General features: G+C 44.3%; 1 protein-coding gene across 1 annotated transcript; it reads right to left on the bottom strand.

Moving 5' to 3' along the window:
* Positions 1-14,986: 14,986 nt before the first annotated feature.
* LOC132405851 (adhesion G protein-coupled receptor E1-like) lies at positions 14,987-52,322 on the bottom strand. The gene is made up of 17 exons (XM_059990846.1): positions 52,273-52,322; positions 48,124-48,213; positions 47,725-47,865; positions 45,248-45,379; positions 42,758-42,837; positions 41,250-41,336; positions 37,918-38,092; positions 35,864-35,983; positions 35,024-35,211; positions 34,149-34,325; positions 31,033-31,227; positions 28,466-28,701; positions 26,798-26,864; positions 25,181-25,272; positions 20,993-21,161; positions 18,927-19,043; positions 14,987-16,129 (listed from the first exon to the last, which is right to left on the bottom strand). The coding sequence occupies exons 1-17, from the start codon at positions 52,310-52,312 to the stop codon at positions 16,085-16,087; spliced, it is 2,151 nt and encodes a 716-aa protein (XP_059846829.1). The 5' UTR covers positions 52,313-52,322; the 3' UTR covers positions 14,987-16,084.
* Between the last annotated feature and the right edge of the window lie 19,767 nt (positions 52,323-72,089).

The raw sequence follows: 72,089 nt of genomic DNA, 5'->3' as shown, positions 1-72,089 counted from the left end.
CAGGGAAGTGAAGTTTGTGCAGTGAAAGTTATGACTGAGAAGGTTCTCAGGAAGCTTAATGGTCTGAGGGTGGATAACTCTCCTGGACCTGATGGAATGCACCCTCGGGTTCTGAAGGAAGTAGCTGGAGAGATTGCAGAGGCATTAATGATGATTTTTCAAGAATTCATAGATTTTGGCATTGTAGCAGATGACTGGAAAATTGCAAATGTTACTCCGTTATTTAAGTAGGATTGAAGGCAGCAGAAAGGAAACTATAGACCTGTAGCCTGACATAAGTGGTTGGGAAGTTGTTGGAATGGATTGTTAGAGATGAGATTAGGGAGCACGACAAGATAAGCTGAAGCCAACATGGTTTCTTGAAAGCAAAATCCTGCCTGACAAACCTACTGCAATTGTTTGAGGAATTTACAAGCAGGGTAGGCAAAGGAGATGCAGTAGACATGACGTACTTGGATTTTCAGAAGGCCTTTGACAAGGTACCGCACATGAGGCTGTTTAGCAAGATAAGAGCCCATGGAATTACAGAGAAATTACTAGTGTGGGTAGAGTAGTGGCTGATTGACAGAAAACAGAGAGTGGGAATAAAGGGATCCTATTCTGGTTGCCTGCTGATTATCAATGGAATTCCACAGGGGTCGATGTTGGGACTGCTGCTTTTTACGATGTATGTCATTGACTTGGACTACAGTATTAATGGATTTGTGGCTAAATTTGCCAATGATACAAAGATAAGTGGAGGAATGGGTAGTGTTGAGGAAATAGAGAGCCTGCAAAGAGACTTTTTAGGGGAATGGGCAAAGAAGTGTCAAATGAAATACAATATTGGGAAGAGTATGATCATGCACCTTGGTGAACGAAATAAACAGGCAGATGGGGAGAGAATTCAAAATGCAGAGATGTGCAGGGATTTGGGAGTCCTTGTGCAAGATACCCTAAAGTTTAACCTCCAGGTTGAGCTGGTTGTGAAGAAGGCAAATGCAATGTTGGCATTCATTTCTAAAGGTATAGAATTTAAGAGCAGGGATGTGATGTTGAGGCTCTGTAAGGCACTCGTGAGATCACACTTGGAGTTTTGTGTGCAGTTTTGGGCTCCTGATTTTAGAAAGGATATACTGACATTGGTGAGGGTTCAGAGAAGATTCAGAAGAAAGATTCAAGGAATGAAAGGGTTACCATTTGAAGAATGTTTGGCAGCTCTTGGGTTGTATTCCCTGGAGTTCAGGAGAATGAGGGGGGATCTCATAGAAACATTCTGAATGTTAAAAGGCCTGAACAGATCAGATATGGCAAGGTAAACACAAAATACGCTGCAGATGCTGGGGTCAAATCAACACGTACAAACACGCTGGAGAAACTCAGCAGGTTGGGCAGCATCCGTGGAAATGAGCAGTCAACGTTTTGGGCCAAGAGCCTTCGGTCAGGACTGGCGAGGTTATTTCCCACGGTAGGGGATTCTAGGACAACAGAGCACAACTTCAGGATTGAAGGGTGTTCATTGAGAACTGAGAAATCAGAGAGTGGTAAATCTGTGAATATGTTGCCCTGAGCAGCTGTGTAGGCCAAGTCATTGGGTGTATTTAAGGCAGAGACAGATAGGTATGGGGTGAAAGCAGGGGAGTGGGGATAACTGGAAGAATTGGATCAGCCAATGATCAAATAACCATATAACCATATAACAATCACAGCACGGAAACAGGCCATCTTGGCCCTCCTAGTCCATGCTGAACTCTTAATCTCACCTAGTCCCACCTACCCGCACTCAGCCCATAACCCTCCACTCCTTTCCTGTCCATATACCTATCCAATTTTACCTTAAATGACACAACTGAACTGGCCTCTACTACTTCTACAGGAAGTTCATTCCACACAGCTATCACTCTCTGAGTAAAGAAATACCCCCTCGTGTTTCCCTTAAACTTCTGCCCCCTAACTCTCAAATCATGTCCTCTCGTTTGAATCTCCCCTACTCTCAATGGAAACAGCCTATTCACGTCAACTCTATCTATCCCTCTCAAAATTTTAAATACCTCGATCAAATCCCCCCTCAACCTTCTACGCTCCAATGAATAGAGACCTAACTTGTTCAACCTTTCTCTGTAACTTGTGCTGAAACCCAGGTAACATCCTAGTAAATCGTCTCTGCACTCTCTCTAATTTATTGATATCTTTCCTATAATTCGGTGACCAGAACTGTACACAATATTCCAAATTTGGCCTTACCAATGCCTTGTACAATTTTAACATTACATCCCAACTTCTGTACTCAATGCTCTGATTTATAAAGGCCAGCATTCCAAAAGCCCCTATCTACATGAGACTCCACCTTCAGGGAACAATGCACTGTTATTCCTAGATCTCTCTGTTCCTCTGCATTCCTCAATGCCCTACCATTTACCCTGTATGTTCTATTTGGATTATTCCTGCCAAAATGTAGAACCTCACACTTCTCGGCATTAAACTCCATCTGCCAACGTTCAGCCTATTCTTCTAACCAGCATAAATCTCCCTGCAAGCTTTGAAAACCCACCTCATTATCCACAACACCTCCTACCTTAGTATCATCGGCATACTTACTAATCCAATTTACCACCCCATCATCCAGATCATTTATGTATATTACAAACAACATTGGGCCCAAAACAGATCCTTGAGGCACCCCGCTAGTCACCGGCCTCCATCCTGATAAACAATTATCCAACACTACTCTCTGGCATCTCCCATCTAGCCACTGTTGAATCCATTTTATTACTCCAGCAATAATACCTAATGACTGAACCTTCTTAACTAACCTTCCATGTGGAACTTTGCCAAAGGCTTTGCTGAAGTCCATATAGACTACATCCACTGCCTTACCCTTGTCAACATTCCTCGTAACTTCTTAAAAAAATTCAATAAGGTTTGTCAAACATGACCTTCCACGCACAAATCCATGCTGGCTACTCCTAATCAGATCCTGTCTATCCAGATAATTATTAATACTATCTCTAAGAATACTTTCCATTAATTTACCCACCACTGATGTCAAACTGACAGGTCTATAATTGCTAGGCTTACTTCTAGAACCCTTTTTAAACAATGGAACCACATGAGCAATACGCCAATCCTCCGGCACAATCCCCATTTCTAACGACATCTTAAAGATCTCCGTCAGAGCTCCTGCTATTTCTACACAAACATCCCTCAAGGTCCTCAGGAATATCCTGTCAGGATCCGGAGATTTATCCACTTTTAAATTTCTTAAAAGCGCCAGTACTTCCACCTCTTTAATTGTCATCGGTTCCATAACTCTTACTTGTTTCCCACACCTTACACAATTCAATATCCTTCTCCTTAGTGAATACCGAAGAGAAGAAATCGTTCAAAATCTCTCCCATCTCCCTCAGCTCCACACATAGCTGACCAATCTGATTCTCTAAGGGGCCAATTTTATCCCTCACTATCCTTTTGCTTTTAATATAACTGTAGAAACCTTTCGGATCTACTTTCACCTTATTTGCCAAACCAACCTCGTATCTTCTTTTAGCTTTTCTAATCTCTTTCTTAAGATTCCTTTTACATTCTTTATATTCCTCGAGCAATTCCTTTACTCCATGCTGCCTATATCTATTGTAGACATCCCTCTTTTTCTGAACCAAATTTCTAATATCCCTTGATATCCCATGGTGCTTTCAAACCTTTAACCTTTCCTTTCAACCTAACAGGAACATAAAGATTCTGTACCCTCATAATTTCACCCTTCAATGACCTCCATTTCTCTATTACATCTTTCCCATAAAACAACTTGACCCAATGCACTCTCTCTAAATTCCTTCACATCTCCTCAAAGTTAGCCTTTCTCCAATCAAAAATCTCAACTCTAGGTCCTGTCCTGTCCTTCTCCATAATTATATTGAAGCTAATGCTATTGTGATCACTGGACCCGAAGTGCTCCCCAACACATACATCTGTCAGCTGACCTATCGCATTACCTAACAGGAGATCCAACACTGCCCCATCTCTAGTTGGTACTTTTATGTATTGTTGCAAAAAACCATCCTGCACACATTTCACAAACTCTAAACCATCCAGCCCTTTTACAGAATGAGCTTCCCAGTCTACGTGTGGAAAATTAAAATCTCCCACAATCACCACCTTGTGTTTACTACAAATATCTGCTATCTCCTTACACATTTGCTCTTCCAACTCACGCTCCCCATTAGGTGGCTTATAATACACTCCTATCAGTGTTACTGCACCTTTTCCATTCCTCAATTCCACCCAAATAGCCTCCCTAGAGGAGCTCTCTAATCTATCCTTCCAAAGCACCGCCATAAGATTTTCTCGGACAAGCAATGCAACACCTCATCCTCTGGCCCCTCCTACTCTATCACACCTGAAGCAACTAAATCCAGGAATTTTTAGTTGCCAATCACAACCTTCCTGCAACCATGCTTCACTAATAGCTACAACATCATAATTCCAGGTATCAATCCACGCTTTAAGCTCATCCACCTTTCTTACAATGCTCCTAGCATTAAAATAGATACATTTAAGATACTCTCCACCTCCTCCTCTCTTCTCATCCCTAACAATGCATTCAAATTTATTATCCTTTTCTTTCTTCTCCCCTACATCTTCGGGCTGAGCGCATCCCTTGTCCATCACCTGCCTTTCCTCCCTCACACACAGTCTACTTACTTGCTCTACTGGTGAACTAACCTCCCCTCCCATAGTTTCCTCAAATTGATTCCCACCCCCCCCCCCCCCCGCCCATCTTACTAGTTTAAAGTCTGCCCTGTAGCCCTAGCAAACCTCCCCGCTAGGATATTGGTCCCCCCAGGATTCAAGTGTAACCCGTCCTTCTTGAACAGGTCACGCCTGCCCCAGAAGAGGTCTCAATGATCCAGAAACCTGAATCCCTGCCCCCTGCACCAAACCCACAGCCACACATTCATCCTCCACCTAATTCCATTCCTACTCTCACTGTCGCATGGCACAGGCAGTAATCCCGAGATTACTACCTTTGCGGTCCTTCTTCTTAACTGCTTTCCTAACTCCCTATACTCTCGTTTCAGGACCGCTTCCCCCTTCCTACCTATGTCACTGGTACCTACATGTACCACGACCTCTGGCTCCTCACCCTCCCACTTCAGGATATCTTGGACGCGATCAGAAACGTCCCAAACCCTGGCACCAGGGAGGCAAATTACCATCCGGGACTCCAGATCACCTCCACAGAACCGCCTGTCTGAACCCCTGACTATCGAATCCCCTATTACTATGGTCCTCTTTCTTCTATCCCTACCCTTCTGAGCTACAGGGCCGTCTTCTGTGCCGGAGGCCTGGCCACTGTCACCTCCACCAGGTAGGCTGTCCTCCCCAACAGTACTCAAACATGAGTATTTATTGTCAAGGGGTACAGCCACTGGGGTACTCTCTAGTACCTGCCTCTTCCCCTTCCTGACCGTGACCCACTTATCTACCTCCCGTGGCCCCGGAGTGACCACCTGCCTGTAACTCCTCTCAATCACCTCCTCACTCTCCCTGACTAGGCGAAGGTCATCGAGCTGCAGCTCCAGTTCCCTAACTCGGTCCCTCAGGAGCTGCAGTTCGGCGTACCTGGCACAGATGTGGACATCCAGGAGGCTCGGAGACTCCAGGACCTCCCACATCCGACCCCGAGAACAACAAGCTGCCCTCACACTCATACTTCCCGAATAACTGAAAATAACAAGAACTAAAAGATAAGCCTACTGGTCCTGGCGCACTCCGCTGCCCGCAAACGAAGCTGCCTGCTTCTTAAGGCTGCGTACTTTTTATATCTTCCCTCCTTCCCAGGCCTCCTTCACGCGCCTGCGCAGTCCCACCTCTCAGAACTCCGATCTGAGACGCAATTGGACAATTTGAAAATGGCCACTGCCACACTTCCTCTCAAAGCCTCGCTGTCCTCTTCCAAAAATGGCGGAGCAGACTCGATGGGCCGATGGCCTACTTCTGCTCCCATATCTTAAGGTCTTATGGTCTTTAGTTAACCTTTAGGGTGTTCTGCAAAAGGACACCCAAGTTCCTTTGCATCTCAGATTTTTGAATTTTCTCCCTGTTTAGAAAATAGTTTTCACATTGATTTCTACTATCAATGTGCATGACCATGCATTTTCCAACATTGTATTTATTTGCCACTTTCTTGTGCATTCTCCTAATCTGTCTAAATCCTTCTGCAGCCTACTGGTTTCCTCAACACTACCTGCCCCTCCATCAATCTTCTTATGATTTGCAAATTTAACAGAAAAACCATTTATTCCATCATCTAAATCATTGATATTAAGCATAAAAAGAAGTGGTTCCAACACCAACCCCTGTGGACACTACTAGTCACTGGCAGCCAACCAGAGAAGCATCCTTTTATTCCCACTTGCTGCATCCTACCAATCAGCCAATGTTCTGACCATGCCAGTAACTTTCCTGCAATACCATGGACCCTTAAGTTGATAAGGATGTGTGGCATCTTGTCAAAGACCTTCTGAAAATCCAAATATACCACATCCACTGCATCCTCTTTATCTATCCTACTTGTAATCTCCTCAAAGTATTCCAAAAGACGTCAGGCAAGATTTTCCCTGAAGGAAAATGCTGACTTTGTCCTATCTTGTCCTGTGTCACCAAGTACTCCATGGCCTCATTCTTAACAATTGACTGTAACATCTTCCCAAACATTGAGGTCAGGATAATGGGTCCATAATGTCCTTTCTGCTACCTTCCTCCTTTCTTAAAGAGCAGAGTGACATTTACAATTTTCCAGTCCTTTGGTGTCATGCCAAAGTTCAATGATTTTTGAAAGATCATTTCTAATGCCTCCACGATCTCTACCCCTACCTCTTTCAGAACCCTAGGGTGCCATTCGTCTGGTCTGGCTGACTTATGTATGCTTAAGTCTTGAGCACTTTCTCTCTTGTAATAGCAACTGCACTCACTTCTCTTCCCCCACACCCTTCAAAACTTGGCACACTAACAGTGAACACTGATGCAAAATACTCACTTATCTCATCTACAATCTCTTTGTACCCGGTTATTATTTCTCCGGCCTCAGTTTCTAGCGGTCCTATATCCACTCACATCTCTCTTTTATTTTATACGTTCTTGAAAAAGCTTTTACCATCCACTTTGCTATTGTTTGCTAACTTGCTTTCATATTTCATCTTTTCCCTCCTAATGACTCTTTTAGTTTCCTTTTGTAGGTTTTTAAAAGTTCCCCAATCCTTTAGCTTCCCGATAAGTTTTGTCTTATTGTATGTCCTCTCGTTTGCTTTCTTGCTTGCCGTCTCTTTTACTTTTTACATTTTCTTTGACTTCTCTTGTTAGCCAGAGATGTAATATTTTGCCATTTGAGTATTTCTTTGTTTTAGGAATACATCTATCCTGTGTCTTCCTCATTTCCCCAGAAACTCAAGCCATTGCTGCTCTGCTATCATCCGCAGCAGTATCTCCTTCCAATTTACTTCGTCCATCTCCTCTCTCATACCACTGTAATTTCCCTTACTCCACTGAAATAGACTTTACTTTCTCCCTATCAAATTTCAAATTGAGCTCAATCATATTGTGATCACTGTCTCCTAAGGGTTCTTTTACCTTGAGCTTGCTAATCACCTCCAGCTCATCACATAACACCCAATCCAGTGAAGCTGATCCCCTAGAGGGCTCAACAACAAACTGTTCTAAAAACCCATCTTGTAAGCATTCAACAAATTCACTCTCTTGAGATCCATTACCAACCCGAATTTTCTAATCGACTTAGATGTTGAAATCTCCCATGATTATCATAACATTGTCCTCTTTGACTCACCTTTTCTATTTCCTGTTGTAATCTGTAGTCCACATCCCAGCTACTGTTGGGTGACTTGTATATAACTGCAGTCATGGTCCTTTACCCTTGTAGTTCCTTAACTCAACCTACAAGGATTCAACATCTTTTCACTGATTTGATGCCATTCTTTACCAGCAGAGCCACACCACCCTGAATTCCTATCCCTCCAATACATGTGAAACCTTGGACATTCAGCTCCCAACTACAACCACACTTCAGCCACGATTTTGTCCTATCCACTCTCTGCCCTTCCTGACAGTCTGGCTGCATGCTATCTTTGCTTTTTTACCATCCATCCTACCCTTAGTGCCTTCACTCTGGTTCCTATCCCATCCTGCCAATTTAGCTTAAACCCTCCCTTAATAACCTGCCCACGAGAATATTGGTCCCCCTTATGTTCAGGTACAACCTGTCACTTTTGAACAGGTCATATCTTCCCCAGAAGAGATCCCAATGATCCAAGAACCTGAAGCCCTGCCCCCTGCACCAGCTTCTCATCCACTCATTAATCTACCATATTGATGCACCATCAATAACTCACACTGAGACATAAGGCGAGATATCGGCTTTTATTGACTGGAAGAAGGAACCAGGAGTGAGTGTCTATCATACAATGTCCTGGAGACTGAGGCCGAGCGTCAGGCCTCAGATCGCCTTTATACAGGGGCCTGTGGGAGGAGCCACAGGAGCAGTCAGCAGGGGGCGTGTCCAGACAGGCACATAGTTCACCACATTCACCCCCCCTTTGTTTGAAAGAGTCCCCATGTGGCGAAGTTTCTTACAAGTCAAGTCTATCAGGTGGTCGAATCTGTCGCTGCGATCTACGTAGCACCGGCTGTGATCGCATAGATGCCGGCAACATTGGTGATTGCACAGGGGACAGAGGTTGCGCTTGTTCTTGCCCACTAGGCGCCGGTGATCCCTCACGCATGTGCGAGGCGCCTGGTATAAATGCGTAGGAAACGCCCGGTATACAAGTGTCATGAGGAGTCTGTGTAGGGCCTGGTGAGCACGGTGTCACCTCTGGTGCAGGGTTCATAGTTACCGGAGAGCCTTCAGGGTAGTGGTCTGCTGCACCTGGGGGTGCCAGGTCGCGGATGGAGACCGTGTCCTCCCACCCATCAGGTAAGACCACGTAAGCATACTGGGGGTTCGCATGTAGAAGGTGAACCCTCTCTACCAGCGGGGAGTATTTATTGCTCCTCACATGTTTCCGGAGCAGCACTGGCCCCGGGGACGTCAGCCAAACTGGTAGGGTGGTCCCAGTGACAGACTTCCTGGGAAAAGAGAATAGGCGTTCGTGAGGGGTGGCATTGGTGGACATACATAACGGAGAGCGGATAGAGTGCAGTGCCTCAGGGAGGACCTCCTGCCATCGAGAGACCGGCAACCCTTTTGACTTAAGGGCTAAAAGTGTGGCCTTCCACACTGTGGCATTCTCCCGCTCCACCTGGCCATTACCCCGGGGATTATAACTCGTGGTCTGACTGGTAGCAATGCCCCTAGCTAGCAGGTACTGGCGCAGCCCGTCACTCATAAAGGAGGACCCTCTATCACTGTGGATATAGCAGGGATACCTGAACAGAGTGAAGAGCTGGCGCAGGGCTTTTATGACGGACGTGGCAGTGGTGTCGGGGCAGGGGATGGCAAAGGGGAACCGTGAGTACTCGTCGATAACACTGAGAAAATAGACATTGCGGTCAGTGGAGGGAAGGGGGCCCTTAAAGTCAACACTCAGTCGTTCAAAAGGGCGGGTGGCCTTGACAAGTTGTGCTGTGTCAGGACGGTAGAAGTGCGGTTTGCACTCAGCGCAAATTTGGCAGTCCCTGGTCATCGTCCTGATGTCCTCCAGGGAGTATGGCAGGTTCCGAGCTTTCACAAAATGGTAAAATCGGGTGACCCCCGGATGGCAAAGTTGTGCATGAAGGGTGTACAGCTGGTCGAGCTGTGTGCTAGCACATGTTCCCCGGGATAGGGCATCAGGGGACTCACTGAGTCTGCCAGGCCGGTACAGGATATCATAGGTGTAGGTGGAGAGTTCTATCCTCCACCGCAAAATCTTAATATTTTTGATTTTGCCCCGCTGTTGGTTGCTGAACAGGAACGCAACCGAGCGCTGGTCGGTCAGCAAGGTGAACCTTTTGCCAGCAAGATAGTGCCTCCAGTGCCTAACAGCCGCCACTATGTCCTGGGCACTATGTCCACCGCGGAGTGCCGAATTTCGGAGCCTTGGAGGGTGCGAGAAAAGAATGCTACTGGTCTGCCTTCCTGATTGAGGGTAGCAGCCAGAGCAAAATCGGAGGCATCACACTCCACTTGGAAGGGAGCGGTCTCGTCCACCGCATGCATCGTAGCTTTGGCAATGTCCACTTTAATGCAGCTGAAGGCCGAGCGGGCCTCAGCAGAGAGGGGAAACGAGGTAGACTTGACCAGGGAGCGTGCCTTGTCTGCGTAATGGGGGACCCATTGGGCGTAATAGGAAAAAAAACCCAGGCACCGTCTGAGGGCCTTCAGAGTGGTGGGAAGAGGGAGTTCTAACAGGGGGCGCATACGTTCGGGATCAGGGCCAATAACCCCATTTTCCATGACATACCCAAGTATAGCAAGGCGGGTGGTTCCAAACACACACTTGTCCCTGTTAGAAGTAAGGTTCAGAGCTGCGGCCACTTGGAGAAATCGTTGGAGGTTGGCGTCGTGATCTGGCCTCTCGTGACCACAGATGGTGATGTTATCCAGATAGGGAAATGTGGCCTGCAGTTGTTACTGGTCCACCATCCGGTCCATTTCCCTCTGGAAGACAGAGACACCATTCGTGACACTGAAAGGGATGCGCAGGAAGTGATAGAGCCTGCCGCCCGCCTCGAAGGCGGTGTAGGGGCGGTCCTCTGGGCAGATGGGGAGCTGGTGATAAGCGGATTTCAGATCTATTGTCGAGTACACCTTGTACTGAGCAATCTGGTTGACCATATCCGCGATGCGGGGTAGGGGGTACGCGTCAAGCTGCGTAAACCTATTGATGGTTTGACTATAGTCCACCACCATCCTATTTTTCTGCCCAGTCCGAACAACAACCACCTGGGCCCTCCAATGGCTTGAGCTTGGCTCAATGATCCCCTCCCTGAGCAGCCGCTGCACCTCCGACTGAATGAAGGCCCTGTCCCCCGCGCTGTACCTCCTGCTTTTGGTTGCCACAGGTTTACAGTCGGGGGTCAGGTTGGCGAACAGCGGTGGGGGAGGGACCTTGAGAGTGGAGAGGCTGCAAGTGGTGTCAGTAGCGCAGCTGTCGGCCTGGTGCTGGATGGGATGTGTGTGCCCATGTGTGTGTGCGGTCAGTAGCGGGGTATGTGAAGAAGTCCCACAAAACTGAGGATTCCGGACAGTAAGCGGTGGGAGGGGCCCGTCATATACCATAGTCACACTTTCGAGCTGGCTCTGGAAGTCCAGCCCCAATAGCACAGGTGCGCACAGATTAGGCATGACCAGGAGCTCAAAGTTCCGATATTCTGTGCCTTGCACCACCAATGTCGCTACACAACCCGCCCGGATGTCTGTGGACTGCGACCCAGAAGCCAAATGGAACCTCCGACTTACCGGCCGCGTTGCGAGTCCGCAGCGTTGCACTGTGTCCGGGTGAATAAAACTCCCAGTGCTGCCCGTGTCAAACAGGCATCTAGTCCTGTGCCCCTCCACCCGGATGTCCATCATGGACCTTGCAAGCTGGTGTGGGGTGCTTTGGTCGAGAGTTACAGTGGGCAGAGACCCGGTAAGCATCGGAGGGTCGGGGGCGGGGCATGCTGACGTCGACAGAGATGGTCGCTCACATCCGGGGTACCCGGTCAGCATCGGAGGGTCGGGGGCGGGGCGTGCTGACGTCGCCAAAGATGGCCGCCCACATCCGGGCATGCAAGATGGCGGCCCCCACGTTTCACCCGCAGCGCTGCATTCCGCTCGAGGTTGAGACTTACAGACCTTGGCGAAGTGGCCCCGCTTTCTGCAACTGGAGCAGGTTGCTTCTCGCGCTGGACAGCGTTGTCGAGGGTGTTTTTTATGGCCGCAGAAATAACAAAGCACGAGCTTCTGACGGGCCACAGCCGTGGTCTGGGTCGGGGAGCTCGTGGAATCGCGACTGGCAGCGGCGTTGGCGAATTCGCTCCCGGGAGCCGGCAGTGGCGGGGTCTGAGGTGTCCACGGAACCGGTGGGGAATCGCGCGACTGGACAGCGTCGGCGTAGTGCAGCGCAGCTTCTAGAGCGTTGGCCGTCTCTATCGCTGAGCTTAAGGTAAGGTCGGCATTTTCCAGCAGCCGCTGGCGCATGTACACTGACCTCAGTCCCGTCACAAAGGCATCTCGCACCAGCAGCTCCGCATGTTGTTCTGCCGTGAGCGTCTTGCAGTCGCAAGCTCGGACGAGCGTCTGTAGTGCTCGGAGAAACTCAGCGCACGATTCGCCAGCCCGCTGTCACCGGGTAGCTAAACGATGTCTTGCGTAGACGGTGTTCACCGGCCGCAGGTACTGTCTTTGGAGGGCGTCCAGTGCCCCATCGTAGGTCGGCAGGTCCCGGATAATGGAGTAAACTTTGGGGGTGACCCTCAAGAGTAGGATTCTGTGCATAACGGCGGGTTCAGTTGCACGAACCTCCTCCAAGTACGATTGGAAGCATGCAAGCCAGTGTTCAAAAGCGAGAGCTGCGTCAGGGTCTTGAGGGTCGAAATCCAACCGGTCCGGACGCAAAGCGGTTTCCATGTTTTAAAACTTCCAGTCAATAAAATTGATGCACCATCAATAACTCACACTGAGACGTAAGGCGAGATATCGGCTTTTATTGACTGGAAGAAGGAACCAGGGGTGAGTGTCTATCATACAATGTCCTGGAGACTGAGGCCGAGCGTCAGGCCTCAGATCGCCTTTATACAGGGGCCTGTGGGAGGAGCCACAGGAGCAGTCAGCAGGGGGCGTGTCCAGACAGGCACACGCAGTTCACCACAATATCACCCTGTTTCTTCCCTCACTGAGGCATGACACAGGCAGCAATCCAGAAATTACTGCCCTGGAGGTCCTATTTCTCAGGTTTCTGCCTAGCTCTCTAAATTCTTTTTTCACAACCTTTTTGCTTTTCCTTCCTATGTTATTGATACCAATATGTACCAAGACATCTGGCTGCTCTCCCTCTCCCTCCAAAATGCTGTGGACATGATCTGAGACGTTCCTGACCCTGTCACTTGGAAGGCAGCATACCATCCTGGTGTCCCATTCAGATCCACAGAAACTCTTGTCTGTTCCCTTGGCTTGAGTCCCCTCCTGTCTTCTCCCTCTTTCCCATGCTCAATGCCAGTAACCCAGTCTCTGTGACATTCCTCTGGGAGGTCATCCCCCACAACAGTATCCAAAATGGTATACTTATTTTTGAGGGGAATGGCCACAGGAGCGCTCTGCGCTAACTGCCTATTCACGTTTCCATTTCTTCTGCCAGTCACCCAACTACTCGCCTCCTGCAACTTAGGGAAGACTTCTTCCTGTAACTCTGATCGATGATCTCCTCACTCTCCCGTACAAGCTGAAGGTCATCCAGCTGCTGCTCCAGATCCATAACATGGTTTTCAAGGAGCTGCAGCTGGATGTGCTTCATGTAGATGTAGTTCCCCGGGTGACTCTGGGTCTCCCAGGACTCCAACATCCTGCATGAAGAACACACAACAGCCATTTAGTACACTAGGTACAGTAAAAAAACAGAAACTCACCCAGAGCCAGCGCCTCTTCCCAGCTAAGGCTTCCTTCGAGCCAAAGCCTGACACGCCTACTCCCAACAATGGCTGCCCCGCTTGTCCATTCAGTATTCTTAAACAAGCATCGCCAACCTGTGAGAAACCTCATCGCTGTGGCCTGCTCCTGCCACTGACTGGGCCACCGCAATGAGCCCGAACACCCACGAAGGTCTCCTTTTACACACGTGCCACCGATCTGTGAGAAACCTCATCACTGTGGCCTGCTCCTGCCGCTGATTACTATGGAAGGAGCAATTTCTGGAGAGATGTCGAAATGCTGGAGTGAACAGTTAGGTTTTGATGGACTGTAAATCATGATCTACAAAATTGGGGGCTTTGCTTTTGCTTGCGTGGTGGCTGGTGGGAATGATGATGCCTTATGCTAGAATAAGTGAGGGGGGAGGGTTGAAGCTGCTTGTGTATAGGAGGAGGGCAGAGGGCTTTGGGGTTCTTGTGATTTTTCTGTCATTCATTCTTTGGGGGTTTCCTTCTGTTTCGAGGATGTCTGCAGAGAGTAAGAATTTCAGGTTGTGTATTGTATACATTCTCTATATATTGTATACATATTGTATAAATGGAACTATTGAAGAAGCATAAAACCATTTTTCTTCTCTCGGATTCTCTTTCCTGAAAGTTTGCTGTAAGAATAAAGACATTTATATTCCCTAGTTACAGCTTCTATGTTGCTTAGTTTTAGTCAGTCACCCCACACCTATCTGCTTTGCCCCTTCTCTTGACCCATAACACTGACTATGTCCCCTTTATCTTTCAGTCTGAGTGAAGGGCCTCGATCGAAGACATTGACTGTCCATTTTCCTTCAAAGATGCAGATTGACTTACTGAGCTCCCCCAGCAGTCTTTTTGTGCTCCATTCCAGCGTCTGAGTCAGAATCAGAATCAGAATTACTATCACTGGTATTTGTGTGAAATGAGTTGTTTTGTGGCAGCATTACAGTGCAAGATATAAAATTAGACTATAATTTACACCAAGAAATATGTATGAAACACAAGCAGTGCAAAAAGAGAACAAAAATAGTAAGATAGCGTCCATGGGCTCGTTTGCTGTCTCTTTTGTCTATATTTAAAACCAGCGATTAGTTCTACAGCAAGCAGATCTGTTGCCTGCATTCTCTCTGGGACATGGTGTCTGCATCTACATCAATGAAGGACCAGTTGTATTGTACAAATTCTGAACTTAAATCAACCCTCTCAGTCTTGGCAGAGCTGCATCTGGGTTTGACTGACAGGAGAATTATCAAATCATCTCCATTGTTTCTACAATTCACTCTAAATAATGACTCATTGCAGTTGACAATGTTGGTACAATGATATTTATTTAAGATACTTTGATTAAATGAATTTTGATCAATGTACAGCGATTTTCAAGCATACACAACTTTGTAAATAAACATATATTCTTTAATTAAAATATCACACAAGCATATTTTTATACACATTGATTTTAAACAATAGTAGCAAGCATGCTTTAAATGTTGGTTCATCGCATAAAGGAAGGAGAGGAGAAGGTGTGGTATTTGTTCTATTGGTGCATAAGTTAGCCAATCACAGCCTTGCTAAATTGACCTCAGTACCCTAAGTGGTGTGTGTGTGTTTGTATGTATGTGTGTCTGTGATCACTGCGCATGTGCTTTAGGTTTGTGTATGTGCATGTCTTTGTGTGAACATGGACTGTGTGTATGTCCAAGTTGTGTATCAATCTACTACATGGGTATGGAATCTGTCAGAGTCAGGTGTACATGTGTATACCTGATCTGTATGTGTCTGAGCTGTATAGATGCTCCAGTCTGGACTTTGTAAGGATGCCCCTTTAGAAAAGGGAAGACAAAGAATTTCTTTAGCCAGAAGTTGGTGGATCCATGGTATTTGTTGCCACAGATGGCTGTGGAGGCCGTCATTAGCATACTTAAAGCAGAGGTTGATGGGTTCTTGATTATTAAGGATGTCAATAGTTAAGGTGAGAAGCTAGCAGAATGGGCTCAAAAGGGATAATAAATCAGCAATGATCGAATGGCAGAGCGGACTTAAATGACCTAATACTGCTCCCACTTCTTATGGTTTGTAACATGTTAGGACTAAGTTAAGTTTAAAGATGTTATCACACATTGAATGCAAATCTCAACCTTGTTGGCACTGCAATCATAAGGAACGACAAGCAAAATAATAGATGATGAAGCAAAAATTGGTAAATGTCCAGAAGTAAATTTATAATCAGGTATACAAAAATACCATCTCACCCACATTCCTATACAGACCTAATTTCATACACACACTTAAAGACTAAATTAAAAATGCACATTTTCAATGAATTCAGGACAAGTCAACTAACTCTGGTGGTGTAACCAGTCCTGAAACGTAGCTTTTGTTGTTGGGAGTGGAACTTAAACCCTCAATCCTCAGAGCCAGAAACAACAAGAGTGAGACACCATTAAAGAAAGAATCTCCACTGAGACAAGTCTTGTCACTGGGTCTTGATCCATTCCTCTGATCCCGCGGTTTTATAAGTCTGGATAAATAAAATGGAGATTGCCATTATTTGTGTTGATTCAATCTACATACAGTTAACACCAACTTTATGGAGGTGAAAATTCCCTGTTCTTTGCCCTGGTCGTCTTGCCAGGAGAGACAGAGCCCTGAGGTTTCTCTGTCAGCAGGAGGGATTGTGGGCTGCCACAGCTGTACCACTATCACAGTTTGGACTTCCCAGAGTTTGGAATTTCAACTCTGTCTGTAAGGAGTTTCTATGTTCGGGAGTTCCGGTTTCCTGCCACAGTCCAAAGACATACAGTTAGTAGATTAATTGGTTGTTGTAAGTTGTCCTGTGATTAGGCTGGTGTTAAATGGGTGGGTTGCTGAGCACTGCAACTCATAGGCTTGTTCCACGCAAATCTCTAAATGAAACTAAATTTCAAAAAATGGGAACAAAAACCACAGTGTGGTCATCACCTATAGTGTCCCATAATATCTGTTGGACTGGCGCCCACTAAAATGGGGAGTGGAGGATGGGGCAAGGCTGAGCTATCTTCGCATGACCCTGCAGACACCACTCCCAGCAAGGGGAACAAACTGACTTGTTATTCAATCATCAGGGGTCTCAGCCAGCATCAGAGGGCAGCGGAGAGGCAAGTGGAGACAGAAACATTCCAACCATCTCCATGGTTCAGAACTTTACTTCTACTACTGTAGAACTGGATGGCTGCAAGGGCTCTGCTTGTCTGGAGCTGAGATCATGAGAGAAGATTGTTGGAATCCAATAGTGTGTTGTATCAACTACTTTCACCATGTAATTCATAGTCATAGAATTCCTTATCAGGAGACCACTGCCATTACAGATCAGTAATAATATTTCCTCCTTGCTGACAATCAACACAGATGCACCTCAAAGATATGTGCTTATCATACTACTCTACTCTGTTATACAGCATAGAAGCAGGCCTTTGGCTAACTGGTCCATGCTGACTAAGATGTCCCCATCCAAGCTGGTCCCATTTGCCCATGTTTGCCCCATATCCCTCTAAACATTATCAATCCATATACCTGTTCATCTATCTCTTAAAGGCTATCATTATGCATAACTAAACCCCTTCCTCCAGCAGCTCATGCCACACACTTATCACCATTTATGTGAAATGATTCCCTCAAATTCCTATTAAATCTTTCCCCTATTATCTTAAACCTTTGCACTCCAGTTCTTGAGTTCTTAACCTGGGAAAAAGACAAGGCATTCACCCTATTTCTGCCCTTCTATTTTATGCATCCCTATAAGATCACCTCTCAGTCTTCTGTGCTCCAAGGAGCAAAGTCCTAGCTGAACTGACCTCTTCCAATAACTCAGTCCCTTCAGTCCCAGCAACATCCTTGTAGATATTTTCTATACTCTCTCCAGTTTAATAATATCTTTCCTCTCTCAGGGCAACCAAAACTGAGCACTTTACTCCAAAGTGATCTTACCAGTGCCCTGTACAAGTGTGCCATTAGCTCCCAACTTTTACACTCAGCACTCTGACTTATGAAGGCCAACGTGCCAAAAGCCCTGTCCGCGACCCTCTCTGCCCATGACTCCACCATCAGGGAATCTTTTCAAAATTCAAGTTTATTATCGCACGAACATTGCTTTGAACTGCAGCTGCTAAGTTAACAAATTTCACGTCACATGCCGGTGATAATAAACCTGATTCTGGTTCTGACATGTCCTCAAGGACTCGGCAGAACAAAACAGGACACAACAAACAACAGAGCAGCAATAGTGAAAAGAAAGCCTTCCACTCTCCTACCCTAACACGTACACACTCCTTTAACTCCAGGACAGGTCTCCAGCCTTCCGCTTCCAATTGTAGTCCAAGATCTCTAACCTGTTCAACCTTTCCCTGTAACTTAGGTACTGAAACCCAGGTAACATTCTAGTAAATCTCTGTACTCTGTCTATTTTGTTGATATCTTTCCTATAATTCGCTGACCAGTTCTGTACACAATACTCCAAATTTGGCCATACCAATGCCTTGTACAATTTTAACATTACATCCCAACTCCTATGCTCAATGTTCTGATTTATAAACGCCAGCATACCAAAAGCTTTCTTCATCACACTATCCACATGAGATTCCGCCTTCAGGGAACTATGCACCATTATTCCTAGAAACTCTGTTCTACTGCATTCTTCAATGCCCTACCATTTACCGAGTATGTCCTATTTGGATTATTCCTACCAAAATATAGCACCTCACACTCATCAGCATTAAACTCCATCTGCCATCATTCAGCCCACTCTTCTAACTGGCCTAAATTTCTCTGCAAGCTTTGAAAACCTACTTCATTATCCACAATGCCTCCTACCTTAGTATCATCTGCATACTTACTAATCCAATTTACCACCCCATCATCCAGATCATTAATGTATATGAAAAAAAACATTGGACCCAATACAGATCCCTGAGGCACACCACTAGTCACCGGTCTCCAACCTGACAAACAGTTATCCACCACTACTCTCTGGCATCTCCCTTCTAGCCACTGTTGAATCTATTTTACTACTTCAATATTAATACCTAACGATTGAACCTTCCTAACTAAGCTTCCATATGGAACCTTGTTAAAGGCCTTACTGAAGTCCATATAGACAACATCCACTACTTTACCCACATCAACTTTCCTCGTAACCTCTTCAAAAAATTCAATAAGATTTGTCAACCATGACCTTCCATGCACAAAAACCTGAATATATTTCATCAACCTGAATATTTCTCCTTCTACGGATACAGCCCATGCTACTAAAGGTTTCTGTCATTTTGCATAAAACTTCTTACCCCGATTACGTTCACCTCGATTGTGTTCACCTCGACTGTGTTCACATCAGACTGTACGGATTCAGTGGTGTAACTCTTGTGTTTACTGGTCAGCCATTTCCGAAGTTCAGTAACCACCTTCAATGAGATGAGATTAATTCAGCCAATTATTGCCTTAGAGAGAACTTCCATCTGTTCAACATGGTGTGTCCAAAAGTCAGGTAAGAATTTAAATTTATACAATGACCTCCCCTACAGGCATCTTCACTGATAATTCCTATTCAGTCGGTCAATTAGGGTTGGACTTTCTACCCTCAGCTTCCATGTGAACTATACAAAGTCCTTTGGGGCTGTTGGATTGGGGTGTAGAATTGTTAGCACAAGAGGTTCTGCAGATGCTGAAAATCAAGAGCAACACACACACACACACACACACACACACACACACACACACACACACACACACACACACACACACATACAATGCTGGAGGAACTCAGCAGGTCAGGCAGCAGTTACAGAAAAAAAGTACAGTCTACGTTTCTGGCCGACATCCTTCATCAGGACATCCTAACTCTAGAAATGCTAATTTTCTTGTAGTTTAATTTGTCTATGCTTCCTTGTATTTTCATATAATCACCTAGGTACGTATATTTTTCAGTGAAATTTCCAGTAATCACAATATAGTTGATTTCTGCATTTTTCTAGAAACTTCTTCGTTTTCAGCAGCAGATGTTGTGCCACATAAATCTGAATTATTTTAATAGTTAATTCTTCTAACAGAGTTTAGAAGAATGAAGAGAGATATCAATGAAATCTATTGAATATTGGAAAACCCTGATACAGTGAACATGGAGAGGATGCTTCCAATAGTAGGAGAGCCCAGGACCAGAGGGCATGGTCTCAGAGAAAAGGGACATCCCTTTAGTACAGAAACAAGGAGGAATTTTTTTAGCCAGAGGGTGGTGAATCTGCGGAATTCTGTGCCACTGGCGGCTGTGGAGGCCAAGTCATTTGGTATATTTAAAGAAGAGTCTGACAGGTTCTTGGTTAGTGAGGGTGTCAAAGGTTGCATGGAGAAGGCAGAAGATTGGTGTTGAGATGGAAAATACATCAGCAAAGATGGAATGAAGGAGCAGATACGATGGGCCAGATGACCCAATTCTGCTCCTATCTCTTATGGTCTTATGGCATTATGCCGATGAACCTCCCCTGCCCCCACTCCAAGTAATCATGTCCTTTCTAAATAGAGGTGACAATATTCCTCGTGTGGCCTCACCAAAGATTTATACAGCTGTACGATAACTTCCATGCTTTTCTATTCTATGTCCTGGCTAATCAGAGCTCGCATCCCATATATTTTCTTTACAACCTGTGCCATCACCTTCAAGGATCTATGGAGTTGTACACCAAAGTATCCCTGTCGTTCAATACTCCCTTAAAACCTGACATGCATTGTAAATGTCAAAGTCTAAGTAAATTTATTATCAAAGTATGTGTATGCCACCAGATCCTAACATGAGATTCATTTTCTTACCAGTATTTACAGGAAATTAAAGAAGTACCATAGAACACCAACAAACAATCAACATGCAAAAGACAAATTGTGCAAATAAAAATATACTGAGAAACTGAGTCATAGGGTCCTTGAATGTGAGTTTGTAGATTGTGGAATCAATTCAGAGTTGAGATCAGTGAAGCTATTCATGCCTGATGATTGTAAAAATTCTAACTGCTATGGCTCTGTGCATCTTACCTGTTGATCAAGGTCTGTCTGTAGCCTGAGATTACCCTCCGCTTTAACTACAATGCCAGAAGGCAGTGGATTCCGAGTCTTTGAAAAATTTTATGAAGATGTAGAGAGCTTTTGGATCGGAAAGGGGTTACCACGAGGAATGAAGATTTGAGGTCACATTCAGATCAGCCTGATCTTATTAAATAGCAGTGGAAACGTGAAGGACCATGTTGTAGGCTCTTCCTCCCAATTCACAGTTCATTAAAAGACAATGTAAGGCTTCATTACAATGACAAGTGTGCAGAGAGTAGGGTCAGAGGAGGATATGTTTCTGTAGGGAAGAGATCCTTACCAGGCGATTGAAAACACAGTAAATAAGGAAAATGAATAGACCCTGGAGGCTGGCAAAAACAGTAAATAAGTGACCAAACACCATGGTGCTCTCATCAACATTAAATATTCCAAAGATCCATGTGCATCCCAATACAAATATCCGTGCAGCAGCCTTAATGGTTAAGGTTCTGTAGAAAAGAAGTAAAACAGACCATGTGAATGAAAGGCACAGGAACGAAGAAATGCATTTCATATGGAATCTTTCATATCTTTCATACCCTCGGGATTTTCTCAGCAGCCAATAGCATTTTCTTAAAGTGTTTATTGGATACATTGCTGGGCCCCAGGCATTACTGGAAAGGACGTTGTTTATTGGCCATCAATACTACCTTTGGGAAGGTGGTGGTGAGCTTCCTGCTAGTAGTCCTGCTTTCCTTCTGGGGGCAGGTGCTCCCTAGGGGAGGTAGATGAGTGAGTCCCAGAACTTAGACCCAGCTATGGCAGAGGAATCAGAATCAAGTTTATTATCACCAGCATGTGTTGTGAAGTTTGTTACCTGAGCAGCAGCAGTTCAATGCAATATACAATAATATAGAAAGAAAAGTAGTATATAGATGTATGTACATATATTAAATAGTTTAAAAATGGTATATTAAAAAAATGTGAGGTAATGTCCATGGGTTCAATGCCTATTTAAGAACGGTATGGCATTTTGGAAAAAGCTGTTCCTGAATCGCTAAGTGTGCGCCTTGGGGCTTCTGTACCTCCTACCTGATTGCAACAATGAGAAAAGGACATACCCTGGGTAACAGAGGTCCTTAATAATGGACGTTGCCTTTCTGAGGCACCACTCCTTGAAGATGTCTGGGATACTATGGAGACTAGTACCCAAAATGGAGCTAACTAATTTTATGACTTTCTGTAGCTTCTTTCAGTCCTGTGTAGTAGATCTCCCTGCCCCCTATACTAGACAGTAAAGTAGCCTGTCAGAATGCTCTCTACGGTACATAGTATATTATATAAAACAGAAACAGGAGTTGCCATTTTGCCCCTTAAGACCATAAGACATAGGAACAGAATTAGACCATTCAGCTCATCGAGTCTGCTCCACCATTCCATCATGGCTGATCCTGGATACCACACAACCCCAAACACCTGCCTTCTCGCCATATCCTTTGAGGTCCTGACCAATCGGGAAATGATCAACTTCTTCCTTAAATCTATGCACCGACTTGGTCTCCACTGCAGGCTGTGGCAGAGCATTTCACAGATTCACTACTCTCTGGCTAAAAAAAATCCTCCTTACCTCTGTTTTAAAGGGTCTCCCCTCAATTTTGAGGCTGTGCTCTCTAGTTCTGGATGCACCCACCATAGGAAACATCCTCTCCACATCTACCCTATCTAATTCTTTCAACATTCGGTAAGTTTCAATGAAATCCCCACGCATTCTTATGAATTCAAGTGAATACAGGCCCAAAGCTGCCAAATGCTCCTAGTATGTTAACCCCTTCATTCCTGGTACCATCCTCGTGAACCTCCTCTGGACTCTCTCCAATGAGAGCACATTCATCTGCAATATGGGGCCCAAAACTGTTGACAATATTCTAAGTGTGGCCTGACTGGTGTCTTATAAAATCTCAGCATTATTTCCTTGCTTTTATATTCTATTCCTCTTGAAATAAATGCCAACATTGCATTTGCCTTCTTCACCACAGACTCAAACTGCAAATTAACCTTCTGGGATTCTTGCACAAGGACTCCTAAGTCCCTCTGTACCTCTGATGTTTGAAAGTTCTCCCAATTTAGATAATAGTCCACACTATTGTTCCTTTTACCAACATACATTTCCCAACACTGTATTCCATCTACCATTTTTTGCCCATTCTTCCAATTTGTCTGTCCTACCACAATCGCATTGCTTCCTCAGCACTACCTACCCCTCCACCTATCTTCACCTAACTTTGCCACAAACCCATCAATTCCATTATCTAGCTCATTGACAAACAATGTGAAGGGTAGCAGTCCCAATGCTGACCCCTGAGGAACAGCACTAGTCACTGGCAGCAACCAGCAAAGGCCCCTTTTATTCTCACTCGTTGCCTGCTGCCTGTCAGCCATTTTGCTATCCATACCAGTATCTTTCCTGGTACTGATACTGGAAAGATCTTTCCAGTATCTTTCCTGTAACACCATAGGATTTTATCTTGTTAAGCAGCCTCATGTGACACTATATCAAACACCTTCTAAAAATCCAAGTAATTGACATCCACTCCCTCTCCTTTGTCTATCCTGCTTGTTACTTCCTCGAAGAATTCTAACATATTTGTCAGGCAAGATCTCCCTTGGGAGAAACCATGCTGACTTTAAACTCTTTTATCATTAGTCTCCAAGTACCTCCTCATCCTGAATAATAGACTCTAAAGCTTTCCTAACCACTGAGGCTATGCTAACTGGCCTATTATTTTGCCTTCCTCCCTTCTTAAAGACTGGTGTGACATTGGCAGTCTTCCTGTCCTCCAGGATCATGCCAGAATCAAATGATTCTTGAAGTTTCATGATGTCTGTTATCTCTTCAGTAACCTCTCTTAGGTCTCTGGCATGTAATCCATCTGGCCCAGGTGACTTATCCACCTTAAGACCTTTGAGTTTGCCTAGCACTTTTTCCTTTGTAATAGCAATGGCACTCACTTCTGCTCCATGACACTCATGGTCATCTTTTGTCTTCACTAGTGTCTTCCAAAGTGAAGATAAATGCAAAATACCTATTAAGTTCATCTGCTATTTCTTTATCCCCCATTACTATCTCACCAGCATCATTTTCCAGCTGTGAAATATCAACTCACACCTCCCTTTTACTCTTTAACTAACTGAAAAAACTGTTGGTGTCCTGCTTTATGTTATTGACTAGTTTGCCCTCATATTTCATCTTTTCCCTTCTTATAGTTTTTTTTAAGTTTCCTTTTGTTGGATTTTGAAAGCTTCCCAATCACTTCCAATTAAAAAGCTTTCCACTCACTTTTGCTACCTTATATGCCCTTTCCTTGTCTTTTATGCAGTCTTTAACCTCCTCTGTCAGACAGCCACGGTTGCCTACTCTGCCATTTGGGTTTTTCCTCTGTGGGATATATCTATTCTGCACCTGTTCCCAGAAACTTCAGCCATCTCTGCTCTGCCATCATTCCTGCCAGTATCCTCCTTCAATCCAACAGGGAAGCTTCTCTCTCATGCCTCTATAATTCCCTGTATTCCACTGTGATACAGATACATGTAAATTATACTGCTCCCTCTTAAATTGCAGAATGAATTCAATCATAGTATGATCACTGCCTCCTAAGCATTTCTTTATGTGAAACTCCTTAATAAGATCTGGATTATTACATGACACCTTTCCCCAAGTAGGCTCAAGCACAAGCTGCTCTTAAAAGCCATCTTATAGGCATTCAACAAACTCCATCACTTACGATCCAACATCAACCTGATTTTCCCAATCCCCTTACGTATTGAAGTCCCCCATTACAATTGTGACATTGCCCTTATTACATGCCTCTTTCAGTTCCCTTTGCAATCTCAATCCCCCATCTTGGCTACTATCTAGAGTGATGTGTATAAAGTGAGGTTGTTGATGCAAGTGCATATATTTACCCTGGAGTATCAGATATACTTGGCAGAATTGGCACATTCCCACATGGGTCAAGCACCATGGGCTGAAAGTCAGAGTGTCTCTGCGTTCTGCCAGGTCATGAACAACAGCACCTTCTGGGAAAGAACTGTGCCCCATGTGAAGGACCAGAGAGGTTGGATGGTGTTGGACTCTTAAAACATAGATCAGAGAACAGCACAGCACAGTCCGGCCCTTCTGCCCACATTGTTGTGCTGACCTTTTAACTGACTCCAAGAATACTGTAAGTTAAACTTTCCCTCCAACAGAGTCCTCCATTTTTTTTCATCCATGACTCATAAGAGTCTCTTACTGTAAATGTCCTTATTGCATCTGCCTTTACCACCAAACCCTGTAATGTATTCCAGGCACTTACTATCTGTGCTAAAAAAAAACCTACCTCTGAAATCCCCCTATATTTTACTCCAGTCACCTCAAAGTTATGTCCTCTCATGTTAGCGATTGCTGCACTAGGAAAAAGGAGCTGGCCGTCCACGCTACCTACAGGTATGTCTCTCATCATCTTAACAACCTCATCAAGTCACTTACTTGGTTTCTTTGAGCTTCGACACCTCCTTGTTGCGTGAATCAAAATGGCGTCTCAGTAAGTAGAGAGTCCAAATTAATAGGGATGAGTTGACCTGAAAAGAGAGAGATGGAGAGAGTGACAGAGAGAGAGATGAAAGAGGGAGAGACAGGGAGAAGTGGAGGGGGAAGAGAGAGGGAGAGAGAGCAAAGAGAGGAACAGAGAGAGACAGAGAGAAGCAGAGGGAGAGGTAGAGAAGGAGGGAGGGAGAATGCGAGGGAGATAGATATGGAGTGGAAAGTGAAGAGAGATAGAGACAGAGAGAGGGTGAGTGAGGCCAATAGAGAGGAAGCGAGAGGGAGAGAGATGTAGAGAGTGAGGGAGAGAGGGAGAGGGAGAGAGAGAGAGGGAGAGAAGGAGATATTGGGAGAGAGAGAGACAGAAAGGGAGGGAGAGAGAGGGGGAGAGAGTGAGAGATTGAGGGTGAGGGAGAGAAAGGGAGAGTGAGAGAGGAAGAGAAAGGAAGAGGGAGAGAGAGGGAGTGGGAGGGAGAGAGGGAGAAGGAGAGGGGAAGAAGAAAGTGAGAGAGAGAAAGACAAAGGGAGAGCGAGTGGGAGGAAGGACGGGGAGGGAGACAAGATTCATGGGGAAGGCAGAATGGATCCTCCAAATTCTACACTAAAGTTTCTCTTCCCACTTACCTCATCTCTTGTTGCCACTCACAATTTCTCTTCACCACACATTAGTTTCCCCATGACACTTGAGTAAAATTATGCTCATTCCCCATGTTTACCCCATCCCCCAACTTTATCCATTCTTTATCCAACTTTATCCAATCTTTATCCATTCATATATTTTGGAAAATCCAAACTTATTCTATTATTATTTCGCTCTAACTGAGGCAGACTGGATTTTCCACAGGGTCCAGATGCATTGGCATGACTCGGAAACCCAGGACAGGAATGAAATGGGAATTGTTTACACTTCACCAACACGATAAGTCAGTAGCATCTGTGATCTGGGGACTCTATGCCAGAATTCCATGCCTAGGTCACACACACACACACACACACACACACACACACACACACACACACACACACACACACACACACACACACACACACACACACACACACACACACACACACACACACACACACACACACACACACACACACACACACACACCCTGCCGAGGGCCAGGTTCACTGATATTTCTTCAGTTATAAAATGTGCTGACCACGCTGAGTGTCAGACACATCAATATTGAGAGGACACGATGCTTCTCACAGTCCATGAGTGATTTGTGAGGGGTTGCTACACTGGACACACAGACTGGATTTTCCATAGGGTCCAGATGCATTGGCATGACCCACAGCAGAGGCACCATCCTTGACTGTGGTCCTTCCCCACTGAGCTTTTGCAGTGTCTGCACTGAGCTTCAGTGCACCCCGAGGCTCATCCTTCTCAACCCTGGGCACCAAGAGACTCTAGTGCACAGTGATATCTGGTGTCTGTGAACCCTGGGCATAGAGACACTCCATGTGGACTCACACAGGGGCCTGAAAATGAAGCACACAACAAGAGGGAACCCTGGTCTGGAATGGCTGGTGTGCAGAGAGAAACAGGATGCTTACCAGAATCACGAAACAGACCGGGCCCTGGAAACTCCAGTTAAACCCCGACTCGTGCTTCAGCCAACAGCTGTGAAGATGGAAGAGTTTCGTCACCGGGTGGCAGTCAGTTTGTGAATTACATTGAGAATGTCAGCCGATCTACAGTGCAGGAAGCAGCAGCCAATCTCTGCACGGCAAGATCCCATAAAAGCACTATGGAGTTGACCATCAATGGTATTGTCCACGGGGCCTCAGTGTGAAGGGGAATGGCCCTTGCTCTTCTCCAAAATAGTTTGTTGGGATCAGTGCTGTCCATTGAGATGATAGACGGGTCTTGCTCTGCTATCCCCTCCAATGACAATATTAGTGACAGTGTGGCTCCTCCTCAACTCTGCACTGGAACTAGAACTCGGTCACCAGAGTTGGACTTCTGTCGTAAAACTGGGAGGGTGAAGTCACTTAGCACAGGACAGAGTCGAGAGAGATGAGAAAGGGTACCACTGCGCTCTCCCTCCCAGTCCCACATGCTCAGACTGGCACTGACGGCATCAGGTGGCTAGTGTTTTGACCGAAGCCTGGAATGCATCTTTCATTATGGTCAATGCTAGCAGAAGTTGAGGGAAGTTAAGGTGGCCATTAGCTGACCTGCCAACATCTCTTTTGCATCACTCTGTGATGCTGAGATCTAAAAGCAATCTCTCCCCTTTGATCAGAGGTCAACAAATTGCCGAGGTGGGTGGACACTTGAAGGGTCAGGGTGTACAGAGCTGTGGACCCAGACTAGGGACATGGTAGATACTTTGAGGGGACAAGTGGTCTCCTCCTGTTGCCTCCATGCCTTCCTAGGATTTGCCTGCGGCCCACACAGACCATCTCCGACTTCTCATTGTATGGCAGCTGAGATCAGTCCAGTCAGGATCTGTCAGCGGGTGAAGTCAAACCCTCCCCAATCCCCAGGAGTGTTATGCCCCCTAAAACACTTGTGAATCTTTTTCTTTCTCCTTGCTTCTCACACCTCCTCACACAAAGACCATTTGGGGAAGGTTTAATTAAATATTATCAAGGTTAGAATAGAATAAATGAGAAACTGTTTCCCTAGGCCTCGAGATAAACAATCCCTTGGGGGATTGGCAGAAAACTTCAAGCATTGACTTGTGCTCAGCTGGACTGTGCTGCACAGAGAGAGGGTACACACAGACCCATTATGGGTAGTGCTGGGGTGGAATTGCAAATGTGATGGGGAAGGGTGTCAGACAACTGGAATGGTTTGTTCTCAGAGCCGGTACAGGACTCAGCTCACTTCTTGTGTGAGGGCAATGGTGCTGCCAGTTGAGTTGCTGCCGCCAGGACCCGGGACAATCCTGACCTCGGTTGTTGTCCGAGTGGAGTTTGCATGTTCTCTCCATCACCATGTCAGGATTTCTCCGAGAGCACCGGTTTGATCCCATATCCCAACAGTGTGTTATTGTCAGTAACTTACCCCTTGTTGTGGGTGGGTGGAGAAAGCATCAAAGGGGAGTGGATGGGCATGTATGGGAGGTTATGATGCAGCGGTAGAGGGAGAGGGGCAATAGAACTGATGAGCTAAATCCGCACAAAGCCAGCATGGACCAGATGGACTGAATGGCCTCTTTCTGCATCATAGTCGGTTGCATCACTCTATCACATTTCCTTATAATTTATACTTACTGCCTCCTTGTTCCATAGCCTCCAGGGTTTATTGCTGCTGAGATAATGACGATCACAGCAGGAACAGCATAAGCAGAAACGTACAGGTATCTTCGTCTGATGATATGTCTGCGAGTGTAATTGGTGACTGTCAGGTGTCTGGACATGATGAAAAGCTGCAAACTGTCCAGGAACATCCAGACGAAGACGGCAAGGAAGAGGTAATGCAGACACCCGGCAATCAGGGCGCACACAACCTAAAGAAAGAGGCAACACAGTGGATAGTGAGCAGCTTGGGGCAAAAGCAGAGGGCAGGCAGAGACAGGGACGCAGGCAGGAACATGCAGAGACACACAGATAGTTATAGACAAGTGGAAAGAAACAGAGAGAGATAACCACAGATAAAGACATTCACACAGTGTCATAAGGGGACAGGAGGCTGGACCCAAGTGCAGGATGCAGGCACTGAAGTACTAGGGGCAGGACAGCAACAACTAAATGATAGACAAGATGTGGTGACCGTGGTGTGCGTGAAGGATGTGACGTTCAAGGTGATTCTGAGGTTCTGGGAGAGTCTTAGAGTTCAGTCAAGGCAGGATCCTGGAGTTCACTGGGTGGGCCACATAACTCCTGGGCAGGGCCCGGACCTCCCAGGCAGGAACACAGGGGCCTGGCCAGGTCACGGGACACCTGGGTAGGTAGCAGGGCACAACCCGTCGACAATGAGAGATAGGTAGGGGCAGAGACCTCTGGGCAAGCCGTATAACTCCCAGGCAGGAACACCGGGACCTGAGCAGGTCGCCAGGCACCTGGGTAGGTTGCGGGGCACAACCCATTGGCAGCGAGGGATAGGTAGGGGCAGAGACCTCTGGGTGGACCGTATAACTCCCAGGCAGGGCCCGGACCTCCCAGGGAGGAACACAGGGGCCTGAGCAGGTCACCGGGCACCTGGGTAGGATGCAGGGCACAACCCATCAGCAGCAAGGGATGGAAAGGGGCAGAGTTCCCCGCCGGGCAACGGCAATCCAGCCAGGCTTGCCTGACGGAGGCAAGGGATAGGAAGGGAACTAGGTCCAGGGTGACTGCCAGACTTACTCGAAGAACTCGTCTTTAACGAGGGGAACTCCAAGCCAGGGCAACCAGAGGAGCAGGACTACCCCCCCAACTCTACTCAGTCCCAGAGCCCCTATATACACCCCAAGCCGATGGGCATCAGATGCGCCTCCTCGAGTCCAAGCAAGCCACGTTGATCCACAGGTGTGACTAATTGGGCTCAAGGGTGAAAGGAGGGACGGCTACAAGACCCGGAGACCACGGACCGGATCAAGAACCGGAACGTGGGCTCCGGACTGGACCATAACACATAGACACAAAGAAAAACACATGGCATGAGAAACAGACTGACAGTGGAACTGGAACACAGAGAGAAACACAACAGAGACACTGGTGTAGAGAGACAGAAACAAATAAATATACAGATCCATGCATGTGCATATACACACACACACTCACATGCACATATGCACGCATATGCACACACACAGACACATACACAGACATCCACACACACACACACGCACGCACACACACAAACATGTGCACACATGCACAAATACGCACACCCACGGAGTGGAGGCAATAATGCCTAAACTTATTAGGAAACACAGTGAAGATATACACATATAATAACTCACAATTAAACACAGATACAGACATAAAAATAGACTGTCATGGGTAACCTTTACAAAATATATTGTTTCAGCAAATGGAACAAGATATTTTGTCCTAGAATAGAAACAGAAACACAGACAGAAACATAACAGACAATCAGAAGCAAATAAGTACGCAAACATATGCATATACAATGGAAAAAATAATGCACAAACGTATAAAGGATACATTGGTGGTAAACAGTGACAGTAACTTATTAATGAGCAGAAATTTAGTCATAAATGTAGAATAGTAGACAGAAGAGATGAAGGAAGTCAGAGGGTCAGTACGCCTTTATGAAGGGACACGGACGTTAGACGTTTCACATTGCCTGACCTCCTCTGTTCCTCCAGTTCCTTTGTGATTTGCTCTAGGTTTCCAGTGTTTACAAACTCTTGTGAGTCCATAAACTTAGAACAACTTTGGTACTTTTTACAAAGTACCTTGTTGCAGCTCCAGATCTGCAAAGTGTGCTGATGTCACTCATTCTCCAGTGACCGGGAAACTCAGTGACGCGGTTAATCCACTGCACCCCAGGGTGAATGTGAATGGGGAGGTTTGGAGTGTCCCGTGAGATCATTGGGCAGGAGGGCAAAGGGAGGGAAAGGGCAATGTTCTGTGGTGACAAGACCTTGGGGAAGGGGTGGGTCTCCAATGCTCGGAGGCTTTGGCCGCCATTGCAATGAGGATCTGATTAAAGGGATGGCACGCTGGTCATGATGGGTCAATGGAAGGAGAGGACACCAGAGGAGAGTGATGGGAGAGCAGGGGCTGAGATCCCATCACTCCCACGTTAAGTCTGGCTTTTCTGCAGAATTTGACTAACTGCACATTCAGAAGACATCTGAGAATTAGAGGTGGTAATTTGGATTTCTTACCTGCTTTTTAATCTGTATTCCGATCAGAAAGATGAACTGTGCCAGGAAGAGGGTGATACTCAGGTGCTTGTGGAGATTGGTGTTAGCATTCTGGATGGATTTGCAGTTGACAAATATGGCGATGGAGGCAGCGAGGCAGAAAAGGGAAATGATGAGGCCGATGTAGGTGATCACCTCCAAGTGCCAGTCATCAGGCTGCAAGCATAAAGTGGGGAACCATGATCAGGAATCGGCTGTGATAGCATCTCCAGGGACAGCATTAGACAGAGTTACTGCAAGTTCACACTCATGGGATGTCCAGCCCCTACAGTCCTGTGTCAGTGATTCTGTTCCACACATTGCTCCTCCATCTTCTCTTTATCCAACCCATCAATACACCCCTCCAACACTTCTCAGTAGTTCCTGACAATCTGGGATCTCTGATACTGAGCCCTTACTCTCTAAACTTAAAGTAAGATTGGCTTTATTTGTCACATGTACATCGAAACATATAGAGCAATGCATTGATTTCCATCAATAACCAGCACAGTCCAAGGATTGGCACCAATATAGCATGCCCATAACTCACTAACTTCAGCCCAAACTATATGTCTTCGGAATATGGAAAGAAACTGGAATATTGGGAAGAAACCAAACTCATGGGGGAGAATGTACAAAATCCTTACGGGCAGTGATGAGGATCAAACCCAGGGCTGGTGGTCACTGGTGCTATAAAGTGATTTTGCTCACCACTACGCTACCGTGTTGCCCACATCTGATACCGTACTATATCCTTGGCACAACTAATAAACTAATAAAGAGGAACAAGTCAACGTACTCCTGAAGGTGGAAACTATCTCTGGACTAGCAAGGTCCAACACACCAAATACCTTCTTCACCACATTCCCAACTTGTACAGCAACATTGTTTAGTTTTTGTTGGAGCCAAGGAGGCTGAGCTTCACAAAATTAAAAGTAGCATAGAAGGAATAGTGACTGAGAAAGATTGCACCATAGCAGAAGAGTCTAAAAGCAGGCGGAATAGATTGAGGGAAAGGCCTTGAGGGGGTGGTAGTGGCAGGTGCATCACCATATTTCAGCTATATCTGGAGGAGGATTTGTATCACCAACATATAGAAAGCAACAGAACAAGGTTTAGTATACGTCAATGTGGCAGACTGACCTTTACTTTGCTGAGGCTAAGGGTCAAATCTCAGACACCTCCTCTTATCTACTTCTTGAACAGGAGCCCACTAAGGAGCACCAGGCCACTGTCTTCTGCACTATCACCGACATGATCAACTCTGGGGATATCCTATATCTATGACAGTTCATACGCTCTTGATCTTTTCAATGATTTCCAGTTCCCTGGCTGATCATCTTGTTTTCACTATGGATGTCCAGTCCCTATATACCTCCATCTCCAAAGCTCTCTATTGCTATCTGGCACCAGACTCAATCAATTGCCCTCCACCGCTACTCTCCTCCGTGTGGCAGAATTGGTCCTCACTCTTAATAATTTCTCCTTCAGCTCCTCCTACTTCCTTCAAATAGAAGGTGTAGCCACGGGCACTTGCACAGGACCCAGCATTTTTACTGGCTACATGGAACAGTTTATGTTCCAAGCCTACACTAGTATCACTCCCAACTTTTCCTGTGCTACATCAATGACTGCATCGGTGCTGCTTCCTGCATCCATACAGAGCTCGTCGACTTCATCAATTTTGCCTCTAACTTCCACCCTATTCTATTTCTGACACCTCCCTCCCCTTTCTCGAATTCTCTTTCTCTATCTCTGGAGATACCTTATCTACTGATATCTTTTATAAACCCACTGATTCTCACAGATACCTGGACTATACCCCTTCCTTTTCTGCTACTTGTAAAAACTGTCACCCTCTTCTCTCAATTCCTCTATCTCTGCTGCATCTGCTCTCAGAACAAGGCTTTAATTCTTGAACTAAGGAGATATCCACCCTCTTCAAAGAAAGGAGCTTCCCTTATCCCTACCGTCAATACTGCCCTCAACTGCATCTCTTCCATTTCACACACTTCTGCTCTTACCCCATCCTTCCGCCACCCTACCAGCGATAGGGTTTCTATGGACCCATCCTGCAACCCCACCAACCTCTGCATCCTGCACATAATTCTCCATAATTTCCACCATTTCCAACAGGATCCCACCACCAAGCACATCTTTCTCCCCCACCCACTTTCTGCTTTCCGCAGGGATCGCTCCCCACGCAAATCCCTTGTCCACTCATCCCTCCCCACTGATCTCACTCCTGATACTTACCCTTGCAAGCGGAGCAAGTGTCACACCAGCCCCTAAACCTCCTCCCTCGCTACCATTCTGGGCCCTAAACACGCCTTCCAGGTGAGGCGACACTTCTCCTGTCAGTCTCTTGTGGTCATCTACTGTATCTGTTACTCCCACTGTGGCCTCCTGTGTATCAGTGAGACACAACATAGATTGGGAGACCGCTTCACCAAGTACCTACGCTCCAACTGCCAGGATCTTCCAGTGGTCACTACTTCCCATTCCCATTCTAACATGTCACTACTGCCGTGATGAGGTTGGAGGAATAACACCTTATATTCTGTCTGGGTAGCCTCCAACCTGATAAGATGAGTTCAATTTCTCGAATTTCTGGTAATTGACTCCCTCTCTTTCACTAATGCCCATTCCCATTTCCCTCTCTCACCTTATCTCCTTACCTGCCCATCACCTCCCTCTGCTGTTCGTACCCTTTCCCTTTCTTCCATGGCCTTTTGTCCTCTCCTATTAGATACCCCTTCTCTAGCCCTTTTTCACCAAACGACTTCCTAGCCTTTTACTTCATCCACCCTCTTTCCCAGTTTCACCTATCTCCTACCACCTTGTATGTCTTCCTCCCCTTCCCCACCTTCTTACTTTGACTTCTCATTGTCTCATCATTTTTCTCCAGTTCCAATGAAGGGTCTCGGCCCGAAAAGCTGATTGTTTACTTTTTTTCCATAGATGCTGCCTGGCCTGCTGAGCACCTCCAAAATTTTGTGTGTGTTGCTTAATATAGATGACTCTTGATGGTCAGCAAGGACAATGTGGGCTGAACGGTCTGTTTCTGTTTCAGATTTTCCTGCTGAATTATTTCTTACCGGCATTTTAACTGGCGACATTAAAACAGCAAAGCTTGTCAGATGGTTACATTGGCAGGTTACATGGGTCTCATTGGAATCGATCAGTTCACAACCATCAAATGACCAGTAATTATTCCCTTCTGTATTATTCCAATAGACACATTTTGGCTCTTTGCTGTCTTCCTTTTCATGTTTCTAGATAAGAACAAATGATTTTAGCCTTCATGGAAAGCCTTTTAATAACATAATTTACATTTACACATCCCCAGGCAGTACAAATGCAGAAATCATTAGGAATGTCGCAATCCCATAGATACACAAACTGAATTATCTCTGTCGGTAGGAAATGAATCACAGAATCACATTTAACACAACAGAGGGAATAACATTTCAACCAATCACACGATACTATCCCATCAAAAAGCCCAGGACAGGAGACACTGATTAAAAACAGTGAAGCTCCCTTTTCATTACCCTATGAAACATGCTTTGGGAGGTGTAGTCAAGCTAAATGGAGAATGAAGCTTTTTCTACAATATCCCATAAAACTTGTCAGGTAATGAGTAATAATTCCAACACCACAGTGAAGTGGATCTTCCTTTCTGTGAAACCACAGCTACACAACGACCTGAGAAATGGTGGCAAGGGATTCTGATGTGTCTCAATATCAGTCTTTAAACATTCTACCATTACCAGTTCCTCTCTCAGACCCTGTGTACTCTCCCTGAATAATGGTGACTGCAGGAGCCACCAAAAACTGACATGAAACGGCTCAAACCAGATTCCTTAGAAATGGTACACAGCCAAGCTCAGTACCTGCTCAACTTCCCATTTTGCATTTTAACGGGAAGTTAATTTTCATCTGGGCAATATCACAGATTGTATGGACAAACCTGGTTGAGTTTCAGAGTCAAATTGAACTTTTCCGTTAGATTAGAGCTGGCAACTTTGTTGCTGATGGTGGCAGATATCACCTTGGAGTTTAATGACACATTGTTCTGAGATGGACGGCCGCCTTTAATCTCTTGGTTCAGCAGGGATTCCAGGTCATTGAATACAATTAAGGAAACGGCCTGAAACTCTGTGGAGATAAAACAGATCAGCCTTTGGTGAACCATACCTGAAACACTCCAGTAACTGGACATAAAGTCAGGTCTCCATAAAACCCACCCATTCCAGTCATTTGTTGTAAGCCTTTAAGTGTTAAAATCAGCTCTAAATAGAAATCAACTAGGAGATCATCAAGTGGATGCTTTGTCATGAATGGTGTCAATTTAATTTTCATTGATGGAGGTGTACCCTTCCAGGAAAGGGGCAGTCTATCTCATTCCTGACAGAAGATGGAAAAGAGATATTCTGAATTTAGCAAATTTCAGTCACTTTGAAATCCGCAAGTCACATACACAGGGCTCTCAGATTATTACAGAGCTGACTAAATTTGATAGCGGAAGATGGACCTTGAGATTGAATTCACATAGCCAGACTCTACTCATTCTGAATTACATTTGGCTTCTACTCAAGACTGAATTGCCTTCTCTGTGAATTACATAATAAGACCAAACACAGCAACATATTCTGATGGAGAGAAATACAGACTGGTACGACCAGAAAAATGGTCCAACAGGCAAGAACTTGGGCAAGGTAGAAAATCCCCTGTGGTATGTCTGTAAGTTTCTGGCTAAACTCGCTGTTCTGCAGTGTACACAGGAATCAGAAAGGGTCAGGAAACTTACCAGTGTAATTTTCTCCAGCAATCGTTCTCCAGTAAATCTCCAAGGAATTATTCTTCGCTTCTAATTTCACTGATGGGTCCGTGCTCATTTGTTTTTCTCCAGGCACCTGGATCTTAAGAACTATGAGAAAAGGTAAAGTAATCTGAAGCATTCAGTAGCAAAGTGGAAGTTCTCTTTGCTCCCTACTACTGCTGATAATTCTTTGAACAACACTTCTCTGTGAAGTCTTTTGCAGGCTTCCTGAGAATTCCATCTGATGGATATAACTTGTGACAGAGCTTTCTCAGGTTGAATTAGATTAACGTAGCCAGACAAGATAATCAATCTCAGCACCCACAGAACTGAGAGAAAAAATAAATACCCATTCTTCACTGTCTGGTGGCTCTGATCAAAAGTAGGTAAAAGGATGATTCTGACTCAATGTGTTAGTTCTCCAGATCTAATAGCTTACCAGTACTTGTTAGCCGTGATACAGACAGTGATCTTGCCTCTTTACCAGAGATAGTGAGGATTCCAGCTCCCATATCACAAGCATAGAACCTACACTGGCTTTTCACGGCTTCAGTCTATTTCTCAACTTTAGAATAGCCTTCCAGATGTTATTTTTGGTGGAACTTCTATAAAAGATGATTGAGCTACTTTGTGTTCAGTTAACATGCTTGGGGGAGTGCAGAGTAGATAGAACAGGAAGATGCAGTCGATGAAGAACATCAGTTCCATGGACAGACCAGAGAACGTGAAATTGTTCTTCTGCAGCATTGAAGTTTGAGAGATAATTTGAAAAAAGATCATCAAGATTAACAATGGTTTGGGTAGAGTTAATGAAGAGAAAGCTCTTTCATTGAAGAAGGGTGGAGAACCAATAAACAGAGGTTTAAAGGTGACTATTGTTGAACCAGTGGTGTCAGGAGGGAAACGATTTCCACACAGAGAGGGGTCATGGAACTCACTGCTTGGACAGGAAGTGGAAGAGTTTCATCCCAAGTTTTCAAATGGGAAAATACATGGTGTTGATGAGAAAATAATTATAGGGCAATCAAGAAATAGGGGATGACCAGACTGTAATATCCCTGTAGAGATCTAGCATGGGTTCAATGAGCAAAATAGCCTTCTGCACAACAATGTTTCTGTAATGCTACAGTTCTACTGGAAGCCTTGGAGCAGAAAATTTTCAGACCAGTGAGGTAACAAAGAAGTTCAATAAATCATTGTATAATGTGGGGGAGTTTTGGGGGACACATGCTGTTGGGATGCTCAGTATAATTCTCCTGGTCTTCCATGATATAGTCTCTTGTATTCCCACCCACATGGCAAATGACAGAATGTCCCATGCAAAATATAGCACCTCTGACAATGCAGCACCCCCTCAGTGCTGCACTGGACGGAAGTCTAGATGCTGTGCTCAACAGACAGCAGCAAGGGTGAAAACAGAGAGAATTAGGCTACATTCAGGCAAGCAATAGCCTCTTTCATCAATCATTTCTGCAGAGTTCTGGGAAACAGCAACCTCGGCTGACAGCGATCTCTTTATCAGATTTCCTGGGAGGATGTCGTAACAGGTGCAAAACATGAGAACTGACTCTCACCATAAGTGATGTGGCATGTTTCAGCACAGCCTTCCAAAGCAACCTCATGAAATCAGAAATAAAAGCAGAAAATGTTGGTAAATTCAGCAGGTCAGGCAGAAGCATTAGAATGTGAAATCGTTAACCTCTTCAACATGAAATATTAACTGTTTCTCTTTCCACAGATGCTGCCTGACCTGCTGACTACTTCCAGTATTTTTCTTTCTTCCACATTTCCTGTAGCTTGGTTGATTTTTAACCTTCGGAAATATTAAATAAGGGTTTCTTACAAGAGCCAACATGATGAATCAAGTCATCTGTTGATGCTCAATATCAACTGAAGGACTATGTTTTCAGAGTCAAAGCTGATTATTGAGTAACTAATCTCCACATTTCCTTCCCTTAACTTGAACCAGTTTCACAGTCTCGATAACTAGCTTTGAGGACCTTTGCTCTAGTGGTCAGTGTTTTCAGAGTCCAATACTTTACCAAAAGAGTCTGTTTCTATGGTCTCTGCCTTTGAACTGGATAGTTGCAGAGCAATCGCCATTGCCATGTTCTCCAAGAGGTCCACTGCGGCTTTTGCCACCTCCAGCCTTTGAGTGGTCTTCATGCTCTCCAGCCGGGAAGTATTAAGAACACTGTTTACAAATGTTGTTATATCCTACAGATGAAAAGGAACACCTCATGAATTGAGAAGCAAAATACAACAGATGTTGGATGTCTGGGGAAAAAAATGGAAAATGATGTTTTTCCAATGAAGGGTCATTGAGCAAGAACATTAATTCTGGTTCCCTCTCCACAGACCCCATCAGTCCAACATTTTCTGTTTGCTCTTCCTCCAGTTCTTTGGAAGAGTAACTGACACAAAACCTTAACCATCTTTCCATAGATGATGCCTGACTGGCTAAATTTTTCCATCATTTTCTGCTTTAGGTTCAGATTCCAGCATCTGCAGTTCTATTATTTTTCCTTAAAAATTGAATTCTCCGCAGTTACTGTTCCACATGGACCTGTCTTGAAGCTTTCCTCTTCATGAGGGTTTTTGTATTCCTTCTTCCTCAGTTGTTGAATCTTTCACCACAAACATTCATTATTTCTCTCATTTCTCTTTCCCTTCCTTCTTTCCATCCTTCTTTAACACTCCCTCAGCCCAAATTCCCACCACTGAGGATGTTTAAGAACTGGTTTCTCAAGAAGGCAATATTCATTACTAAGGACCATCACTCGCCATCCAGGGCATGTCCTCTCACAAAGAAGAGAAAATCTGTAGATGCTAGAAATCTGAGCAACACACATAAAATGCTGGAGGAACTCAGCAAGCCAGGCAGCATCTATGGAGAAGAGTGCAGTTGACATTTCAGGCTGAAACCCTTTGGTAGCACTGAAGACATGCCCAGCTCTTGTTACTATCAATGTGGAGGAGGTACAGGAGCCTGAAGACCCAAACTCAATGATGCAAGAACATATTTCTGAATGGTCCATGAGCCCAGCACCTTTTTGCACTATTTTGTTATTTAGTCCTGTGACTGTGTGCAATTGCTCCAGGTACTCTAGTTTCCTCCAAAGTAGGGTTAGGGTTAATTGTTCATATAGATATAACTGCATGAGCAAGTTGGTACCCACGGGCCTGTTCCATGCTGTATCTCTAATTAAAATTTAATAAAACAACAAATATCACAGCATATAAATTTCAGTGATTATAACTCTGATTCTGATTCTGACTTTCTCATCCTTCCACTCTTTCTCCAAATCTTCCCCTCTCTCTTTCCCTTTTTCCTTATCCTTTGGTCACTGCCTCAGTGCAGACTCAGTGTTGGCAACAGTGAGGAACTTTGTCTCATAAAGCTGTCATTTCTAAATCCGCACTGCTCTGGATTCTGGTTCAGGTTTATTTGTCACATATATACTGAAACATACAGTAAGATGTGTTTACAGCCAATACATCTAAGGATGTGCTAGTGCTAACCCGCAAGTGTCTCCACACATTCTGGCGCCGACATAGCACGGCCACAATGCTCAGCAAAGCAACACATATAGTGACAACAACCACAGAACTAAACAAGAGCAGCATTCACTCACATGCATAGACAATCCTCTAAACCCAGGACAGACCAGCTCAGGGTGCCAGATTTTTGTCATCTGATTCTCAGACTCACAGACGTCGGGTCTCCAACTTTAGAATTGGATACTGAACACAGGTCTTGACTTTGAACTCCTACAGATCTTTGACCCTGATGATCTGAGCCCTAGTCACTTCTTCAGACCCTTGTGACTCTTTGGGGCCTGTACTTGGAAAGTTGGTGCTTCCGCTAATGCAAGCATCAGCAGCAAATGCAACACCAGATGATTTACAGTTCTCAGGAGCAGCATGCTGTGGTCACAATCCACTGGCCTTGAGAGGATGTGGGAGCATCTTATGATGTCACCCAACTCTATCTAGATTCAATGTCTACTTTAGGACACCTGTATCTCCAGTACATCTGCTCAACTGCCCATATTACAGAGTGGCAGAAATACAAGGCACATCAGGCTGGCTGATGAAGAAACCCTCACCACATTTAGAAAGTGCGATGCCAACACTGAGATGGGATTGGGTTGAATCAGCACAGATACAATGGGCAGAATGGCTTCCTGTTGAGTTGTGAATATCCTATGATTCCATGAGAAAAGTTCTGTAAGAACATACCGCCATTCAGTAACACCCATGTAACCTAACTCCATCTGGTGACAATTCCCCCATCCCGTTACTACCTCCAGTTAACAAAATCCATCCACCTTGTGTTTAGAATCCACCTTTGACCCAACATTGATGGATCATTGAGGAGTGTTCTGAGTTTTCACCACCATCTGGTTGGACAAGTTTTTCCAAATTGCTTGGCTCATATTTCAGATGTCCTCCAGTCCTGGACCTTTTTGTCTCCTTCCTACCTTCTCCACTTTCCATTCTCCCTCACTTTTCAGTTAGTTGTCCCCACTTGCTCAGTACTCTGTAATGTCTTGCAAATCACATCACATTGACAGGGCATCCAAGTACTTGTTAAACACAATGAATATTCTGCCTTTGCCACTCTTCCTAACAATGAATTCAAGATCACCTCCATGAGTGAAAGAAAGAAAAACTCCCCTCCCATCCTTCTATTAAATATTTTTATCCATCAAAATCAGAATCAGGTTTATTATCATTGACATAGGGTACGTTATGAAATTTGTTGTACTGTGCATGAAATAAAAATTATTGTAAGTTGTAATTAAATAGTGCAGAAGAGGAATAGTGATGTAGTGTTGATGGGTTCATTGTCAGTTTAGAAATCTAATAGTGGAGGGTAAGAAAATATTGTGCATGCACCTTCAGGCTCTTGTACTTCCTCTCTGATTGTAGCAACGAGAAGAAGGTATGTCCCAGAAGGCGAGGATCCTCAATGACGGATGCTGCCTTCTAGAGCCACCACCTATTGAAGATGTCCTTGATGGTGAGTAAGCTTTTGTTTGCAATAGACCTGGAAGTCTGTATAACCCTCCTTTGCCCTTTTCGATCCTTTGAGTTGGAGCCTCCATACCAGGTGGTGATTCAACCATTGTGAATGGTGTTTCATTGTTACTGATATTTCTGTTAAGGTAAAAATACATTTCTGTGCTATCTCGTTCCACCTCTCCTCAATTCCCTCTGTTTCAAGGAAGCCAACTTTGAAATTATTCCTCAGTCATCATCCTCCTGGCCCCATCCTTGCTTTTTGTTTCTATATCCACTTTACTCTCTCCACCTCAGGAACACACCACTTTTACCCCAGGATAAAATTGTCAGGCTTCTAATTCCTTACCTTGCCATCTTTATTCTCACTGAAGTTTTGACATACTTTAGCACTGTAGCACTTAGTTAAATTCAGCACATCTTCTGCAGAGTTTAACTGGGCAGAGGAAAAAGACAACAGTTAAATATACTTGTACAACCAAACAAACAGAAATATTCAAAAGTAACAAGCAATCTGAAAAAAAGGTCTTCTAAATCAAAATTTTATTGTCAGAAAACATAAATTCTAAAATCTATTGGCTTCAGTGATAACTATAACATCATGTCCATTGGCAATTCCTACTGGAGGTCACGAGGTCAATGAAAGGACACCTATTAGCATGGAAAAGTAGGGAGGAATTCCCTAAAATAAGGCATTATGCTTTGCCTTTTCCAATATCAATGCATTCCATTGGCATTTACAGATAGATAGATAGATAGATAGATAGGTAGATAGATAGGCACTTTATTGATTCCAAAGAAAATTAGTGTCACAGTAGCATTACAGGTGCACAGATATACAAATAAATTAATATTAGAAGAAAAGTAGAAAGAATAAAAAATAATTTACTTCGAACAGTCTAACAGCAGGGGCTCAGCACTTCCCCGGCTATAGGTTGACTCATAGAGCTTAATGGCCGAGTGTATGAATGACCTCATATGGTGCTCTTTGGAGCAGCATAGTTGTTTTAGTCTATTACAAAGTGCTCCTCTGTTCAGCCAAGGCCAGCATGCAGAGAGTGAAAAACATTGTCCAGAATTGCCAGGATTTTCTGTAGGGTCCTTTGTTCTACCACCACCTTCAGTGTGTCCAGTCTGACTCCTCTAACAGAGCCAGCCTTTCTAATCAGTTTATTGAGCCTATTGGTGTCACCCGCATTGATGCTTTTGCCCCAGCACAACACCGCAAAGAGGATTGTACTGGTGACAACAGACTTGGTAGAACATGTGAAGGCGAGGCCTGCATACTCCAAAAGATGTCAGTCTCCTCAAGAAGTAGATAGGGTCTGGTAGAACTGTGGTACAGATCTGTGCTTAACAATCAGAGGTCTGGACCAAACTGATCAAGTTCAAAATGAATCATAGATTCAGACAGCACAGAAACAGGCCCTTCAGCTCATTAAGTCTGTGCCAAAACTCACATAGCCATTTATGCTAATCCTAGACTATTCCCACTACATTCCCATCAACTTACCTCAGATTTGACTCTCACAGGGCAATGGACCTATTGACCTGCATGTCATATCATACTTGTGGGAGAGAACTGCAGAAGTTCATGTGGTTGCAGAGAAACTCCACACAGACTGTGCCCAAGGACAAGAAAGAACCTGTGTGATTCTATGAATATTCAAGTACAAATCAGGATGCCAACAGGTGTTTACATGCAATGAACACCAGCACCTAGAAGTGAGGTAAGTGTTTATTCTGGTGGGTAGAAGCAGGGAGAGTGATACATATAGTGAGGAAAACATTCCAATGGAAGTTAAGTTTGTGCCTTGGAGAAATGGAGTGAGTGAACATCCAATTCAGTGGACATACCTGCTGTGAGCTTGCTGCATAAACCAGGCTGCAATTTAAGGATTGCTGGTCCTCAGAGACAGGACAGGAACGTGGATCCACTGGAATGAAAATGACATTGTAGAGAACTTAGCATCCATCTGTCAACTCTGCCACTGCTACCTAGTATTCACCAATCAGGCAAAGGAAGGTCTGATCTCCGCATCTCAGCCGTAACTCCAAGATGATGCACTCCCACAAGGTGGAGTGTCAGACTTGGATGCACTGTGTGCGTGACTTGACGCACCTTACAGACTCACAATGAAGACTGGGAATGTCTCACCCAAGCCCATATCCACTGGCACCCGAAGGAATCAATACCTGATGGGCATTGCAATTGTAATATTGGCACAAGCCACACTAATGGGGCAGTATTGGCATAGACCTCATTGTGGGTTTAGGAAGGACAATATATTCAAAGTTCAAAGTAAATTTATTATCAGAGTACGTATATGTCACCAAATAATACCCAGAGATTTACTTTCTTGCGGGCATTCACATTAGACCAAAAATACAACAGAACTGATGAAAAATTAGACACAAAGATTGACAAACAATCAAGGTGTAAAAGAAGAAAAATAGTTTAAATACAACAAAAACAAATAATAATAAATAGACAATAAATAAATAATACTGATAACATGAGTTGTAGAATTCTTGGAAGTGTCTCCATAGCTTGTGGAATCATTTCAGTGTCAAAATGAGTAAAGTTATCCATGCTGGTTCAGGAAGGTAATATCTGTTCTTGAACTTGGTGGCGTGGGACCAAAGACTCCTCTACCCCTTCCTGATGACAGCAGTGAGAATAGGGCATGGCCAGGATGGTGGGGGCCCTTGATGATGGATACTGCTTTCTTGTGGAAGTGCTCTTTGTAGATGTGCTCAATGGAGGGATGAACTTTTTCTATAATGGGCTAGGCTGCAGACATCGCCACGGTCATTAAACCCTGTAAATATTTTAATGAACACAAAATGCCCGAGGAACTCAAGGCTGGCATGGTGGTCTTTCGGCGTCACCAATTGACAAGGGGCTTAATTTAATTATCTCTTTTATATATTAAATAAATAGTTGTCTCTCTTCCTCCATCTATGCAATCCTACTATCTACTCTCTCCTCACCTTTCCACCACTCACAGTCTCCAGTCTAACCTGTTCCACCCAGAACTGACCTGAAGAACTTCTCAGTTGACTGCATAAATTCAAGAACGACTTTGACAGTTCTTTGGACACTATTGTTGCTGGATCAAGCGGTGATGCGGGGTGGATTTGAAGGTGGTTGGGGGTTTGGGTAGAGATCAGCAATGACCCCATAGAGTGGTGGAGAACATGCTTTAACCCTTGCTCCTATATTCTTCATATAAAGGCTTGAAAGGCCTAGGTAGAGTGGATATGAAGAAGATGTTTCCTTTGGTGGGGGATTCTAGGACCAGAGGGCACAGCCTCAGAATAGAAGGATGTTCCTTTAGAACAGAGATAAAGAGGAATTTCTTCGGCCAGGAAGTGATGAATCTGTGGATTTCATTGCCATAACAGCTGTAGACATCAAGTCATTGGGTATAACCGGGTCAGTGTGGGGTGAAGATTGATAAGTTCTTGATTAGTAAGGGCATCAAAGCTCACAGGGAGAAGGCAGAAGAATGGTATTGAAAGATAAAATAAATCAAATATGATGAAATGATAGAGCAGATGAGGTGGGCTGAATTGCCTACTTACGGTTTTATGGATTGTTCACAAGCCAAAGACACTGAGTTTACCCTGTGTCAGGAGTTCAGAATGAAACTCGCTGCTATTCTACTGTGCAGTTCAGTCCCCCAAAGTGACCCAGCCCTAACCTCACTGCCCACCACCTCCTACACTGATCCAGCCCCAGACGCAACCTCACCATCTCCTACACACCCAACACTGACCCAGACTCACTCCCCACTGTCCTCTACACACCCAGCGCTGACCCAAACTCACTCAACACCCGTCCCCTACACACTCCACACAGACCCTGACCCAGACTCACACCCCACACTGACCCAGACCCACTACCACCATCCGCTACACACACAACACTGACCCAGAATCACCTCCACCAACCCCTACACACCCCACACTGACCCAGACTCAATCCCCACCATCCCCTACACACCCCACACTGACCCAGACTCACACCCCACATTCACCCAGTCCCAGACGCACCCCCCCACCATCCCCTGCACACCCCAAAGTGTCCCCTTTACTATCATTGGCACTCAGAGACCTTTGGAGACATGATGATTCTGTAGGCGCTTTTAATCCAGAGCAACAAGACTTGCCCTGTCAGCCAGGATCTGGGTAAGGAGAAATGGAGTTGATGTTTCAAGTTGAAGTCGCTTGAAACACAAACTCTTTTCTTCCCCTGGGTTCTTCTTGACCTGTTTAGTGTTTCTGACATCTCAGTTTGAATTGTCAGCTCCTAGCAGCTCACAATAATCATTTGGTTTTTACCTTTACAGGGCGGATGAGCGTCTCCCTGCTTTTGGTGATATCCTGCATTGCAGACACAGTAAAAAGACCCAGCAGTGTTGTGACAGGTCGTGTTGACTCCACATGGATTTTTATCCTGGCATTCATCCACATCTGTTGTAGAGAAGAACAGAGGTACAAATATTACTAGCACAGATGACGGGAGCGTCAGAGCATCAGTGAAAAGTGAGTGGTGCATTGAGTCCCACAGGGGCCTGTACTTGGATTTCATAATCTATACTCAATGGCCAACTGTCTCTGGAACTTAAACAACAACAAAAAATACAGATCCATTGAGCAGCCGTTCTGTGAGCGAAAGTACTTTGTTAAAGAGAGGAGTTAGAGAGAATAGCCAGAATAGGGTTCAAGCTGACAGGCAGGCAACAGTATCTCCAATAACAGTGCTTTAGTAACAGTGGTGTGCAGAAGAGCATCTCTGAATGCTCACCAGGTTGAACCTTGAAGTGGATGGACTACAGCAGCAGAAGAGCATGAACATGCGCTGAGTGGCCACTTTATTAGTTAAAGGTACCTTAAATAGTGGGCACTGAGGTATAAACAGAAATATATATATATATAATGCTAAGATGAAGTGTTGGGACACATTAACAATGATGTAAACTAATCTGGGGTTATTGGGTATATATATATATATATATATATAAAAATTAACTGTATATCTTCCACATCTTCAAGGAGCAGTGCCTGAGGAAGGCAGCGTCCATCATTAAGGACCCCCACCACCCAGGGCGTGCCCACTTCTCATCGGAAGCCTGAAGGCATGCACTCAATGATTCAGGAACAGCTTCTTTCTCTCTGCCACCTTATTTCTGAATGGACATTGAATCCATAAACACTACCTCACTGCTTTTTTTTAAATTATTTCTGGTTTTGCACTGCTTAGTTTATCTTAACTATTTAATACACACGTATACACTTTCTGTAATTCAGTTTTATTTCCTGAAATTTATCATGCATTGCCTGGTAATGCTGCTGCAAAGTTAACTAATTTTATGGCGTATGCCAGTGATATTAAACCTGTTTCTGATATATATCATAGATTCCAGTTAACTGGGACACAAAAGGACCAGTACATTTTGGCCTAATTAAATGGCTACCCCAATTAGCCGAAGTTTCATGGAAATAGTTTAAAATGTACGGAAAATGACAAACTATCGCTTAATAGAGTAACAAATTACGTATTTAAATGAAATACAGAACAACTTAGAACATTAACAATACTAGTACAGTACTTTAACAAAACTGTAGCTTCCTAATAGTTATTGATGGAGGAACTTAATTGACTTTATTACTGATATCCTTCACATAAATGAGGAGTAAAAATCTTTACGTTACATTTCGTCTGTACAATTTACAGTGATTTATAATAAATAGTATGTACAACAGGACTGTCAATATAACATAGAAGTTATCCAGCCGTGTTCTTTTGATTGACCAAGTTAATAAAATCAACACAGATACCTAGTGCAGAATACTGCCTGCCTTCATACAATAGTTTTCATGATTGCATCCTCCAAATCTTCTTTTTCTCTGTAACATTCAAGATGATTGCTGATACCTCAAATTTTTCATAGTTCCTAACTTGTTAAAGTAGTGAAATCACTTAATTTTCAATCCTGGCCATTTCTGGTATCTCCAAGCCTAAATGCTTGAAACCACAGTGAGCAAATGAGTTCTGATTTCTCTTAACTGCGTATTTCTCACCGATTATCATTGACAAAAATCATTGCTGTTTGAATCCAAACACATGTAACTGACAATCTTTAAAAACTGTTTGCTCTAAGCTCAGTTTGCTCTAAGTAACTGGCACACGAGTGCTTGCAACTGAGGCTAGTTAGAAACTTTGACAACAGTCTCCTTTCATAGTCTATTTTATGTGTTTCACAGTACTGCTGTTACAAAACAACAAATTTCATGACATATGTCAGTGATAATAAACTCGATTCTGATTCTGATGCTGAGATTAAAGTTAAAATTGAGTTAATTCCTTGTGAAAGGCATTAAGGATTGAGGAAGTGGGATGCAGTGAAGAAAGGGATTCTCCTTTATTGAGAACTCAGACAAGCTGGTGTTAGACAATGAGATGGCTCTGGACCTGTAATCCATCCTATTGGACCTAGAAGCTACCTATTAACATCTGTAAAGCTTTTGATGTGGCTCTGAGCCTGGGAAAACGTTCACAGTTTTCTCCATGCCCCACTGAACATGTGCTGGATGGTGATCAGACCAGGCAGGACTTTGAGACCCATGATTGGACAGTGACCAGCATTCCAGTCTGGGTGCCAGCTCTGGACCAATGTGTTCCAAGAGCTCCCATCACACAGTCTCCTGTTTCCTAAGGTCACACCTGGTCAATACATTTATTTCCCAGTCCTCTAACACATTCACAACTAATAATTCCAATCATTCTTCATTTCATGGTTATTCATAGTCCTCACCTTCACAGCGTCTCATGAGTCGATCACCAGAACAGGTTCTTGAAGCGTTATACCCCTTCTTGCATTGACACCAGTAGGAACCAACTGCACTGGCACTCTGATTGTGAGATCGACATGAACTGCTTGTACTCTCACTGACATCTGTGTAAACAGGAAAAATCTCACAATTGCATCTCCTTCCCTACTTGATCAAATCCCAGCATTAATAGCCCTTTGTGTTTCCCCCATTAGCCTCCAGCAGTGTATCCACTTTATCCCTCCCCACCCCTTCTTGGCTCCATCTCACTCCTATGCACCCACATTAATACACACACACACACACACACACACACCCATTAAACTCTCCCCCCACTTAAATCTCAGCCTAATAGCAGTGACCTGAGGCAATTTCGCACTTACCTACACAACCACTTGATTCAAAGGAAAAACCTGATTTGCACTTCTTATCTTGGGACAGAATATCTCTGAAAACACTGCAGCACAAGATAACTAGAAGAAAGAGAATAAAGCAGTTAGGCTTCTTTTCCCTTAATTTTACTCCTTCTGTCCTGAACGTTAAGCACCCCAATACTGGACCAACCCAGTGTTGATGTTAATAGGGGAGGGAGAGAGACTAAAGCCAACAGCTACCCCCACCCCCTGCCTAAGATGTGCAAAACCTGACTTTGGATCCTTGGTGCTTCATGAAGTCCAGCCACCAGTACTAACTTCTTTTGCTGGTGTCCAGAGCACAGATGACTCTGCCCCACTTATTTAAGATTTTCAGTTTGTTAATTTTTTTTCTCTGCCATAATCAGGATGAAGTGTCAACAGTTAGCCAATTTATTCAAAATGGTTTTTGAGGGAAGTTCAAACTGTGGCTGGTGTCTTTCACCCAGAATGTGAGTTCAGCATGTGGGTAAAGTGATACACTTGACTACTCCAAAAATGAGCTTCAACTGCAATGTGCACATTGGACTGCTTTAACTAATGGCCCTTTTAGTGTTCTTTTCTTTTTCTGTTAACTATTTATTCAAGTTGAAATACTTTGTTGAAATATTCCCTTTGTAATTTTATGCTGGTGTACTATCTGTTATTTTTCTGGCAAACAGTAACTTTGCATAGGACAGAATTTACACAGAATTGACAACAATCCATGTCCCTTCCTAGAACAATCCAACTTTCCTGTTTGGTTGAAACCAAATTCTACTGACCAGAGACACATATTGCTCAGAAGGTGGCCTTCTCACCACTAAGTAATGTAGCTGTTAGCAGAGTTAACTCAACAAGCCGTTTGTATACAAGCCCTGGTTGCATAGATATTTTCTGTCATATCCTCCTAGCTTTGCCAAGGCCACTTCATGTTGACCCTGCCACCTCTGCTGAGGCCAGCAGGGATGGGATTATCATTGATGACGCAGCCACTCACAGAGTTAAGACTAATTAAAATCATGTTAATGGACCCTTGGACATTGATGTGAAATGTGAAAGACCAATGAAGATTCTGATATGCATTTGATCTGCTTAGACAGCAATGGATGATTTTCCAATTTCACAATTTAGACCCAGGTCAAAACTGTTCCCAGTAATTACCAACCAAAAGACAACCCCCGGCGCCTAGAGTGCAGCCCCACTCATGTCGGCTGTTGGGTGATAAGATGTTAAGGGGGAGAACAGGGAAATATTGCTTGGACCAAGATTGACAGAGAGACAAAGACATGAAACAGAAAGAAGCCCTTGGGTCCACAGAGTCTGCACTGATTATCAAGAATCAAGATTCAAGTTTATTTATCATGACTATATCAAAACATACGGAGGAATGTTTCAAATCATAAACAACAGAAATTATGCAGATACTGGAAATCCAAAGCAACATTCATAAAATTCTGGAGGAACTCAGCAGGTCAGGCAGTATCTACAGAAATCTATAAACAGTTGATGTTTTGGGCCAGATGTGTCATTTTTGATAACAATCAACACACCCAAGGGTGAGATGGGAGGCAACCTTCAAGTTCCACCACACATTCCTGTGTGAAACTAGTATGAGGGGAAAAACAATGCAACAAAACTGCCACAGCAAAACAAGCCCTGTTCCTCCTCCCATTTATGTACATACACTGAACATTAACCTCTGGCCTCTAACTCCAAGACAGGCAGTCTACTTCAGTCTTCAGGCTCCAGCTAACTGGATTATTTATAAAAATCTTACATTAAACCCATTTTTTATTTCTTTCTACATTCTTGTCAACTCTCCCTGGATTTTATCAGTCACCTACACACTAGGGTCTGTTTACAAGGTCCAATTACCCTACTACTTCGCCCATCTTTGGAATATACCAGGAATCTGGTGCTCCTTGTGGAAGCCCACCCATCATGGGGAGAATGTGAAAATCCCACATAAACAGCATCGAGGTCAGAATTGAACCCTGGTTTCTGGTGCTGAGAGACAACAGCTCAACTAACCTCACCACTGTATGCCCCCTACAACTCTGCTGCCCCAATATGCATCCCTCAATTAAAGCTAGTAAGGACACATAACCTGTCCACTTTACATCAGTGCTGATTATTGTAAAGGAGGCTTGAACAAACATAATAGGACCAGAAGTAGACCACCCAAACCCTCATTCGTGTTCCACCATTCAAAACGATCATAGAGGATCTATGCCGGCCTCAAGTCTTCTTCAGTGCCAGTTCCCCAAGGCCTCAATGGCTCAATTTTGTAAATAATTATCTATTTCCACCTTAAATAGTCCTAATGATCCAGTCTTCACCAAAATTTCTGTGCATCACAACATGGCGTCACTGGGGGTAAATTTGATTTCCCTGGAATCTGGAAGGAAAGACTTGGAATTTTTCTCATCTGGGAGAGAAACGGACAAGGGGATACAATTGCAAGATAAGGTGTCAGTCACTTCTTTTGTACTAAGTCCCTTTGCCTGTGTCTCTACTAATGAAAAGAAATCCCAGAATTTCCTTCCAAATTGTAGTGGAGCCCAATTTACTCCAGCAACACCATATTGTGGTTTCCTGTTTACCAATGGAACCATTCCCATAGCAATGTCTGCTTTTTCCATATTGCTGGAGACATTTAATGGTGCCACGGGCAGTGAGTTGGGACAGTAAGTAAGGTGACAAAGAACTAATAAAAACAAAATGTGAAAGTAAAACTTATTTGCCAAGAATTTTAGCAAAGCTGTTAATCAGCTTATTTCCAACATTCACCCAAGTGCCATGCATAAATCTCATTATTCCCAATATCCCGTGGAGTAATTCCAAGACAATGATGTCTGCTTTAGACCATCACAGATCTAAATGCCAAACAAGAGGCGAAGTCCAGTGAGGGTACTTTGAAATGTTATTCAGGATACGAGATAAGGTGGTGCTGCTATTTATATTATTATGCAAGTGCATGGTTTTCTTTCATAAGCAATGTCACTTGGAGAAGTGGCGCTGACGAATGATGGTCAGTGACAAAGCAGTATAATTTCACAAGTGTAGAGAAGGTATCTAGATTCAGAATTTATTTATATTTCTTAGTTATATTTTCATGTCATTGTGCAGGCAATTCTACCCATCAAGTTGACGCTGGCACCCAGAGCACTCCCAATTATCCCAACCATTTCCTTACCATCTGTACTCTGTCCTACCACACAGCTATAGTCAGGCAATGTTTCAGAGACCAGTTCTCCCACATCCCTGGGCGTGCAAAAATAACTGGACATGGCAGACAGTCCTCCGCAGGGGAAAATTGTAAAATAGGGCCACTCAGGCATTCTAGCTGGTTCTGATAATAAAGCCAATGTTGACTAACTTTCCAGGACTTTGTGCTCACATGGAAAGAACAGTAAAATTCCAAGTTATGTTGAGAGCAAAGCTCCCTCTTCACTTTCCTCATCAGTCACTCTGAGAGCAGGGACAGCTTAGCTCAAATACAGAGTAATGTTTACTCTATACTGTTATAGCAAATTCTTCCAGTACTGACCTGATTCCCATACCCAGAAAGCATCAATCTGACCAAGAGACAGAAGCAGAATTAATTCATTTGTCCCATTGATTCCAGACTCCCATTTGATCATTATCCTTCTCAACCCCATTCTCCTGCCTACTCACCTTAATGTTTGATGCCCTTACTAATCAACAACCTATCAAACTTCACTTTAAGTATACCATATGACTTGGCTTCCACCATTGCATGTGCACTAAATTCCACAAATTCACCAGTATCTTGGTAAACTGAAATGCCAGAGACTCAGTCAGTGACACACATCTCATTCGTTGTCTTCCCAATCGTAAAGGCTCATAAGGTGTGCGTTCATGCAGCAACTGAGTGAAGATATCACAGGGCGCTCTCCTCAATCAGTTCACACCCATCCCATGCCTCTGTCCCAGCCTTTAGTCAGGAAGGGGATTGAAAGGAACAGACGGGATACAATCGCAGATGAAGGAAGGGGGCTGAGAGTGAAAAGTGATGGACAAACAAGGGAAAGGTGATGAGAAGAAGGGAAGGAAATGAATGGGGAAAGAGTGGCGCAGGGAAGGGAAGGGAAATATTCTAGAATGAACACTTACCCAAAAGAGGCAGGTAGCTATTCATGTTGCTGAGATCCATTCTCTGCACACTTCACCCTTTCCTGCATCAGCTGTCACTGTAAGCTTGGGGCTTTATACTCCGTATAATCTCTCCATCACACTGACGTCACCAGTAGGGGAAGGAAATGAAACTCTTGAAGCTCTAAGACAAACATAACAATACTTATATGAGCTGGACATCTTTAACCAAAGCCTTGTCTCAGAGGGCAGGAGATTAGCCACTGCAGTTTCTTCATTTAAATAGAGTAATAGGGATGTTTTATAAGCTGATGAGCCTGATTCACATCAGAGGTAGGTTTGCTAGCGTGGTTTGGGAGGGTTTAAACTGATTTGCAAGTGGGATGGGACCCAGAGCGATAGAGCAGTGAAAGAAGTGCATGGAGTGAAGCCAGATGTAACATATAGAAAGGTTTTGATGAAAAAGAAGTAGAATAAAGGGTTTAAAGGTAGTAAGGTAGAAGGGATAAAGGGCGTGTATTTCAGTGCAAGAAGCATCAGGAACAAAGGTGATGAACTGAGAGCTTGGATACATACATGGAATTTTGATGTAGTGGCCATTACGGAGACTTGGCTGGCACCAGGACAGGAATGGATTCTCAATATTCCTGGATTTCAGTGCTTTAAAAGGGATAGAGAGGGGGGGAAGGGGAGGAGGAGTGGCATTACTGGTCAGGAATACTATTACAGCTACAGAAAGGGTGGATAATGCAGCAGGATCCTCTTTTGAGTCAGTATGGGTAGAAGTCAGGAACAGGAAGGGAGCAGTTACTCTACTGGGGGTATTCTATAGGTCCCCTGGTAGCAGCAGAGATAACGAGGAGCCGATTGGGAGGCAGATTTTGGAAAGGTACAAAAATAACAGGGTTGTTATCATGGGTGACTTTAACTTCCCTAATATTGATTGGTACTTGATTAGTTCCAAGGGTTTAGATGGGGCAGAGTTTGTTAAGTGTGTCCAGGATGGATTCCTGTCACAGTATGTTGACAGGCCAACTAGGGGGAATGCGATACTAGATCTAGTATTAGGTAACAAACCGGGTCAGGTCACAGATTTGTCAGTGGGTGAGCATCTGGGGGACAGTGATCACTGCTCCCTGGTCTTTAGCATTATCATGGAGAGAGATAGAATCAGAGAGGACAGGGAAATTTTTAATTGGGGAAGGGAAAATTATGAGGCTATAAGGCTGGAACTTGCGGGTGTGAATTGGGATGATGTTTTCAGAGGGAAATGTACCATGGACATGTGGTCAATATTTAAGGATCTCTTGCAGGATGTTAGGGTCAAATTTGTCCCAGTGAAGAAGATAAAGAATGGTAGGATGAAGGAACCATGGGTGACAAGTGAAGTGGAAAATGTAGTCAGGTGGAAGAAGGCAGCATACCTGAGGTTTAGGAAGCAAGGATCAGATGGGTCTATTGAGGAATATAAGGTAGCAAGAAAGGAGCTTAAGAGGGGGCTGAGAAGAGCAAGAAAGGGGCATGAGAAGGCCTTGGTGAGTAGGGTAAAGGAAAACCCCAAGGCATTCTTCAATTATGTGAAGAACAAAAGGATGACAGGAGTGAAGGTAGGACCGGTTAGAGATAAAAGTGGGAAGATGTGCCTGGAGGCTGTGGAAGTGAGTGAGGTCCTCAATGAATACTTCTCTTTGGTATTCACCAATGAGAGGGAACTTGATGACGGTGAGGACAATATAAGTGAGGTTAATGTTCTGGAGCATGTTGATATTAAGGGAGAAGAGGTGTTGGAGTTGTTAAAATACATTAGGACGGATAAGTCCCCAGGGCCTGACAGAATATCCCCCAGGCTGCTCCACAAGGCAAGGGAAGAGATTGCTGAGCCTCTGGCTAGTATCTTTATGTCCTCGTTGTCCACAGGAATGGTACCAGAGGATTGGAAGGAAGCGAATGTTGTCCCCTTGTTCAAAAAAGGTAGTAGGGATAGTCCGGGTAATTATAGACCAGTGATCCTTATGTCTGTGGTGGGAAAGCTGTTGGAAAAGATGCTTAGAGATAGAATCTATGGGCGTTTAGAGAATCATGATCTGATCAGGGACAGTCAGCATGGCTTTGTGACGGCCAGATCATGCCTAACAAGCCTGATAGAGTTCTGTGAGGAGATAACCAGGCATATAGATGAGGGTAGTGCAGTGGATGTGATCTACATGGATTTTAGTAAGGCATTTGACAAGGTGCCACAAGGTAGGCTTATTCAGAAAGTCAGAAGGCATGGGATCCAGGGAAGTTTGGCCAGGTGGATTCAGAATTGGCTTGCCTGCAGAAGGCAGAGGGTTGTGGTGGAGGGAGTACATTCAGATTGGAGGGTTGTAACTAGTGGTGTCCCACAAGGATCTGTTCTGGGACCTCTACTTTTCGTGATTTTTATTAACGACCAGGATGTGGGGGTAGAAGGGTGGGTTGGCAAGTTTGCAGATGACACAAAGGTTAGTGGTGTTGTAGATAGTGTAGAGGATTGTCGAAGATTGCAGAGAGACATTGATAGGATGCAGAAGTGGGCTGAGCAGTGGCAGATGGAGTTCAACCCAGAGAAGTGTGAGGTGGTAAACTTTGGAAGGACAAATTCCAAGGCAGAGTACAAAGTAAATGGCAGGATACTTGGTAGTGTGGAGGAGCAGAGGGATCTGGGGGTACATGTCTACAGATCCCTGGAAGTTGCCTCACAGGTAGATAGGGTCGTTAAGAAAGCTTATGGGGTGTTAGCTTTCATAAGTCGAGGGATAGAATTTAAGAGACGCGATGTAATGATGCAGCTCTATAAAACTCTAGTTAGGCCACACTTGGAGTATTGTGTCCAGTTCTGGTCGCCTCACTATAGGAAGAATGTGGAAGCATTGGAAAGGGTACAGAGAAGATTTACCAGGATGCTGCCTGGTTTATAGAGTATGGATTATGATCAGAGATTAAGGGAGCCAGGGCTTTACTCTTTGGAGAGAAGGAGGATGAAAGGAGACATGATAGAGGTGTACAAGATATTAAGAGGAATAGACAGAGTGGACAGCCAGCGCCTCTTCCCCAGGGCATCACTGCTTAATACAAGAGGACATGGCTTTAAGGTAAGGGGTGAGAAGTTCAAGGGGGATATTAGAGAAAGTTTTTTTTTACTCAGAGAGTAGTTGGTGCGTGGAATGCACTGCCTGAATCAGTGGTGGGGACAGATACACTAGTGAAGTTCTACTAGACAGGTATATTTAAGGTGGGGGGTTATATCTGAGGCAGGGTTTGAGGGTCAGCACAACATTGTGGGCTGAAGGGCCTGTAATGTGCTGAACTATTCTATATTCTATGTTCTACAGAGGTAAGGAAGCAACTGAGGTGGATTCTTGGGGATAGGACATCCGGGAAACTTGGACCTATTAGGGATAGTCAGTATGGTTTTGTCAGTGTATGATCACATCTTATAAACTTGATAGGATCTTAGCAGGTCAGGCAGTATCGATGGAAAGGAATAGGAGCTTCTTATTTATTCCTTTCCACAGATACTGCCTGACCAACTGAGTTCCTCCAGCATTTTGTATGTGTTACTCTATATTTCCAGCATTCCTTGTGTTCATAAACTTGATTAAGCTTTTCGGGATGATAATGAAGATGACTGATGAGGATAGAATAGCAGATGTTGTCTGCTGGGACTTTACTGGGGCATTTGACAAGGTCCCTCATGGTAGGCTGACACAGAAGATTGAGGTTCTGATTTTGTAGATTGGATTATAATTGGCTTAGCCATGGCAGACAGAGGTTAGTGGTGGAGGGGCGCTAATCTAGAGATCTGTGATGAGTGAGGTTCCGCAGGAATCAATGCTGGGATTTATGGTGTTTCCGACATATTTAAATATGACTTGGATGAAGATGCAGATAGATTGACTGGTGAGTTTGCAGATGACACAGGAGTAGTGGACAGTGGGAAGAGTTGGCAAAGGATATAGGCAGGGGAATGTTGGATGATTAGGGAAGTCAAAGCAAAGAGAAAGTATAGATAAAATTGGCAGGAACTTTAGGAGCATTGATACATGGGGATGGGGGGCTTGTAAGGCCCAGTTCTAGAACTCCCTGAGGGTGTCAGCACAGGTGGACAGGGTAGTGGAGCATACTTGTTGTTAAACCACAAACAAGAAAATATCTACAGTTGCTGGAAGTCCAAACAACAAACACAATATGCTAGAGGAATTCAGCAGGCCAGGCAGCACCTATCAAAAGAAAGTACAGCAAGCAGAACAAGTGCTATGCTTGATAAGTTATTAACTTTAAACTTTCTGCATAATCACTCAAAAAGTTGAACTGCACGTGCATGTAATGAGAATTGTATATCTCATCGCCTTCTACCTTAGGCCACAAACTTATCAATCACCCCTGCTGTGGACCACTTCTGGAGGTCCAAGATGCAGACTTCTACAAAGAAGGGATCTGTATGCTCCACAACCACTGGACTAAGTGTGTAAGTGTAGGAGGGGACTATGTTGAAAAATAAATATGCTAGGTTTTCTACAATTGACTCCTTCTACCTTAGGTCACAAACTTATCAATCACCCCTCGTACCATCCTATGTTTTGTATTCTACCTTGGGGTCATTTCCAAATGATCACTTCAACAAGAACCTGAATACCTGGTTGGACACAGTGTGAACATGGCATTGACCCATGGGTCAGGGCTGTTGGATCAACGTCACCAGCCTGGGAACTAGGAGTGTGGTAACTCTCTGATTCAGTGACTGGATTAGAGTGAGCAGCAGTAGAGCTGCAAATTATCAGCAACAGGAAAACATTGTCACTCAAGTGTAGGGGTTCACAGGAGCCAAATAAGTAAGAGATGATAGCAAGTTCCGGCTGCTGAAACAATTCACAATCTGGGAGGAGCTTCTAAATGGAAGTCCAGAAATAGTTCTATTTACTTCACTGACTCTTGGCCTAATGCTATTGTGGTTCTCTTTTTTAAGAGCTGTCTATGAAAGCAAACCCTTTCGGCAACCTTTGATCCAATTGAGGTGTTGAGATTCTTCCCTCTGTCCACTGCAGAAGATGGGATCTCCCAGTGGCCACCCTTTTCAGTTTGACTTACCATTCCTAGACCGACATGCCCTTTCCATGACCTCCTCTCTTGCCATTAAGTGGCCACACTCAGCTTGGTGGAGGCACCTCATATTCCTCCAACTTATATTAATTTCTCTCCTCACCCCACCCCCAATTCTTTCTTTTTCCATTCCCCATTCTGGTTACCTTCTCACCCCTCCTTTTCTTCTCTCTGCCCATCACCTTTCTTTGGTTTCCTTTTATTCCACAGTCCACCGTCCTACAATTATTAAATACAAACAGGCATAAATCAGTAAACTACAGAGAAAATAACAATTATATAGTCTAATCCAACATCTCCTATTAGATTCCATCTTCTTCTGCCATTTACCTCTTCCACCTACCACCTTCCACTGAGTCTGTGCCATGGTTTTTTACACATGAGCGCATGGGTTCTGAGCATGGTTGCAACGTGCCTTTGTCACCCCAACCCAATCCATCACGCTAACCAACGGTCTCCATGTACACTTCCTGCTGCCTCAGGAAAGCAACCAATGTAATCAAGAACCCCTTTCTTCGCCAACCACACCAACCTCCCCCCCCCCCCCCAATTAGGCAGAAAATACAAAAGTTTGAAAGGTCATACTACCAGAATCCAGGACAGCTTCTATCCCACTTACCAGATTCTTGACTGGGCCTCTTATATGTAGAGATGAGCACCTGACCGCCCAATCTACCTTGTCATGACCCCTGTACGTTATTTGTCTACCTGCACTACACGCAAAACTATGTTCTGAATCCACACACACAAAATGCTGGGGGAGCTTAGCAGGTCAGGCAGCATCTGAGGAAATAAGTAAGCAATCGGCGTTTCAGGCCGAGATCCTTCTTCAGAACTGAAAGGGAAGGGGGAAGATGCCAGAATAAAAAGGTGCAGGGAAGGAAAGGAAGGTAGCTGGAATGTGATAGTTGAAACCAGGTGGGTGGGAAAGGTAAAGGGCTGGAGAAGAATGAATCTGATAGGAGAGTGTAGAGAACTGTAGGAGAAAGGGGAGGAGGAAGGGACCCAGGGGGAGGTGATAGGAAGGAGAGAAGAGGTTAAAGAAAGAGCAAGAGGAGAGGGAAAGAATTTTTTTACTGTAAGGAGAAATCAATATTTATACCAATAGGTTGGGAGCTACCCTGATGGAATATAAGCTGTTGCTTCTCTGCCATGACCGTGGCCTCATTTTGGCACAAGAGGAAGCCACGGACCATCATGTCGCTACAGGAATGGGAAATGTGTGACCACCGGGAAGTCGCTCCTTTGGCAGATGGAGCGGAGGTGCTCCACAAAGCGGTCCCCCAATTTACGACGGACCTCACTGATGCAGAGGAGGTCGCATCGAGAGCACCAACACAATAGATGACCCCAGCAGATTTGCAGGTGAAGTGTTGCCTGACTTGGAAGGACTGTTTGGGGTCCTGAATGAAGCTGAGGGAGGAGGTGAATGGGCTGATGTAGCACTTAGGCCACTTGCCGGGATGAGTACCAAGAGGGAGATTAGTGAGGAGGGGCAAGGGAATTGTGAAGGAGTGATCCTTGCAGAATAGGAGAAGGTTAGGTAAAGATATGTTTAGTGGTTGGATCCCTTTGGAGATGATGGAAGTTGCGAGGATGACATGGAGTGGTAGGTAAGGACAAGAGGAACTCTATCTCTGTTAAGGCAGCGGGAAGATGGGGTGAGGGCGGATGTTTGGGAAATTGAGGAGATGCGGGTGAGAGCAGTATTAATAGTGAAGGGAGGCAAACCCACTCTTTGAAGAAGGAGGACGTCTCTGATTTCTGGGAACAGAAAGCCACATCCTAGGAACAGATGCGGTGGAGGTGAAGGAACTGAGAAAGGGGGATAGCATTTTTACAGGAGAAAGGTGGGAAGAGGTATAGACAAGACAACTGTGGGATTTTGTAGGTTTATAAAAGTTGTAGGTTGACAGTTTGTCTGCAGAGATTGAAACAGAGATTGGGATAGGGGAGGGAGGTGTCAGAAATGGACCAAATAAGTTTAAGGACAGGGTAGAAGCTTGATGCAAAGTTGATGAAATTGACAAGCTCAGCATGGATGCATGAAGCAGCACCAACACAGATGTCAGTGTAGCGGAGGAAGAGTTGGGAGTATGACTGGGAAAGGCTTGGAATGTGGACTGTTCTACGTAGCCAACAAAGTTTCAAGCATAGCTGGGGCCCATGCAGGTGCCCATGGCTACCCCCTGGAAGTAAGTCGAACAGAAGGAAAGATTGTTGAGGGTGAGGACAAGTTCTGCCAGATAGAGGGAGGTGGTAGTGGAGGGGAACGGGTTGTTTCTTTTGTCAAGGAAGAAGCAAAGAGCCTTAAGGCCTTCTTGATGGGGGATAGAAGTGTATAGAGACTAAACATCCAGGAGAAAATGAGGCAGTCGGGGCCAGGGAATTGAAAGCTACGGAGATCAAGAACATGACAAGTGTTGCAGATGAAGGTAGGAAGGAATTGAGACAAGGGGGACAGAATGAAATTAAGATATGAGGTCATGAGTTCAGTGGGACAGGAAAAGCCAGAGACAACAGACCTACCCAGACAGTCAGCTAGGTATATTCTGAATTCTGTTATCTTATTAGTACCTCCATGTACCCATGTGTGGCATGACAGCAGTGGAATTGGTCGCTGGCTCTATAATAGTGTTCATCCAGCAAATACACTTTCGTGCTGCCCTTCCACCATCAGGTTTCGGAACAGTCCTTGAACACTTGAGCACTACTTCACTATTTTCCACTATTTATGTTTTAACTATTGGGCTGGCCAGTGGTGCAGTGGCATCAGAAGTGGACTTCGAGGTTGCTGGTCCTGAGTTCGAATCCGGCTGTGTCCCGATCTGAACAGTAGCAGTATCTGCTGTTACGAAGGATGAACAGCTCTGATGGGCAGAAGGGTGCAGAGTTGCCCATGCCCCCCCCCTTTTGGAGAATCACAAACCGTTACTATTTCAATGCTGCTAACAGGAGCGTAAGAGAGACAAAAGAAGACATGCAAGGACATCTGTTACTGATACCAGCCTGAGAGAGAGTTACATTTATCCACCATGTTATGATTCATGAAAGACTTATGGCTGCGGAGAGGGCTGTTTACATGGTACCATCCTGCTCATTAAAATTCCTCAGTGGACAGCCGGAGTGGGTGGTTTGATGGGTTAAGTCATTCAAACCTGATTGACACCGGAGACCCCGTGAGTGGGGATAAAAGTGAGGTCTGGGGAGACACCCCTGAGACGCACCAGGAGACACACTAGTGAGCTTCAGAAACCCACGAGAAAGTGTGGGGTATCGGAGATCAAGCGAAGGATCAGTCAATTTCACTCACAGTGTTTATAGCGAGGCCGGTGGGGGCTTGTGTGTGTGTCCATCCTTGCCTGGGTGACGAGTCCACCATAGAAGAACGGTCTAGCTAAAGGACAGAGGGGTCATATCTGAATGGCCACAACATCAATGACTCGACGGTTCAAGAAAATAAAGGAAATAAAGGAAGGTTTGACCGGCTGTCACTGTTCGCTCTCTCTCTCTCTCTCTCTCCCTCTCTCCCTCTCTCTCTCTCTCTCTCTCTCTCTCTCTCTCTCTCTCTCTCTCTCTCTCTCTCTCTCTCTCTCTCTCTCTCTCTCTCTCTCTCTCTCTCTCTCTCTCTCACTCTCACTCTCTCTCTCTCTCTCCAATGATTAAAACACCAGAACCAACAACTACCTCAGCCTACATGAACTGAACTTAACTTTATACTTTCCCATGATAATTCATTATCCCCTAGACAACGATAGAGCTTGTTTATTATTGATTATTATTATACCCACACTTTTAGGTTTAGTATTGCTAACGTGTATTATCTGTATATTTGCACTGATAATGATTTGTATATCTTACTAATAAACACTGTTGAAAATAGTACCACCAGACTCCAACGGATACTTCTATCTTTGCTGGTAAGACACCCAGTTACGGGGTACGTAACAAATTGGGGCCTCGAGATTTGATACCAAATTGGGGGGCCAGTGAATCGGGCTATATGTTCAGACTTTGATCTGGTTGTGTGGGTAACTAGACGGGAAACCAGCAAAGATGGATATAGACAAATTTTTAGAAAATCTGGCTTTGAAGGCGCTAGAGGATGCCAAAAAGACGGACTTGGTGAATATTGCGAAAGGTTTAAATATCACGGAGGTGAAGTCATCAATGAAAATGTGGGAGATCCAGAGGGCCATAGCTCAGTATTATATGGACAAGGATGTGTTTTCAGCTGGGGTACTGGATCTGTTCCCGTAAAATAAACCAGTTGTCGAGAAAGGCGGCTGAGAAAGAGGACAGTTTAAATGAGTCCATAGTTGATTTGGCTGAGACATTTTTACAGACCCTGTACCAAGAGGGGTTAGGGGATGGTAAAGTGGAAAATAGGGAGGTGAAAAAGAGTAAAGGAGAGGAGGTAGACCTACCCTTAGCCAAGAGAGAATGTATGGAGGCACAGAGTAAAGATGAAAAACAGCCAAGGCATTTAGAAGGTCCAGGGTTGGACACAGATGATCTGTCTGGCTTGACAGAGCAGCTTGAAGTTGAAAAATTTAAATGTGTTCCCGATAATGATATAAGGGCAGTCCTAGATGAAAAGGATGCCATTACCTTGAAGGAGTCTGCTGGGTTAGCAGATGAGGTTGTTTTAACCCACAGGGTTGAGTTTACTCCGGAAGGGAGATGCCCAGAGAGTAACTGGGAGGATCAGGGGAACTTAGAATTTGAAAAAGAGACTGGTATGGAAAGTCTGGAAGAGGTAGATGTCCCGATTGAGTATGTTCAAGATGTGGATGCACAGGATACTGAACCTAGCATTGAAACTGAGGAAAAGCCTGGGGTATCTGATTCAGTTGAAAAGGAATGCAGTCCTTTTGGGTCAGATGGACTTGGTTCAGTGAAGAAAGGGTTAACCTCGGTACCAGTGGAGAGTGAGAATTCTCAGTTGTTTGTGTTAGAAGATGTGCTAAAAGTTAGCGAGGAGATGAAAGCTGGTGATGTGAATATTATTGAAAGAGAAGGAAAAGTGTTGTTCCTAAATTGAATAAAGAAAATTTAAAGTCTGAATTGGTTTTAGAAGCAGTAACCAAGCTGAAGGAACAATGGCTTGTTAACAAGGTGCCTGTGAATCAATTACAGTTTGTTTTTGAATTTAAAGGTAAACAACTCGCTGATGTTATTCAAGGATGTGATTTGAAGGGTCTTGAAGATAAAATTAATGACTTGCTCAAAAATAAAGAATTGTGTGGAAGTTCAGAAAATGGGCTAAGTTTGGAAAACATTGGTAATGAAATAACTCCTATGAAAGGAGTATGTGAAGGCCTATTCCACACTGGTGAGCAAGCTAACCACGTGAGAGTTAAATGGAAAAGGGGCAAAGGTTGATCAAATGCCACGTTTGAATAACAGGATCTGGTTTTGAGGGATTTTGACAAAGCGTGTAAATAATAAAGATAAAAACATCATGTAAGATTGACTGTTAAGTTTAAAAGTAAAATAGAGATTAGTATTTGCAAAAATTTTATGATGTGCTACAGTATAATCACACATGTATTGGTTCACATTTTGTAATATACCTTTAAGCTAAGATCACAACCCTTTAGTTTTTTTTGCTGATGAAAAGAAATAAAAACAGGAGGTTATTAAATTGGAGTCTGATGCTACAGGAATTTATTACGATACAAGATACTAAGATATTAAAATACACCATATTAAAGGAAGTGACAATGTAATCGCTAACTGGTTATCTAGATGCTAAGTGAATGTATATCTGTATTGCTCTGTAGATTCTGTAATTCTGTAAGACTCTGTATTCGTTAATTTTCCCCTTTGGTGAAAATTCCTAGAAGGATGGGGGTGTTACAAAGGATGAACAACTCTGATGGGCAGAAGGGTGCAGAGTTTCTCATGCCCCCCCCCCCTTTTGGATAATCGCAAACCGTTACTATTTCAATGCTACTAGTGAGAGAGTAAGAGAGACAAAAGAAAACATGCTAGGACATCTGTTACTGATAACAGCCTGAGAGAGTTACATTTATCCACCATGTTATGACTCATGAAAGACTTATGGCTGCGGAGAGGGCTGTTTACATGGTACCATCCTGCTCATTAAAATTCCTCAGTGGACAGCCAGAGTGGGCTGGTTTGATGGGTTAAGTCATTCAAACCTGATTGACACCGGAGACCCCGTGAGTGGGGATAAAAGTGAGGTCTGGGGAGACACCCCTGAGACGCACCAGGAGACACACTGGTGAGCACCAGAAACCCATGAGAAAGTGTGGGGTATCGGAGACCAAGCGAAGGATCAGTCAATTTCACTCACAGTGGTTATAGCAAGGCCAGTGGGGGCTTGTGTGTGTGTCCACCCTTGCCTGGGTGACGAGTCCACCACGGAAGAATGGTCTAGCTAAAGGACAGAGGGGTCATACTTGAATGGCCACAGCAACAATGACTCGATGGTTCAAGAAAATAAAGGAAGGTTTGACCGGCTGTCACTGCTCGCTCTCTCTCTCTCTCTCTCTCCCTCTCTCCCTCTCTCTCTCTCTCTCTCTCTCTCTCTCTCTCTCTCTCTCTCTCTCTCTCTCTCTCTCACTCTCACTCTCTCTCTCTCTCCAATGATTAAAACACCAGAACCAACAACTACCTCAGCCTACATGAACTGAACTGAACTTTATACTTTCCCATGATAATTCATTATCCCCTAGACAACGATAGAGCTTGTTTATCATTGATTATCATTATACCCACACTTTTAGGTTTAGTATTGCTAACGTGTATTATCTGTATATTTGCACTGATATTAATTTGTATATTTTACTAATAAACACTGTTGAAAATAGTACCATAAGACTCCAACGGATACTTCTATCTTTGCTGGTAAGACACCCAGTTACGGGGTATGTAACACTGCTCAGAAGAAAGATTTGGCAATATACTTCCATATCTTGCCACAAAAACCCACTTAACAATTACACTATCCATAGGGTTGTCATGAGCTGGTGACAACTCGACAGCACTCAATAACAACGTTTTTATATACTGTATTTCTTAATGTAACTTAGTGACTTTTATGTATTTCTCTGTACTGCTGCTGCAAAACAACAAATCTTATGACACGTGCCAGGGGCAATAAAACTGACTCTATTTCTGATTGCTAATTAGTTTAGTGCTAGGATTCTAAATCATTTCTCCAGGCTTCGTCGGACCTCTGATTCAGATCTTTGTAAGGTCTAAATAGCTTCATAATTTCTAACACAATCATTTATTGACTCAACTGCATCGGTCAACATCTCTGCAATTTCAAGACCCATCACAGCATTGACAAAGCCAGCTGAATCAATGCTGTCAGCATACTCAGATACATTGGGTCCCAGGACATCTTCTGAGATTTTTATTTCTATTGAGAATTGCTGAGAGCCCAGAACAGTGACTCAGTCCCATTACTGAGTTCCTTTTCCAAGCCAAGAACTGTCAACAACTTCATCAATAAGTCTCTACTTTTGTGACCAAAATAACCTTCTGGAATGAAGCCATAAGTATCTAAGCTGGTCATCAGGAGGTGGAGAGGTATTAGGATCTAGAGGCAGAGGAGTGCTATGGATGGGGAGTGTGTGGAGTTGGAAGGTTGCAGAGATGAGCAAAGTGCTGGTACTACATTTGGGGAGAGTGCTTGGTTGGAGGGGTTCCGATAAAGAAGGTATTAGGGCTGGGAAGGACTATGGAGAGTGGCAGTATTGTGGACTGGATGGGGTTAGAGAGAGGGAATGAGGTTGTGGATGGAAGGGGTTACAGAGAGAGGTGCAAATTAGGGAGTAGAGGCAAGTGATTGTTAATCTGGACTGAGCTGCTAGTTTCATGGTATTACTCAGGCTCCATTCCTTAATGCTCAACGATCTGGAGGAGTGGCTGAAGTGGACTGCTGCTGACAGGTTGGGCCAAGGGTGAGAGGAACACATGAACAGACTTAACACAGAGTCATGGAATGGAAATCATATTTGACCAGTCAATTGACTAATCTAATAAAGTGCCTAGAGGGTGTATCTGCTAGGACAGCAGATGAAGGGGAGCCATTATATGCGAGAGGTTAGAACGAGGTCCCACACGGAGATTATCGGACAAAGTTAGAACAAAGGGAACTGGAACAAATGCACCAACGTGTGTTAGTCTTTGCTTAGCAGATTGAAAACAAAGAGTAGAAATAAATGTGTACTTCATGGGTCAGCAGATAGTGGTGAGTGGATAACACAACGATCAGTGTTTGGGCACCAGCTAGTCACAATGCATTGTCGTAACCTGGCTAGTGGGACCAAATTACTCATTTCTGAGCTTGATGATGACATGAAGCTTGATGGAAACAATGATGAGGATGCTAAAAAGGCATAAAGAGAACAGGTTGAGTGAACTGGCAGCAACAATGTGGGAAAAGACAAGGTCATCCAATCCAGTAGGGAAAGAGGGAATGGTGAAAACCGTTATAATGGTGGGAGATTGGGAAGTGGTGATGTTCAGTAAGATATCCATCCTTGAGGGATATGGCTCAAACACAGGCAGATGGTACTAACTCGTGGTTGGAATGGACAAGTTGGCAATTCCATGCTGTATGACTCTAAGACCCGGCTATCCTTATAAACATTACTAAAACCTGCATACAGGTGCAGCACAAATTTAAAGGTTTCTTTTTAAAGGTTAGCCTTGTCATGTGTACACGGAAGCATAAACTGAAATCCATGTTTGTTCCAAATCAAATGAGCGAGGATTGTGTTGGGCAGCAAGAGTCACCGACGTAGCATTTCCACAATTTACTAATCTTAATCCGTATGTTTTTGGAATGAGAGAGAAAACTGGAGTGCCTGAAGGAAATCAATATAATCACAGAGTATATGTACAAATTCCTTATAGACAGCAACAGGTATCAAAACCTAATCTTCAATGTTCTCGAGATTATTTATTTAGCAAATGGCATTTTCAGTTTAATATAAGAGGGTTTGAGTACAATTACATAGGCATTTGGAGAACTGCATGTAATTTATTTACATTACCTAGAATATGATGTACTTGCCAGAGAGCAGAGAAAATACACCAGATGGGTTCCTACGATTATGATAATGCCAAATGAGTAGTGATTTTGTGGAAATGGCCATTATTCATTGAAGCTCAGAGGAACGAGAGGTAACCTTATTGAAAGTTAAAACATTCTTAAGTGGTTATGACAGAGGAGATATGTTCAAAGTTGAAAGTAAATTTACTATCAAATATGTATCTGTCATGATAAACAGTACCAGCCTGAGATCCATTTTCTTGCAGGCATTCACAGTAGGACTAAGTACAATGGAATAAATGAAAAACAAGCAATCAATGTGAAAAGACAAAGAAATAAGTAAATAACACTGAGAAGGTGAGTTGTAGTCCTTTGGTTGTGTTCAATGATCACTCATCTCAGCACTGAACTGATCACTGAACATAACCTAAGGACTTACAACTCGTGTTCTCAGTGTGGATCCATTTATTTATTTGTGTTTTTGTTTGTTTATTTATTTATCTATCTATTTATGTCTGTCTTTCTATCAGTCTATTTGCTTATGTTTTGTACTTGCATGGGTTGTATTCACTTGTCAGCCTTTAAAATGTACACATGATAATGAAATGAATCTGAATCCGAAGGGCATTCATTCTGGTCCTGTATAATCTAACATACCAGCTATCTCCACTTTATCGTTCAGTCATGAAGTGTCTTGACTTAAGAATATTGGCTGGCCATTTCCCCCTTCAGTCACTGCCTGACTCGTTGAGTTCTGCCAGCAGTTTGTTTTCTTCAGATTCCTGCTCCTGCAGTCTCTTGAATTGATACTCTAACCTTTACCACTGAAAGAGCCATATGGACCCGTTTCCCACAGAAAAGAAAACACTGGGAGCCACAAAACCCATTTGACATTTAAAATGAAATAACACTGCATACAACGTTTTTTTTTTTGCCTTTATGCTATGTATAAACAAACTATAATGTGTTGCCTTTATGAAATTGATGAACTCCTGCAGAGAAAACGAACTTACATTTCTGCATGCAACAAAAACATTTTGAACTCCGAAAAAAAGTCATTGGGTTGAAGGTTACTCCATAGTTAGCCTACCTTGAATCAAAAAATTAAAAGATTTTAAGAGAAATTGGCAGTGGTGACGTATATTAATAGCGATAAAAAACACGTTGTAGCGGTGTGCTACATGCAGCGCTAAAATAACCACACGGAGTCGGTAAACCACAGTCAAAGATAACTTTATTCGAACTAAACAGCCTTGCTTTAAAGCCTCCCTCAACCCACCCCCCGTGGCTGTGGATGCTCCAAAAGACACGTACTCACAAACCCCCGTAGGCTATCTCCCTTAGCCGGAACAGTGGCTAACTGTGAGCCGGTTCAGATGTGCCAGGAAATGGGGTCGCCACAACGTTTTATTTAGATTGTACAAGATCACCATAATCTTCAAATTTCGAATTACATTTCAAAAACTAACAAACTAACATAAAATACACTTTAATTAAATACTCATCATTTATTTTCCAAAGCCACGGGGAGCCGCAGCACAGAGATGAAACAGTCGCATGCGGCTCCGGAGCCACGGGTTGCCGACCCCTGCTCTAACTTGTCAACAAGATATTGAGAAGCTTCACAACTTTGAAAGCAGTGGGATATCCTCCCTCATGGAGGTTAGGTGCTTACGCTTCCTCCACTGACAGGTTGAGACCTCCATCTGATCACCCAGGTGTGCTTGTTTCCACAAAAGCTGGGATTGTCATTGAATGAGTCTGCAACAATGTCGAACAGAGTGCCTTATCATAAGCACGAAAGATGACGTTGAGCAGAGGACAAAACAGGGCTGATGACAGCCAGCTCAGTGACCGTGCGGTGACATCTCTCACTTTGAAGGTCTGTCGCTCTGCATACACCTCATTGCTGAATGTCAGGTAGTTTAACATTGATTAGTAAAGAGCACTGCCCTCCCCATCAGGGTTTTGGCTGTGTGTACACAGCTCTGTCTGCTGAGAAGGGATCCACAGACAGGCACAGAGCTTGGGAGGATATTGCAGTCTGAAGACAGTTCTTGGTGATTTTTTTTCTGCGATGGGGAAGGGCTTCACTGCCTTTCCCAGCACTTGTGTTGAGAGGTACCTCACCCCGCCTGGCAGCTCTTCACACAGCTTGAATGAGCTGGCATAGGTGGTTACTGGGATCAGTCAGTTAGTGTGGGCAGCACTAGCTGGGCATGGTGGCACCATGCCTGAGTTAGGGGGTATGTGGTGTAAATCAACCCCAGGTGCTGTGATGTCATGTAGGCAAAGGGTCCGGTGGTGGGCTGTAATGGCAGAGGGCTTTGCTGGTGAAGGGCCGCATTGGGTGGAGGGAAACACTGGGGATTGCACTGATGGAAGGCTGCATTGGCAGAGATTTCCATTGGTAGATGAATGCATTGGTGGGAACTGCACTGGTGGCAGCAACAATGGTGGAGGGCTGCATTGGCAGTGGTTTACATTGGTGGGGGTTCCATTAATGGGAGAGGGTTGTATTGGTGTATAGATGCACTGGTGGATGGATGCATTGAAAGATTTCTGCTTTGGCAGAGGTCTGTGCTCCACCAGAGAAGGCTGAATTGGTAATGTTTATCAGTTTCAGATGTGACAGTAAGCCAAAGGCTGGTGTATCCTCAGCAGGATATCCTATGGTGAGCTTGAAGAGGTATTCTCTCAGGTGCCCTGACCCACATTCACCACTTAATCAGTACCACTCAAAAAACTGAACTCTTTGCTTGACACTTGGACCATAGTGGAATCCTGCTGCCCACAAATAACTGCACGGTTCTCTGCTTGTGATAAGCTCATCCTTTTCCCCTGTTCTTTGATGTGCAAGCAGATGAGAAGCTTGTCTAAAGTGCGAACAGGTCAGAAAGGTTCCAATAAATGATGTAGCAGTGATAGATCACAGTTGAAAGGGGCCAGATACTGCTCTCTGCACCTGTGAGTGTGAATCCCAAAGGATGCGTTAATTGCCAGCTGCCAGGATTAGGGACATCTCCTCAGAGAAGGTTGTGGAATGAAAGGGGAAGGATCCAATTGTTTAGATCCCTGCAAGAACCTATGACAGAAAGGGAAAACAAGGGAATTCCGCTGAAGGAATATGAGCAGCCAGAACCCAAATTACAAAATAGAAGCACAATGGAAATAATTGAAAAAAAATTAATACCGGCGCAAATTAACAGAAGGTCAGTAAAAGCAGAGGGTTTAAAATGTGACTCAGAGATAAGTGTGGCTGTTGCCCTAGGACTGGGGAAAGAGCAAGCTGTTCCATTAGGATGGCTTCTCTTGAATCCAGTTAGTATCATGGATGCAGATAATGCATTAAATTAAGTTTTAAGGGAGCTATTTCTGGAGAGAAATTAATGAGGAAGGACACTAATGGGGCAAAATGGGAAATTAAATCTGGGATTGGTCAGGAAGCAATAGTAGACACATTGGAATCTGTACTGAGTTGGGGGCTGGCCAGCTCTGTCATTAGTGCTTGCAGTGTTCGCTCCCTGGAAGACAAGCTGGATTGCCTTCGTCTGTGGCTGACCCAGTGCAAGATGAGAAACTGCTGTGTGCTGTTATTGCAGAAACATGGCTCCAGGACAATATCCATCGATATTCAGGTCATGCTACTCAAGGACTTGTGCTCATATTATTTCTGTGACTGTATGCACTATCATAACTCTACGTGCTGTATGTGGTTGTATGTACTGTGTTTTGCACCTTGGCCCTGGAGGAACACTGTTTCATTTAGCTGTATATGCGTGTATGGTTGAGTGACAATTAAACCTGAACATGAATTCAACAGTACACACTAACATAACACTAAACCTCCAGCTACAGTCAGAGAAACAGCAAAAGACAAAACCAAGTGTCCTTCAGACACAGCTTGTATAAACAATTGGTGAATTATTAGGGAAGAAATTCAGAGACATAGGCAAATTGACCAATATTCTAGTTTCAGAAGGCAAAAGCAAAATGGCAAAGAAGAAGGGGGTCACTGATTTTAAAGAGTGCAATAAAAACAGAAAAGGGAAAGATTTTTAATTCACAAACTACAGAAGAAGAACCATTTTGGCTAATGCTATGAAACAAAACTGACAGAAAGCATTCATGTGAGTTGTCTATACGTCGGTACTTAAACAGTAGTGATGATGTAGGGCATAGTTCAAATCAGGAGATGAGGAGTGCATGTAATGAGGGTACCACAATGATCATTGGGAACTTTAACATGTAGGCTTTTTTCCCCAGAGTGGAAATGACTGATATGAGAGAGCATAATTATAAGGTGATTGGAGGAAAGTATAAAGGGGATGTCAGAGTTAAGTTATTAACACAGAGACTGTGGGTCTATGGAACACCCTACCAGGGCCAGTGGTTGAGGCAGAAGCATCAGGGACATTTAAGATACTCCTAGATCACAACATGGATGGTAGAAAATTGGAGGGCTATATAGGAGGGAATGTTAGAGAAGGTTAAAGGGTCAGGACAACATGATGGGCCAAAGGGCCAGAACTGAGCTGTAATCTTCTGTGTTCTATGCAAGCTGGGCAAACCAAATCAGCAGGGACAACTCATACTCACATTCTTACACACACACTTTTACACTGACACTGGTTTACACACTCTAGCATACACTTACACTCTCACATTTGCTCTCACACTCTCAATCACTCACTCATGTGGTCACACTGACATTGTTTCACACACTCACACCCGCACTTGCTTAAACTCTCTCACACACATACAGATGTGTGAACACTGACAAACTCACACTGCTCACACTCACTAGTGCACATTCATACACTTTTAAACTCACTGACACACTCATTTATACTCAGAGTCACTCACATCCACATACTCGTGCATGCACGTTCATTCACACACTGACAAAGTTGTTCACACACTTATACTTACACACATGTACACATCACACACACATACTCTCGCTGTTGTTCAGCCACAGTGTGATAAGACTGCCACCTGCTGTCCTAGTGGAGGAATTGCTCCCATTTTGGTGCTCGCAAAGGGGCTCCAAATTACACTGGGATTACCTGATGGCTGATCACCGTAACTCTGACTGGAGAGGCTGCACAAGATAACACAGGGAGTTCTCAGTCTGCTCTCTGCTCTTGTCCAGGCCTTGCTTTGAAGAAACTTCGAAGGGAGAAATCACCTTCCAGAAGCTCCTGACCAATAAACGTAAGCACCGATCCGTCGACCTTGGAAGCCGACACAATCAAGTGGCTCTCACACAGTTTTCAGCTATTCCTCCTCCTTCTTCTCCCAAAGATTGCTTCCCTCTGGAGCCTATTGCTCCTCCTCCTCGAAAGACACTGGCTATCCCAGGTCTGCCCTCTCCCCTCCACTGCCTCTCCTGATGGACACTCTCTCTCTCCTCCCCTAAATCTCCCTGGGGAACACAGTCACTCCACTTCCCTATTTCTCTCTAGAACTCATCCTCTCACCTCTCCTCTGCCTCTCCCAAAGAACACCCCCTCTCACTCTTTCCGTGCCTCGCTCCCTTCCCCTGCCTTTCCCTAGATCTCACCTCTCTCCTCCCATAACTTTCCCTGAGGAGCACAGTCTCTCCTCTTCCTTGACTCCCTTTAGGGACCCCTCCGTTCCCTCCTACCAGTTTATCCCTCATCGTCTCGTACCCGTG

The sequence above is a fragment of the Hypanus sabinus genome, chromosome 16 (genome assembly GCF_030144855.1).
Source record: "Hypanus sabinus isolate sHypSab1 chromosome 16, sHypSab1.hap1, whole genome shotgun sequence".
Lineage (NCBI taxonomy): Eukaryota > Metazoa > Chordata > Chondrichthyes > Myliobatiformes > Dasyatidae > Hypanus > Hypanus sabinus.
This window is presented reverse-complemented; position numbering and strand designations above follow the sequence as displayed.

Coding starts and splice junctions, on each gene's coding strand:
- LOC132405851 (XM_059990846.1), bottom strand. CDS start 52,312: ATGGATCTCAGCAACATGAATAGCTACCTGCCTCTTTTGG. Junction 41,337..42,757: donor ATGCAGCAAGCTCACAGCAG/GTATGTCCACTG, acceptor TCCTCTGCCCAG/TTAAACTCTGCAGAAGATGT. Junction 31,228..34,148: donor TGTCGCCAGTTAAAATGCCG/GTAAGAAATAAT, acceptor TTATGCTTGCAG/CCTGATGACTGGCACTTGGA.